The sequence below is a fragment of the Cololabis saira genome, chromosome 8 (assembly GCF_033807715.1).
Source record: "Cololabis saira isolate AMF1-May2022 chromosome 8, fColSai1.1, whole genome shotgun sequence".
In the NCBI taxonomy this organism is placed as follows: Eukaryota; Metazoa; Chordata; class Actinopteri; order Beloniformes; family Belonidae; genus Cololabis; species Cololabis saira.
In genome coordinates this window covers 22,828,132-22,894,235 of record NC_084594.1, presented here as the reverse complement: position 1 = coordinate 22,894,235, position 66,104 = coordinate 22,828,132, and the positions used below count along the sequence as shown (strand labels likewise).

Sequence of the window (66,104 nt, the reverse complement as noted above, 5' to 3'; positions counted from 1 at the left end):
TGAAATTGTATTTCAACATTAATCTCGACATTTCGACTTTTTCCCCGAAATTGTATTTCAATATTAATCTCCACATTTCGACTTTTTTCCTCGACATTTCTGTCAGGCTGGTGAGGTGAGGACCCAGATGCAGGAGAGAGAGGGAGGCCGGAGGCAGGAGTTCTCAAAAAAAAAAGCAGGATTTATTTCATAAAGACAAAACCAAAAACGCTGCTGAGCAGGATCAAAAAACTAAAGCTTTAACAAGGATCAAAACTGGGCTCAGGAACACAGAGGGAAGAAACAGTACGGTCCGACCGGGAACAAGGGAATGACAAGACCAGATATACACAGGGGATAACGAGACACAACGAGACACAGGTGCAGACAATCAGGGCAGATAGGACACAGGCGGGGCAAAACAGAAACTCAAAAACTGGGGGGGAAGTGTCATACCCTGACAATTTCGACTTTTTTCTCGAAATTGTACTTCAACATTAATCTCGACATTTCAACTTTTTTCTCGAAATTGTACTTCAACATTAATCTCGACATTTCGACTTTTTTTTCGACATTTCGACTTTTTTCTCGACATTTCAACTTTTATCTTGAAGTACGCAATAAAAAAAAATCTTCCACTCTCAAATATTTCTTCTCCTGCCTGGCCCTAATTGTTCAGTGTGAACTGAAATAAAAACCTATCTGCAGTCCGCACCTGAAGGTTTGCATGAGTACTTTGACAGCAGTCTGAACCCGTTTTGATTGTGTTTTAACATCACCAAGGAGGGAGAATGGGAGCTGAAGCTGACTGCAAGAATAGTTGAGTACTGGTTATATTCGGATACACACGTAGACAACCATTAAAAATAAACAATGGCCACTGAAAAAAATGGAAACTGTCAAAAGTAATCATAATTGAGAACTTACTGAACATTGACTGATAAAAATCACACATTGTTTTTGAACTATGGCTCAATAGAGCCATTAAAAAAAAGACATGTTCAACTAAACTATGTCGCGTAATAAGCAACGTAGATGTCTGGAAATCTTGTCTGCCTGTTAAGAGGGTGAAAGGTCATCAATGTTGGTATCATGGTGTTCACCACACTGAACATGGACCAGAGAAAGTGAAAAAGAGAAACGTGTCAGGAGATTAGATAGAACACCATGGACAAACATGTTAAAGTTAAAGGCTAGAATACCATCTCCAACCAGCATGATGTTCCTGTGGCTACAGTTACACATTTCATTCAGAGGATCCACTATCATTGAATTAATCTCCACTGTTGAAAGCAAATCATAAAAAAAAAGCCAGACTGGAATTTATCATGCTGACAAGCCACAAAGCTTCTGGGAGAACGTCATTAGCACAGATGAGACAAAAATTGAGCTTTTTGGCAAATCACATCAGCACTATGTCCAGATTGAAAAATGAAGTATTTAAAGAAAGGAAGACTGTAGCAGCTGTGACACATGGGGGGAGTGTGCTTGTGTTCTGGGGGCTGCTGCTGTGTCTGGTATAGGATGTTTTGAATCTGTGCTGGGCACAATGAAGTCTCAGGACTGCTGAGGTGTTTGACAAATATGCCGCCCAGTGTCAGACAGCTTGGTCTCAGTAGCAGCTCATGGGTCTTCCAACAGGATCAGGAACCAAAACACACAGCTGTTACAAAACACAACACTGGACTCTTCTGAAGTGACTCTTCTGAAATCCTTCAAACCAGAGACAGCTGAAGCAGTTTGCTCAAAAAGGAGGGGACCAAAATGCCTGCTTACAGGTGCAGAAGTCTCAGTGTGAGTTACAGAAATCACTTGATTTCAGTGATTGCCCTTAAAGGTTGTGACAGTATTTAGTTGAGGGTCTCATCATTTTTATCCAAGCCTCTTTCAGTTGTTTTTTTTTTTTTTTTAATTAATCCATTGAACCACACCTCAAAAGAAATATCTGATTTTCATTACTTAGGGCCTAATTTACTAAAGGTTTGCGTGTGTAAAAACGTGTGCAAACTTGACAGCACCCGCAAACCAAAGGGCCAGCTGATCTACTAACAGCGTGCAAAGAGTACTGCGCCTCTCAAATGAGCAAAATAGCACACGCAATTCATTTAGTACTTTTGCCCTGATGAATAATCAATATGGGGCGTACAGACTGCAGCTTCGCCTGAATTATGGTTCTGCGTTAAATCGACGGCGTAGGGTCGCGGTGTGGTGTGCGTCGCCGCGTACCCTACGCCGTCGTTTCTGCGTTGCGGAACCATAAATCAGCCAATCAGGGAGCAAGGGGTTGGGGGAGCTGGGCTGATGTTGATCCGCGGACAAAACTTGTTAAGGATCAAACTCACTCTTATCTACGCGGAAATAACGCAAAAATATAAAGAAGGCTTCCCAAAGTGTGATCTATGGTGAAATAGGAAAATTAAGATGTGCAACTCTTCTAAAGGTGAGACATGCATTTAATTGACTTCATGGCGCCAGCCTTGGCGTTTATTATTACGCAAATGTGGAATGTTTGGGTCTGTCTAATTTCGTCAAATTAAATTTGGAGATTCACCGTTCACATTTTTATGTGTATGCGTTATGAGAGAGAGATGGAGAGGGCGAGGGAGGGAGGGAGAGACGTGGCCTGTACGTCGTTGTTTTTTGTTTTTTTGCAGTTTGGGTGCACAATACACTTGTGTGTGTGTGTATTAAAAATAGATTTTGCAGTATGTTGTGTAATTGAAACTGGTTTGCTGTGATCGTTGATGGCAAACTCATATTAAGCATTTACATCGCTGGTTATTATGTGCCCCCCATTTAGATCTGTTCTGCCGCCGACTCTGTTTTAACCTCATCTGCCGTTCTTTTTGTCTAATAACTGCATTTATTCTATCGCAGATTTTCTCCGATATTGCGTTTCTTTTGGTAATGTTTAAATTTCTTTGCTGTACCACTAATATTTCTAACTCCACCGCGTCAAATTTTATTTTGCGCTTGCGACTATCCTGCTTTCCATCCAGACTCTCCATGGCGCAAAGTTTGCGCCGCAATCCGTAAGACACGCAACACCTCATTTAAATACTGCTGTTTGCACCTCTTATCAATTGCGCACGCAATCTTAGTTGATCACCCGCAAAACACACAACAGCACGCGCAAACTTTTTCAGTTCACACGCAATTTAGTACTCTTTATTTAGGATCTTAGTAAATCGGGCCCTTAGTGTTCAGTAAATTATATATTACTTTGTCTGTTTCAAATTATTTCAATGATCATTGTGGAGTTTCATTTCTTTCATTAAAGAGAAGCAACATATTTCTCTGTTTGTCATGACATATGCAAGACAGGATTAAAGTAGGCCTACCTTTATCCTAAAAGCGACTGCCCTGTGTGAAAAGTGCTGCATGCCTTTTTTCTCTAAAATCTACAATCTGTGACCTTTTATCTCAATGACGCTCTTTTGCACAGGGAAAACTATGCATATCCGACTTATACCGTCTCCTGATATCCACACTGAAGAGTCATTTGCCGCATTTATTACTAAACAGTTCATGGATTCACATAAAAAAGACTTACAGGTATGATGAAGGAAAAACATTGTCAAAGATTTATTTGACTGTGACTGAAAAATACTGTCATAATATAACATTTTCCATAACAGGCTCACAGGCCACGTCCTGCCAAGGGAATATTTTGAGTTTTAGCTCCTTCCTACAGCTGATGGTGAAGGCCCTCTGTAAAACCCTGACACCTGTAACCTCAAAGGGTAATCCATAAACTCATTTTACAGGCTGGTTGGCACTCGTCATAAGTAAGATCTCTGTACATAAAACCACCAGCGTTTATCTTTAAAGCATACCTGCTGGAGGCAAATTTTTATTTTAAATTGTGATAACAGATTATTGTCTGTGCTATTTTGGGAGTTTAACAAAATGTATGCGCAGCTACCGTAGGAGTAATTAGTAATTATGCTTTTGTTATATTTAGTTAGGAAAAGCTTTTCATCTTTTTGAAGAATTGTCCACAGATAAAAGTAAAACACTCACACAGGTCATACAAAATCTGGCATTGTTTTTGCTGATTTCATGCTATCAAAGTGTTTAATGCCCTTTAATGCCTGACACATGAAATGATACACAAATAACTATTTTTTTTATAATTTGAAGTGTATATTATCTATTGAAATCTAAATATTTCCAATTTTGTCTTTATCAATTTCTAAATATTACATTTTCTTACCATTGTCCATTTATTGGGTAATTTTATGTATTTTTATTTGTGTGTTTTGTTTCATTTTTGTCTGTAGAGTTCTGGTCCATCAGTAGGCTATAGCCAAAATTGAAAATAGATCCACAAATTATTTAACAGACGATCTAATGTTTAGATGTGACTCCAAATGCATTCAAGAATAATTCTGGCAGGAAACTCTCACAAGAACTTAACTCTTCTGTATAGGGTAACATCATCCTCTTAGGCCTGCTTACTTTCAAAGAAAAATAATCATCTATTTGATATTTCTGTATCAAATAGATGATTTCTGGAAAAAAAAGAGAAAGAAAATATACTCTGAGGTTATTATGGGCTACATCCACTTAATCATTAGTCACTTTTCACACTGAATGAAAGTTGATGATGAATGAGTTTCATTAAAAATTAGAAATGTAAAATTCTGAAGAATTTGATTACTTTGTACACTTGAAGTACATTCATTTTGACCAATTTTATGCATATTTTTGGAAACATAAAGCAAGCATAAGGGATTTATACTACTTGGGATGTATAGAAAAAAAAACTGAACTCATATATTTTTTTTCTATTGCAATGAATTTACTAACAGTTGCCACAATTATAAACCATTTCACTTACGGTAATAAAAAAATAGGGCAAGTTACACTAAGTGACTTTCACCGCCCTGATTTTTCTCTGGATGTGTACTTTAGTCCAGCATAGTTTAAAAAAAATCAAAACAAAAAAACACAGAAAATAACTTCCTGTATTTTCTCAGGAGTAACATGTTGTCTTTGATCTGGCAGGAAGTACTGTGAAGATTGTGTTCTTTGATTTCTCCAGCGCATTTAACACCAGCCAGCCTGCATCACTATGACAAATTCCAGAAGACACAGGTGGATGCTTCCACGATCACCATACTGACTACCTGACAAACAGGCCACAGTTTGTCAGGGTTTGGGTATGTTGGACTCAGATACAGGAGACGGAGGCTGCAGGAGTTCCAAGAAACATGATTCATTCAAATAAAAAGCACTACTAAGCAGGATAAACCAAGAAGCAAAACAAGAGCCCATAAACAGAAGTAACTGATATGGAACTTGAGGGAGGAAACAGTACGGATTGGCAGGAAGCAAGGGAAAGACAAGATATACATAGAGGGCTTGACGAGACATACCGTAGGTGCAAATGATCAGGGCAGATGGGAACAAGAGAAGTCAAGACAAAACTTAACCACTAGGACATGGGTTTTCAAAATAAAACGGGAACCTACGTAAATACAAAGACTGTGACACAGTTTGAGAGACTGAATGTGTGGCAGGGTGGAGGTGCAGCCACTCTGGTTGATTGGGTCACAGGTGTGTCCCATCAACCTCTCCACCCTGCCTGCCTTCATAAGGCATGGCTCTGCTGGGAGAAGAGGGTCTGCCGTGAAGGAGCTGAAGCACACGTGTTGGTGTTGGGTAATAAAAAGGGTCTGCACTAAACTCCGTGTCCTCTCCATCCTGTCAAATAGTATTTACATCATTGGAGAAGAACTGGAGGAATATAAATACCTCAATGTTCATTTGGACAGCAGACTGGACTGAAGATACAACACTAATGCTGTTGAGAAAAAAAGGACAGAGCAGGCTTTATTTTTTAAGGAAGCACTTGTACTTCAGCTTTGTCAAGATGTTGAACATAAAATCTAAAAATCTGTTGTGGAGCATGCAATCACATCAGCAGTCATCTGTTGGGGGAGCATGATCAGAGCCAATGACTTAAAGAAACTGACCAAACTGATAAAAGGCTGGCTCTGTTCTGGAGCATCTGGAGCTGATTGGACAAAGGAGGATACTTTATAAAATGAAGAAGATCATTGACAAGCCTGATGAACCTCTTCACAACACAGTGATTCAGCAACGGAGTGTCTTCAGTAAGAGGTTTCTTCAGATCTGTTGCAACACAGATGCTACAGTAGAGCCTTCCTATCCTCTGAAATAAACCTCTACAATGACTCTTTGAAGAGACTTAAATCACGACTCTGCAACAATTATATAAGGAGAATAGAAAGGAAGGCCAAGACAAATTAAAGCTGCAAGCAGCGATGAACGGGCCCTCGCACCCTTGTGCACGTTCAGGCTGCAGTGGAAGCGCTTGTATGACTTGCATGTAGATGTCTTCAGGCCTGGACATTTAGCAGATGACGCCACCCACGACTCTCTATATCAAACCATTCAAAAGTTATAGCAGAAAGTAGGAGCTATCAGATATCGACCAATCAGATGAAGGGGCGGGGCTAATTTGCAGTTCAAGGACTCAAAACCGAATTTGATGACACCACCCACGACTCTATGTCAAACCATTCAAAAGTTATGCCAGAAAATCGGCACTATCAAATATTGACCAATCAGAAGAAAGGGCGGGGCTAATTGGCACCAATTATGTTCAAGGACTCAAAACCGAGTCCGATGACACCACTCACGAGTCTCTATATCAAACCACTCAAAAGTTATGGCAGAAAGTAGGAACTATCAGTTGAAGGGGGGGGGCGCGCTTTTTGACGTCTATCGACGCCACGGTAACGCTTTTGACTGAGAAAAGTAATGCGCGTCATCGCAGGACGGAGACGCACATTTTGATGTATAACACACCTGGGTGCACGTTACGGTTCAGGCAGCATTAACTGCCGAAGGAATGGCATAAAGTTCACCAAAATTACACGATGAATTCAAAATGGCCGACTTCCTGTTCTGTTTCGGCCATGGCGCCAAGAGACTTTTCATTAAGTTGCGATATGATACAGGTGTGTACCGATTTTCGTGCATGTACGTCAAACCGTATTGTGGGGCTTGAGGCACAAAGTTTTCTAGGGGGTGTTGTTGAGCCATTAGGCCACGCCCATTAATGCAAACCATTAAATATCAAATTTATCGCCAGGCCTGGCTTGCGTGCAAAATTTGGTGACTTTTGGAGAACTATCAAATATGGACCAATCAGATGAAGGGGGGCGCGCTTTTTGGCGTCTAGCGTTGCCACGGTAACACTTTTGACTGAGAAAAGTAATGCGCGTCGTCGCAGGACGGAGACGCAAATTTTGATGTATAACACACCTGGGTGCACGTTACGGTTCAGGCCGTATTAACTGCTGAAGGAATGGCATAAATTGCGCCAAAATTACACGATTAATTCAAAATGGCCGACTTCCTGTTCGGTTTCGGCCATGGCGCCAAGAGACTTTTCTTTAAGTTGCGACATGATACAGATGTGTACCGATTTTCGTGCATGTACGTCAAACCGTATTGTGGGGCTTGAGGCACAAAGTTTTCTAGGGGGCGCTGTTGAGCCATTTTGCCACGCCCATTAGTGCTAATCATTAAATATCAAATTTTTCACCAGGCCTGGCTTGCGTGCAAAATATGGTGACTTTTGTAGCACGTTTAGGGGGGCAAAAAGGCCCTCATTTCGTCGGAAAAATAAAGAAAGAAAGAAAAAGAAGAAAGGAAAATTCCTACAAATACAATAGGGCCTTCGCACAGTAAGTGCTCGGGCCCTAAATATACTCACAGGGGCTGATGCCACAAGTCAAACTAGAATCAAAACTAGACTTCCAAAATAAAACAGGAAATAACTCAACCACAAGACCAAACCAGAGGAACCAAGAAAATACATGAATCTCTCTTGTGATCATTGTGGTTCATTCTCACAAAGTGGAGGGGTCACCACAGCACATCCGCACATCCGCACTTCCCTTTACAGTAGTTCTGGTTGTACATCAGATGCCCGGCCTGGTGCAACCCCACACACATACACCAACTGTTTACACTGTACAATTTAGAATGATCATTTAACCTACATACATGTTTTTGGACTGTAGGAGGAAGCTGTAGTACCTGGAGAGAACCCATGCAGGCATGAGGAGAACATGCAAACTCCACTCAGAATGACTCCTGCACAGAGTTGAACCAGGAACTTTCTTGCGGTGAGGCAACAGCACAAACCAGTAATCTATACAACCAAAACACAAGAATAGAAAACCAAACCTAACAAAATTAGACCATGACAGAATGTGCGTATGTGTAGATGGATGGATGGATGAAAATACAGCTTATTTGTAAATTATTTGCTTTTAATCCCTTAAAGCATTGCATTTTTCTAAGATATTAGTACATTTTCCTAGTTTAAATACTTTCTTAACGTGATAGTCTATCAAAGTTTTCTTTGACACTGCTATACTTTCAGATTAGACAAATATGATTGATAGAGAGTTATACTTTGTTGACATTAATACTTTTCAAGGTGACTTTAAAGAAAAAAAAATGCAGACACCTGTAATGGTTGACAATTATTGTAATATGGCAGTTTAGATATCTTAATACCTACATACATGGTCTGTGATGTTGATGTATTAATGTACTGTACATGTATTTTATTTCTCCTATTAACCTTCATGTTTTAAAATGAAATAAAAACAAATATGTATTTTATTTATGTATTTTATTATACAAGAAATGTATTTGTTATTTGTTTATATTTCATAAATTTAACAAGACTAGTCCTTTAAATGAACGAAGTAACAAATTACAAGTTTTGATCCAACTTAGGATACTGAATGTATCTTGAATCATGAAACTCAATGATAAGCAGGATTAAATTAGATACATTTTTTTAGGGATGTTACATCTTACATCTATCATTCTATCATCAGTCATTTTTTTTGGTCAATAATTTTAATTTTCAGTTCATTTTTGTGAACCTGTAACCTACCTCTAAAAAAAGAAAAAAAAGAAACAAGGAAATCAGATAGTTCTCATTTGCATCCCAGCATTTATTTTGTTTGAACGGCATACTTTATTTAAATTTTGGAGTATAATGGTTTCTCTGTGGATGGAAAACGGAACCAAAACTGTTTCCCTAGTTCTTAGCTTAGTTCTTAGTTTGTTTAAAAGCAATCATCCAAGTTAATGTTAACTTACTAGTATGGTATTAATGATACAACCCTATTTCTAAAAAAACCTGTGATGCTGTGTAAAATGTAAATAAAAACAGAATGCAACAATTCGTAATTCTCAGAAACCCACATTATACCCTCAATAGAACAGAAACAACATATCAGATGCTAAACTCAGACATTTTGCCATTTTATTGAAAATGTCATCTCATGTTGAATTTGATGGCAGCACATGTCTCAAAAATGTTGGAACAGTGGCAACAAAAGATTGGAAAAGTAATTGACACAAATCAAAAAAATAACTGAAGGAGCACTTGAAAAACTTGGTTCCTCACTTCCCAGATGTTTAAAGACAGTTGTTAAAGGAAGAGGAGACGCTACTCAGTGATGCTCTTATGAGATTTGCAAATCATTGCATTCGGTTTTACTTACATCTTACACAGCATCCCAACTTTTAAACCTTTGATCTTCAGCTAAAAAGTGTTTGCAGCCTTTTCTTTCTTTCTTTCTTTCTTTCTTTCTTTCTTTCTTTCTTTCTTTCTTTCTTTCTTTCTTTCTTTCTTTCTTTCTTTCTTTCTTTCTTTCTTTCTTTCTTTCTTTCTTTCTTTCTTTCTATTTAATCTTGGGTAATAAGTAGCCTACTTCAGGGTCCCACATAAATTGAAAGTCTAACTTCTGTCTTGCTGATGAAATTGTGAAGTTGTCAGAGCTTGGCTGTCCTCTGCTGGAAGCTTTTATAAACCAAGGAACCAGCCAGAGTTTAGTAGTTTTATTTTTAAGGAAAACATTGTGACTTTTACATGTATTGAAACTTCTTTTTTTTGTTTGCTTTTAATGTAATTCCATGTAACCATGATTCAGTGTAATTTGTTTAGTTACAGGAATATGTGTAGGTCATTGTGTCATATCAGGAAACAACTTAAACTGTGACAGTTCCTGTTTTCTGTAAAAATTAAATGTTGATTTCAGAGTGGTAGACTGTGGCATCACACTTTACTTGTTCCTTTTCACTGTCATCTTCATTGACATATCATTGAGACATACCATGAGGCCAAAGGCTGTCGTCATAGAGACACGTCACCTGAGAGCTTGGATGACTTCTTCTTTGAAATATGTGTCCCCTGTCTGCACTTCTTACTAAATGGAAGATACGTTTCTTGACTTTCATGATGTCACAAATATGACTTATGATTTATGGAATGTGGCTTTTTCAAGCGGAAAGTAAAGACGTTTTGACAACATTCGGAAAGCCAAAGCTTGATGTGAATTTTGTTTACTCAGTGTAAATGGTTCATTCTCATTCCTTTTGGTTTGTGTGACTTTATGGGGATGTGGTGGTTTCTGTATCTCTCACAGTTTACTGTAGAATGTTGTGTAATGTTTTGTGACACTGGCCACACCTTTCCATGGCCCGCCCACTTAATAAGTGGGACTTACAACTAAACCTGGTTCAAAGCGACAGTATAAGTCAAATTCTCGGCAGCTACAGAGTGAAGTATCCTGAGGGCAGCTCAGGTGTCAGACCCTAAAGAGACATGCTGTTGGAAACACTTTTACTTCTAAATGGACTGCTTATACTGGTTCTCCTTTACTCCACTCGCAGAAGGTAAAGCTTGGCTTTGTATTGCAGTAAGCTTTAAATAATGTTGTGTTTAAATGTTTAATGAATCTTAAGGTTTGAGATAAATAAAACCAATGTAGAATTTATAAATGCTCTAATTTTATCAACAAAAAAACATTGGGGGTTATTTTAATCCATAAGTACATTTAACAAACAAAGTTAATTGTAAAGCAATTTGTGTTGCAATTTTTAAATAAAAGATATTTGCAACATGTCTCTCTCTACACATATTTATATATTTGTGTGTGTGTATATGTATATTAACCTCAGACAAGAAGATCCTTTGTGTGGCATGCTGTTTACTCCAAACCTGTTGGGTGAGAATTATGAATGTGATAAATGTAGATATGCAAACTATCCCACGGCTGATTTGTTTTTGTTTCTGTGTACCTAACAGACAGAAAAAGGAACCTCCTCTAGACAAAGGACGTATTCCATGGTTGGGTCATGCTCTTGAATTTGTAAAAGATGCTGCAAAGTTCCTGACCTGCATGAAAGAAAAGCATGGGGATATTTTCACTGTAAGTCTTGTAACCGCTTCAAATGCTTGAGTCTCAGTGCTCCAGGGATTTTTGCATATAGATTAATAGTTAATATCAAACTTGGCAAAACCTGAAAGCTATATATATATATATATATATATATATATATATATATATATATATATATATATATATATATATATATATATATATATATATATATATATATGCATTTTGATCTTGTAACAGACAGTTGCAAAAAAAAATCCTTATATAATTAATAGAACAGGATAGGGGTTTTATTTTATTCTTCTTTTTAAGCCCTTGAGAATCTCTAGCAAGGTGGAGATCTAAAATGCTCCACTAATGAATTAGTCCCCTGTAATTGTTTTGTATGTAATTCTAAATACATTTGAGTTAGTGCTGCAGAGGCCACTGCAGTGTATTTTTTAAGTAAACAGAGTAATATTTCCCTGATAAAGTCTTATTCTCCATATCATCTAAATCAAAATATTTAACATTGGGTACTAAAGTACAGAGTAACTCAAATGACAGTTGGTGGATTGGTAATGGCTATAACAAATGACTGTTTGAACCTATGCAATAATATTCTTGCAGGTCCGTGTTGCTGGTCAATATATGACTGTGTTATTAGACCCAAACTCCTTTGATAGTGTGCTGAATGACACTACATGCCTGGACTTCACCCGCATCCGAGGCATTCTCATAGAAAGAGTCTTCGGTCTGCAGCTGCTGGGGCTCAAACCTATGTCAGAGAGAAAATGGATGGAACAGTAATTAATGATTTTTTTTTTTAACATTCTATGTAGCTCCTGAAATTGAGTTTTAGATGAGTGATTAAAAATTCAGTAACATCTTTAATTCTCACTTCTAAGGCACTTTCAAGGGCTCAATCTGTGGAAGCTCAGCAGTTCCATGAGCGCTCACCTTCAAAGTCTGATGAGTGACCACCAAGTCTGTAGCCCTTCAGAGTGGAGAGAAGATGGCCTGTTTAGCTTCTGTTACAGTCTTCTTTTTAGGTAACATGGTGTATTTTAATACTAGAGAAGAAAAATACCATGAATCACATTTAAAAAATGACAGACATGATGTCATTGTTTGCACTGTGCAGAGTAACAGACAGGAAGTATTTTTTTTCTTGTTAATTTCACTGTTCACAGGGCTGGATATTTGACATTGTTTGAGAGGCGAGACAATACCGCTGCTGTCTACAAGGAGTTCCGCAAATTTGATGATCTTCTCACCAAATTGGCTCGACGTACCCTGAAGCGAGGTAAGCTAAACTATAATGAAAGATTTAGGTGGTTTTTATAATAGTGTTTAGTCTAACTTTATATGTTAGTCACAGTAAGTTCTAATACATTTCTGTTGGTTTGGTGACAGATGAAAAGAAAACGGTGAACACATCCCGGGAGTGTCTGTGGGAGCTGCTGTCCCCACACTGGCTGAAGGGAAGGTCAGAGTCTGATTCCTGGCAGCAGAGTTACCATCACTTCCTGCAGAAAGAGGGAATAGATGCAGACATGCAGAAAAAAGCTCTGCTGTTGCAACTGTGGACCACGCAGGTGGGAGCTCTTTCAGTGATTGTCATTCTACCACACTTACACAAATCATAAGCACACCTAGTGAAACAACCAACTCTCCACACCCCTGATAAATGATTGAATTCCTTTCCATATTGTTCAGGGAGCTAACAGTGCAGAACTGTGAAGCAGTAGGTTCCTCAATTGCAGTTTACTCAGAGAGACTTGCCTCAACCTGCAACCTGTAACACAGGGATATTATCCCGTTTTGATCACGTCACATCAGGCAGTTTCCACATTACCTAAACTCCACGCCGGTGCACTAATGCATGTGTAACCAGCATATAGAGGAACTGCATTCGCCAGTTGAAGCTGCCTACTCCTTACCATACCCTTCAGTTCGTGCACTCATTACTCGGGAATATTGCAACATTTTTCTCTGCAAGCTAAAAGGCTGCCTGCAAGCTTAAACCTTAAAACATGCCTCTGTGTATGATGATAATGTTCAAACACAATAAAAGTGCAAACCTTCATCTCAGAATGTTCTTTAACACTATGTATTATCCGTGAAACCTTTTTCAGATATAGTTTATTTAGTTCCAAAAGGTCCACATAGAGTCAATAGCAAACTGCATTAGCATTATTGGCACAAGTGTGAAGACAGATTTATTTTCCCACCAGTCCAGACAAGTACTGAGCCGTGCAACGTTGTTGCTCTGAGCTACCACATGGGGGAGAAAGTGAGCTATTTATGATCCATTTATGGTTCATGGGTGTAACAATTTTACCTGTAATAGTTTCATCCCTGGGTTAACTTGCCAGTCTCCCAGCAACAACAACGTTGCACTCCGCCAGCGTGGGGAGACACCTCCAGCCCCAAAGCATGTTGGCGCTCTGTCATGTCTGCCAGGGAATTGGAGCACAAATTCTCTGTTTTTTGGATGGAAACTGGAACACCACTTCAGAGAACAGAGGGATTAGATTTGAGACAAGTGAGAGGTGGTTGAGGGAATCTGGCTAAAACATGTGTTACAGCCACATCCGTGTATTTTTGGGTAAAGTGTAATGGTAGGATAAATTCAGATCAATTCATTTAGTCTGAAGAAGAGCAAAATGTGCTCGAAATGTCACTTTTGATGAGCTAAATAAATCTTCACTGGGTTGCTAAAGTGTGCAGTCTCCTCTCCTGTCTTTCCAGGATAAATTCAGCCACATCATTTGCACCATGCAGAAGTTGCGGCACTTTCCATTTTTTAAACAATCAATCGTATCGAGTGCAACACACTATACATAGGCTGAGATTAATGTAATATGTATTCATATTGTAAGAGAGAACACAGTTTAATGTGTTATGGTGTCAGGTCACTCTCACATTTGACAAAATGGCCCACCTTTTTCCTCTAATTATGCTTTCCCTGCAGCTGCTTGGTAGCCAGACTTGTATCATTATTTGAGGCATTAAATCACATGATCTGAAGAGCTTAAGAGGGCAGAAAGACAATGTGATGTTCCAGCAGTCGCTCCTATTTGCCCTGACTGTCAGCAGAGAGCTGACCTGTGCTGTGCAGATGTAAGAACAGCTCCCTTAACCCACAGCAATTACTCTCTGACAGGTTTAGGTGTGCCCCACCACCACCAGCACCTCCACCACCACACCCACAATGACTGCATTGTGGACTAACTGCTCATCCCATCAGACATATTCACATAGTAATAATATAGAGACGTTAAGAATAATTCACATTTGGAATGCTATCAAAGTGAATGATGGTCAGTAATATTTCATGTAGGCTCTGTGTTCTGAACCTGTGCTTTTTTTTCTTCAGTGTAACGCTGGACCTGCTGCCTTTTGGGTCCTTGGCTTCCTGCTCACTCACCCTGAGGCCATGGAGGCAGTAAAGTCAGAGATCAGAGGCCTTTCCTCTCTCAAGGATGTTTCACTCCAGTACATCCCTGTTAACCCAATGGATGCACACAGCACACCTGTATTTGGTATGTACCGGTAATTGCAACTTCCAACCTTTTTTGTTATTCACGTAAGCTAATCTGCCTTGAGTTTTAATCGCTTCAATGAGCTGGAAAACAAATCCTTATCCTTGAAATGATGCAGTATACCAAAAAAATGACGGTGACTATTGAAGCTTGACCTTTGAATCAATTGAATGAGGATTGTCTTTTTCATATCTTCATATCAGAACAAATTTCTGTGCCTCTCCAAATTATACCTGAGGGTAGCACTGATTGAACGGGTAATGACAACTTTCTGACATCATCCACTTTGCTGTCCATTCCATTATGCAGACAGCGTTTTGAGCGAGACCCTCCGGCTTACCGCTGCGGTAATGATGACCAGGGAAGTAGTGAAAGAGAAGATCCTGCACATGGCCAATGGACAGGAGTACCATCTCAGACAGGGGGACAAAGTGTGTCTGTTTCCCTTGCTTAGCCCTCAAATGGACCCACAGATACACCAGGATCCACAGGTACTTCATGTGTTGAACTAGAATACACTTATATAGAGCATCAAAGTTTGTGTAAAACTTTTCAAGATGTGGAGAGCCCTAAATTACATATTTTTAAGCCCTACTGTATATTGTAAAAGATCGGCACAGTCCAGCCTATCCAGTCTGATGGACTGCATATAATAGAAGCGAATAAATGCCAGCAAATTTAATGCACAATTAAAATTTTCAGTTTAATCAATGTTTATTCTCTGTCTTCAGTGGTCTTCAGTAATAATAAATATGTATAATTTTTCCATAAAAGGTGTAGTATAGGAAAATCTAAATCTCAAGAACCTCAAGATCAAACAGATTTTTCTTAATGCACAGAGACTAATCTAATATTTTGTTCCTGTTTATTCTTAACAGATGTTCAAGTATGATCGTTTTCTAAATGAAGATAAGACAGTGAAGAATAAATTCTACAAGAATGGAAAAGGACTAAAGTACTACACCATGCCTTGGGGTGCAGGGCCAAACAGCTGCGTTGGGAAGGAGTTTGCTATTACAGCCATTAGACAGTAAGTGTACAAATCCATGTCTACATATCATGCATCGTAACCTCTGTCAGACGAGCGACCTCAGCATATGACAGAGATTGGTCAAGCCATTTTAATCAGAAAACATAAAGCAAAAACACCACACACCAAACAAAACAGGAAAATGCTTTAAGTCTGAAAATACTGTATTTTCACCAAAAACAAAACACAATTCATTGATTTGATTGATTGATTTTGAGTTTTAGTTCGGTCCATTTGGATACAACATAATACAACATAAAAATAGTCCAATATTTTAAACGGCACCGAAAAGGTATAGGCTGAAGCCAAGGCTTATTATGCCTACCCTTTTATGAACCATGTGGTGCTGCTTCACCACACTCCTCGGCTGGACAATTAAAGCTGCAAGCAGGGATGAACGGGCCCTCGCACCCTTGTGCACATTCAGGCGTGCTGCAGTGGAAGCTTGTATGACGTGCATGTAGATTCTTCAGGCCTGGACATTTAGCGGATGGCACCACCCACGACTCTCTATATCAAACCATTCAAAAGTTATGGCAGAAAGTAGGAACTATGAAATATTGACAAATCAGATGAAGGGGCGGGGCTAATTTGCACCAATTATGTTCAAGGACTCAAAACCGAGTCCGATGACACCACCCACGACTCTTTATATCAAACCATTCAAAAGTTATGGCAGAAAGTAGGAACTATCAAATATGGACCAATCTGATGAAGGGGTGGCGCGCTTTTTGGCATCTATCGTCGCCACGGTAATGCTTTTGACTGAGAAAAGTAATGCGTGTCGTCGCAGGATGGAGACCCACATTTTGATGTATAACACACCTGGGTGCACGTTACGGTTCGGGCCGTATTAACTGCTGAAGGAATGGCATAAATTGCGTCAAGTTTACACGATTCATTCAAAATGGCCGACTTCCTGTTCGGTTTCGACCATGGCGCCGAGAGACTTTTCTTTAATTTGCGACATGATACAGGTGTGTAGCGATTTCCGTGCATGTACGTCAAACCATATTGTGGGACTTGAGGCACAAAGTTTTCTAGGGGGCGCTGTTGAGCCATTTTGCCACGCCCAATAATGCAAACCATTAAATATCAAATTTTTCACCAGGCCTGGCTTGCGTACAAAATTTGGTGACTTTTGGGGCACGTTTAGGGGGGCAAAAAAGCCCTCCTTTCGTCGGAAGAAAGAAAGAAAGAAAAATTCCTACAGATACAATAGGGCCTTCGCACTGTAAGTGCTCGGGCCTAATAAGTGAACAGAATGTGGTATGCCACAGAAAAATGGCAAGTAGTGACCAGTTTCTACCTTCCACTGCTGCCAGCTGAGAGCTAAGACTTGGCAGATTTTAGTGCTAGAAAAATGGACCACTGATCACTGAGCTCGCAGCCAAGGAACAACAAAAAAATAACTAATCTTCATGTAGCTCATGTCTGATTTTGGTTTTATCTTTGATGTTTCATCACAACAAATAATTTTCTGTTGAAAATCTCTCAATTTGTGTAATCTCAAGTCTGTGACAAATCCATTTCTTGACTATTTTTGTTACCAGTGGCAATGTACTAAAGCTGGACTACTGAGAACAATCCCAACAAAATGCACAATTTTGCTTTGGTTTGGTGGAATAATGTCTCAGGTGAAAGATTTATGAGCTAACCCTTGATTTAATTAAGTGTGAAAGTTCCACTTAACTGTCAATCATTTAAATCCACCAATTGTTCTAAACTATTTTGTCCCTGTAGATTTGTGTTCTTGCTCTTGACCCATCTTGATCTGGAGCTGTGCGACACTGAGGCTAAACTTCCAGCTGTTAATCCTAGTCGCTACGGTTTTGGGATGCTCCAGCCAGACGGAGATCTGCAGGTCAGACTCAGACGGAAGAGGACGAAGAATGAAATGTGAAAAGTTAACTTTGTATGAAATCTATTGATTAGTAAACATTTTTGATAAATGTAGTGTAGCACTTTTTATTTTATTGTATTTTAATATATCTAATATTTAATCAACCTATTAACTGTATTTGTATTTAAGTTGTGTGTTGTGATGTATTTAATAAAAATTTAAAACCAAGACAATGTTGCATTTCTCATTGGACTTTTGCTTCACTGCATAGATTTTTTTATTGATGAGACTAGCAAGTGTAGTTTTAAGAACTTTAAAGTATATTCTGTTTTCCTATATGAAAAAAACTATGTGAACAATTGTTCCAACTAAAGAATTTTTGTTTTAAAAATAAGGGGTCAATAATCACTAAATTGAGCTTCTTGTACTATATTTTGGTTAATTTATTGATTAATTTTATAATAATTTAATTACTGGCCGTGATGTAAATTCCCCACATAACTTTATAAGGGAAACTTCTAGGATTACTTCATGTTGTAACTGCACTTAAATGGTAAAATTATGTTATTTTACAAAATAAAGGAAGGAAAGAAAGAAGAAAAGAAAATGATTCAGGCTGACAAAATGTTCATTTTTCCGAGTGAACCTACTGCCCTGCTTATGCCACAATAAACCATATATTGTATAGTTTGGTTAATTTTCTTATTTTGCTATTCCATGCATCTTTCTTTTTTTCATGCAGTTTGACGCTTTATAGTAACCTATTATACACTGAAAAAAATAAATCTAAGCGCATGTAAATATAACACACTTAAATCTGTGATATTAACAATTAAAAGTGAAGTTTGTTGCTTTACATGAATACATCTAGTTTTAAATTTAATCTGCATTTGTTCAAAAAACAAGACATTGTGCATTTTTTCCTTAACAAGCAGTATTTATGTAATCCCAGGCAATCTTTTCAGTTACACACAAAAAAACAAGCAATGATCTTGTTGTATTTACCTTTCCTTTAACAATTTTAATCTATTGGGCAGATTGACCAACGTTTAGATGAAACAAGCTTTATTTGAACACCACAGTAAAATATATCTTGTTTGATCTACTTTAAAAATAATTTAAGGCGACTTTTTCGCATGAGATTTTTATGTAGATCAAGAAAGACTTTGTATAAACTACTTAATTTTTAGTATGTACAAAATTCATTTGCAAGTAAAGTCAACTTAATTTTTGCATTTTTTTCTCTTTTTTTCCTTTTTTTCTCTCTTTTTTTTCTTATTTTTTTCTTTTTTTTTTCTTTTTTTCTTTTTAAAGTCAACTTCATTTTGCAAGTAAACTTAACACAATTAGTTTGACTGTACTTGCAAAATGTATTATTCACATACATAAAATTAAGTAGTTTATACAAAGACTAGTCTTTCTTGATCTACATAATAATCTCATGCAAAAAGTTGACTTATTTTTTTTTAAGTAGATCAAGCACAATATTTGTATCAGTGTACTGGTCCAACAGAATGTGTATAGTCAGGACGCGGTGAAGAAGGAGTTAAACAGATGTGGAAGAAGGAGCCGAGCTTCCATGGATCCACCTTCACAGATACGGCGCCTCCTCGCACAGCTGACTGGAAACACAGGTATCTGTCGACGGGCTGTCGTACTTGTTGATCTTGTGGCGGAGCAGCGGTGCGACATGCTGAGCAGCAAACTGGCGGGTAGGCGGTAGATCGTGCTGAAGAGCCCTCTGTCATGTCGGAGGCAGACGACAGGGAAATGGGTTAAATTCTAACAATAATCGACCAATATCGACGCCTCCTAGTTTTTTTTTTTAATTATTATTTTCTTTTCATTTTTGATGCTTCTGCTTCATCTTCCTTTATGGCAGCGGATTGATTGTTCACAGAGCGGTACGTGCTGGTTTGGTGCGGTGCAGGATGACAACAACACCACCACGGTATTTTTTTTTTTTTTAAAGCTCATTTTCATCCCTGGACTTTGATATGCAACCAGTCATTTGTAAATAGCTCATAGATGTAGGAGCGCACTGCATTCCAGTTTCACCATTATGAAGCTCTTCTCAAATATATGAGAAATGCACTTTCTGATAATTACAACCCTGTTTATTACCACCCTCGTTGTAGCTATGTAGAACAGCAGTGATATTTATTTAATGCTGAATCGATGTGCTTTCAAACCTTGGCATTGGCGAAACAGGGCGGTGGAGGCTCCTTCAAATTAATTAAGGATTTTTTTTTTTTTTAGATTTTATTTTCTTCAGCCAGTTACAGCATGTTCTCAAATTGGCAATTATAGTCTCCACATCCCCATTCTATCGCAAGATTTAGTTTGCACGGATATTATTTTGCATATTTCAGAGCCCCGGTCCTAGTTTGGTGATAAAGTATTAGCAACTTTGTGCGACAGTTATAGAAGATCCCAGCTGCTGGCCAGATGTGTTGATGAGCTCTCACTCATTCTTATACAAACACAACGCCAATAAACAGTACGTGCAGCTGGTGTGACTTTTATTGTCATGGAGGCTGAGAAAATGTTGGACTATGTCATACAAAGATGATGTTCTTGTCAGCCTTTTCTCCCCAAGGTGGGACTCAGAGTGATTGAGGGAGGAAACAGCGCTTCTCTGTGTTTCAGCACCGCTGGAGTGGACAGCGCTCGCTTTGCACAGCTGTGGCTTCCTGCGTCCCATCTCTGCTCTGCATGGGCGTCACAGAAAGGGCAAAATACGCAACATTCAAACCAATTAATTGAGTCAAGAGATCACCACCCTTATTTTCCCTCCATACCATGATCATCCATGTAAGAAATGCTCCAGATTGTTTTTCTTTCCTTTGTTTAAGATTTGTTATCGAAACTTAAATCAGCCCAAATATTGGAGCATCAGCAAAATGTGTTTTCGGGTTTAGTTTATGACAGAACAATATTAAAACTATTTGTTTTATTTTTCAATAGTGTCCCTGTGAACCTGTTATTTGAGATGTTTGACTCTGTTTGATGGTTTTTCTGCTTGAGTCACCTCAAAAGAACAATTACTTTTTTGGAAATGGCTCGGGCAATAAGATATAATGATTATTTCGATCTGTCTTAAATTCCATTGCTCTTATGCCCAACATGAAACCAGCTTAATCTATTATTGCCATTTTGACCTCACACTTGCTGGGTATCAGTTAGAGTAATTCTAAAGTGTCTTTTAATGAGGCTCCTTAATGGCTGGTTTGGTGGCAGTGCAAAATAAGTCAGGCCTGTGTTTCTTGCCTTCAGAATGTGTGAGTCATCCCAGTGACCCTCATCTGTTCACAAAGGTTTGTTGCTGTTGATTCGTGGTAGAAAAATAAAACATATAAAGAGAGGGGAAAAAATATACAAAATGGAACTATAGCAGTAAGGAGTAGTAACATTTCCTGACATGCTTCAAAGATATGGGCCAAATCTTGTAATACTAATGGTTTTGTTTTGTTTTCATCATTCCTTTAGATAACATGATGAAATAGAAGGAAAATCAACTATAGTCCAAAGCCCTGGATGTTTGTATACTCCCTCATCTCAGAATCACTATGGAAAAATCCTTGGAGTTAAATAAAGCTGGTTCCCGATCAACATCATCACTGCCACCTGAACCAGTGGACATCATTCGCAGCAAGTCATGCTACCGCAGAGTCCGGCTGAATGTCGGGGGTCTCCCACATGAGGTTTTGTGGCGAACTTTAGACAGGTTACCGCGAACACGTTTGGGAAAGTTACGAGATTGCAATTCCCATGAATCCTTGATGGAGGTGTGTGATGACTACAATCTCGAGGAGAATGAATACTTCTTTGACCGCCATCCTGGGGCATTCACATCAATTCTGAACTTTTACCGCACCGGTAAGCTGCACATGATGGAGGAAATGTGCGCCCTATCATTTAGTCAAGAACTTGATTACTGGGGCATTGATGAGATTTATCTGGAGTCATGTTGCCAGGCCAGGTACCACCAGAAAAAGGAACAAATGAATGAAGAACTCAAAAGGGAGGCTGACAATTTAAAAGACAGAGAAGGAGAAGAATTTGACAACACCTGCTGTGCGGACAAACGAAAGAAACTTTGGGATCTCCTGGAAAAGCCCAGCTCATCTGTTGCAGCAAAGGTAATTGTCATGGAAACCTGGTGTTGGCTGACTGTGATTGAGAGAAGCAATCTTCTTAGTGTTATAATGATGTGTGCTATTTAGAGGCCAACAGACAAAGCTGCACACTCAGGGAAATGTACACACATGGAGGCATTACCTTTTCCCTCATTGGTTACCAAGACCTTTCAACTGTCCATTTACATAGGTCTGCTAAATAAAATGCATTTTATAGGATGATTATCTTCATTAACTCTTGCTGATAAACAATCAGGTCAACATTTGTGACAAAATTAATAAAATTCCCCTCAGCTTCAAAGCTATCGGAAAGAGGTAAATTAATATAGTGAATTATTGCATTCAAAAGTAAAAGGTAGCAAAGATCACTTATCCCAGTTTTCTATTTGGGAATCTTTATAAATACATATTTGAAAAAGAATATGAAGATGGTTTTCCATAACAAAGGTTTTTCTTGTTCCGGGTAGTAGTCATATTGACCTGTTTTATACTTTATTTATATTCAAGCTGCCAGCATGTTAAACTGAAGAAATATGAATAATTTGCCACCAATCTTAAACTTTGGGGTTGATGATAAATACGATAATTCCAAAATGTTGCTATATCTCTTTAAGGTTCCTCAACCTGATCTCTACAATTGAGCGTAATTTCCCCTCAACAAGGGAGCCTGACAAACAGTCATGCTCAATACATTTTCTGCTATGATTAAGCTTAGTCGTTCAATAGTTCAATGTTGAAATATGAATCTATAAAAAAGTAATAAAGGAAACTTGGAAGCAGCTTTATTTTCCACTTTGTTGAAAGTTAAAAGTGTAAGTAATTTATCTGCTGGCATCAGCATGCTGGCTTAAATCAGATGTAGAAATCCAGGTAAAGGAAATGTACAGTTTTTACTATTCTAATTGAGGTGAAGCTTTGCTAGTTTAACAAATACTAACATGCAATCTTCCAGAGGGACACTGCTTCTGTAAGGCAAGGCAAGGCACGTTTATTTATATAGCACAATTCAACACAAGGTAATTCAAAGTGCTTTACATCAACATTAAAAGCGGCAAGACATAATGTAGCAGTGTTTTGTAAACAGTGTAATGCTTCACACTTAGAATTTCATATGTGCAATTTAACAATCTCAGATGTGAATGTAATACAACATAAATACAGTGTCAAAAACACATCAGTAGTGCCGTACAATACTAGAAAACCTTAGGTCTGAAATCCACCATTAAATCTGAGAATGGAGCCACAAGCTATAGTGTGTTTATATATTCAATGTAAAAATAGTCTTGAATGCACATACAGAACATTTTAAAGCCCATTTATGATCACACAAAATGGATCAATCATTATCCTTTTGGGTGCTCTTTTCATGTTCACAGAAGGATCTCTTTTTTTATTATTCACCAAAACGCTTTTGGATGTGATTTTTATTTTTATTTTTTGTGAACGAAAGCCAAAGGAAACCATTTTCACAATTGTTAAACTATCAATTATTGCTTACTCAGCAGTGACATCAATTCATGTCATTAAGAGCATTATTTGTATCTCCTCTAATGTCCCCATCAAACTTATTACCTTATGCCTATCTCTGTTATCAGCCAGAATTTCTAGACAACACACTATTTAGCTTATCTTTATTGCAGAACCATCATACTTCATTGATAATGAATATTGAAAAAAAAAGAACAAGAAAACATTGAGATGTACAGACATGAATGCCTCAAACCAAAAGCTCATTGAAATATGACTCAGCACATATTGCTCTCAAAAGAATACATGTTGCATGCATTTCACTTTTCTTTGGAAGTATCCAACTTCTTTGGATATTTTCTGCAGTATGCCAGTTGTTTGGATGTGACAACCTGAATCACAGTGTACCATTTGAATACAATATTTTTTGGCTGGAATATTGGTTTCCAGTGCATAGAAACAAGAAGTCAGCCAATTTTGAATTGTGAAATGCACTCTTTATTACTAGGAGACCATTTTTAAATAAAATTGCTTATATGCATATATTATGGTGTATGACAAGAAAGCAAGAAAAGACAGAAGTTTTTCATTAATCAAAGATAAGCAGTGAGGTCATACTGCTCAAGCACTTTATTAAAAAAGGAATTGTACATGGCATGCAGGTTTAAACACTTTGGTAGAATAGGCTCAGACCTCAGATTTTTTTCAACAGCCACGTGTTGAGTAATTACATGCTTAGCCCTGAAGCTTTATAAAGCAATGAGTCCTATTTTCTGTGCTCACACATACTATGAGCGAAAGAGACATTTGGCCCCTTCAGCACGCTTTTCAGAGAACCAAACCTGCAACTACAACCTGGGAGACCGCAATAGTGTTAAACATAAAAAAAAACCTTTGATCACACTCTTCAAGGCTGGATAATTATTAGGGATCAAAGAGAGCACCATTTCTATCCACCGCTGTTTTAAGGGGAGCATCGTGCCTTGATTTGGCCTGCAGCTAGCATTGTCTAGGAAATGGAAATTAAAGTATTAGCAATTCGTGCTGGCTGACGCTTTGGAGTGAGGATTTGTGAGAGCTGTCAGCTCTCACCGACAAACAGCCTGAGATGAGAGCTGTGAGTCTGTCAGTAAAACGTCTCCTTCGTAAGAATCAAAGACATGCAGAATCAATGCTTATTGTGTTGGAGCTAAGGAAGTGCTGTAGCATACATAAATGAGATGACCACTTTAAGTCAACCATACATTGTTGTTTCCTCTCTCACTCTGATTCATCAGTTCATCAAAATATCAGTGGAAAATCATTTTGAAGGGCATGATGGGTTTTCATATTCACTATGAACAATGAAACAGCACATTGTGTTTGGATATTATTCGTCTGCAAATCTACAGCTCTCATTATCTGTCCAATGATGAGTAAGCCCAGTGCTCACATTACAAAGGTTTAGCCATGATGTTAATTGATAAAATATTGTGGTTTTGCATCCTTATAAAATGGTATACAAGAGTAAAGCCTGCCATAGACCTGGAGCAATAGCCGCGCAGTAAGAAACAGAGTTTATCAGTTCCTAATTAGCTTACAGGAGCAACATGAAACCACAGACCAAACTCCTAAAAGCACTGATAGGACTAATGTATTGTCTTAGGTATATTTTAATAGGTAACTGTGGGCTTGTTGAGTGATCCAGCTTCAAACTCAGACTCACTTTTAGCTCATAAGCTCTCCTGGTTCAGAGATGGAAATGTAAAAGCCCATAAACAAATGGTAAATGTGAGAAATAAGCACAAAACAAATGGTAACCAAGCAACAAAAGTACAGTTTTATCATCCCTGAAAAAGTGAGTATTGAGCATTAGTCTATTTCTGTTTCTGTTTGTGTGTAATAGCTCTTCTGTGTAGTTTCTTTGCTTTAATATCTGTACAAAGCTAGGACAAGGAGGTGAGTGGTTGCTGCAATATTTGTCAAGATATTCTGGGACAAAACAAGACTTGCTGCACAAATTTTCTCTGCTTTGTCTTTCTTCTCCCTCACTGGCTCATATCTCTACTTACTTCCTCTCTTCTCCAGGCTCTGCTTGCTATACCTCTGACTAAATGTCAGGGAAATGTCACATTAATTATTCTCTGGGAGACTTTGGGCCCAATTTGAAGCTTCCCCTCTCTCTGTTTACATTCTTTGTAAGCTGCTTTGTCTGTCTCTTGCTCAAATCAGATTTGAGTCACCATAAAATGAGATTGCGTCTGACCGCTGGCAAAGAAGTGCCTAACAGTAGCACTGGCACCAGATGAAGCCTTTTCACCAGCAGAAGCATTCATGTGACATCTCAGAATAAGATGTTTTCTGTGATTATTCATCCCCAAACTATTATTTTTCATTGCACTAGTATGTTAGAAATCATATGAATAAGAAAGTAATGTCTTTTATTACAGCTACTCACAGATCACACACTAAGTAAGTCAGTATAAAAGTAAGTTTCCCAAATAGTTAAATCACAATATTTAAAATTATGAGTCAAATGTAATCAGGGATATCATCACAGGAAAATTATTCAAAATATTTCCATCTACCCACATATTCTTTACTAAGACACAGATTAGAAACAATAACACTTGATTTAAACATCAAGCAGTTTTAAACAACTACATCTATCCGCTATTCAGTGGACACTTAGGACGTTTAGGTTTAGTTTCAAGCTCTTTGCTGAAGAAGCCAAAGCTGCCTATGATTATTACTGTCATTTTTATCTTCTTTTTATTGAAAAAAAAGAAAAACTACCATATCGTTTCCTTTTAGTGGGTATTGTACTTTAGATGGCAAGCAACACATTTCAATTATTCCCCTCTCATGTCACACTTAAGATGACATATAAATGTGGCTCCGCTATATACCTACTCATAAATCAGTCTGCGGCAGAATATATGACACAAAGTAATGACACTGAGAGCCGTCCCTTTTCCTAACAGCTCGGAAGCCACAGCGTTCGGAGGGTGAATAGGAAATCACTAAACAGAAAAAGAAACCAAGGTGCTAATTCAGAGAGTTTTCATCCTGCTTATTTTATAAAAGACCAAAACCCCTGCAGCATTCAGGAGACCTTTAACAAATTTGTTAAAAAAAGAAGAAGGAAAACTGTTAAGCACAGAGTTTTTGTTAGAAAGTGGACAGGCCCCTTTGTGAAGGGTGCACAGCTTCAGTTTTGCATATAAAAAAATAAATAAATATAAAAGGTACTATGCCACAAGGATTAAGGCAGCTCTTAGTATTACCTTTTAACAGCCGGTGCAGAGACTACCTCATTCTTATTATATGCCTCAGATTACATTATTCAAATCAAAAAGCAGCACTTTATAGTGTTCAATCTTTGCACTGCAGATGACATTCATTACAGATTCCAGTGCAATCCAACGCACAAAGCCCTCCGACTTAACCAAGGTTAGCTTGGCCAGTACCCATCTACTTTGCAAGAAATGCTCTTTCATGAGAATTCTGTGTTGTATCAACGAGAAAAACATTCAGGATGTGAGATTCCCTGATAAAACATGTTTAACAATATAATTATTGCTGGAAGCATAGACTGTGTATATATTGGAGAAACCCTCTGCGAGGTCACCCACTGGTTTTCTGAAGAGTGTTTTTGAAGCATCTATTTCCTCATACTGTGTCAACGGGAAGGAAAACAATCCCACCTTATCTCAATCACAGTTATGCAATTTAGGTTAGATGACTTAGTTTATGCTAACCGATGATGGGGGGGGGCGTGAAGTCAGCTATGGAGACCAAAACTATTTTTGAACCAGGCTGTAAATATGTTCATTTCTGCTGCTGTAAATGGGGCATTTTTAATGGAGATTGACTCACTTTTGGAGAAAGCTCCCAGTGGTCAGTCTATGAACTCTACAACTTTTCATACTACTGGCTTGGCTTCTTAAGAGGTTAATTACAGAGATCAATAAATAATAGTATTACATTTCTTCTTGCACAAAGTGGAAAAAAGGTATTCCTTTTATGCACAGCATTTAAGCATGACTCGAGTGATTTTGCATCGGTGAAAGTTGAAGTTCTGTTCAAGAGCAAAAGAAGAAAGGAGTCTTCATGGATTACTGCTTACAGTGTGGAGTTTTGATATTTTAAATCACAAAATGCACCAATAAGGTTTTATTTCATGTAGAAGCAGCAAAAAAGCTTTTTCAACCTCTGCGCAATGTGGAAAAATCATGCAAAGTTTTTTGCTTTTTTTAAAAACACAGAAAAGCTAAAAATAAAGAAGTATAAAGTATCAAAGTATAATTCACCAAATGTTCTATATGATGAAAAATATAGAGGTTTTTGTTGGCTGTTAAAGCCTTTTTGTGGAATGAGTTAGAAGCCCAAGATACCCAGTGGGTTTTCTGCTGTTCTGTGGTGTTTTCTTTGATGTACTTTGTGGGAGTTGAGCATTTCTAAGTTCCCAGTTGGCTCTGAACACAGCTTACGACATATTGTGTTGCCTTGATAGTTGAAACAGTTTCAAATGCTTTGTCAACTTGCTTTTCTCTACCTTATGGGAGATTTGCTTTGTATTCTGTGTTTCAATAAAGCAACACAAAACACTTTTTTATACCTATGTAAGCCTTGCATGTTTCAAAACCCACGGAGAATGAGGAATGTTAAGTGAGTCTCAAACATCTCATGTAACTCTCCCGTAGGAAGCTGTTCAATGACCAGGCAGGACTGAAGACACCAGCTGTGTTGATAAGGGATTAAGAGGAAATGGCATATCAGGGTTTCCCAGGTTATTTGTCAGTGTTCTCTGCGTTTGTGTGGTGCAGAGATATGAGCCCGGATCATGTCATCTTGCGGATAGAGTGCTCCAGCGTTTGCTTTCATGCTGGTTGCTCTCTGCCTGTCACACTGTTTCCCCGTCAACAGCTTTTGCCCCGAGTGCATCTCCTGACTTGCCCCGAAGCCAAATTCAAATGCAGTTATAAAACTCCACTGTAGCCTCTGAAGGTTACAGCTGATATGAAAATGAGTATCTGCAGTACCATTTGGTCCATATTTTGGCCTAACATGGATTTATTGACCTAATAGAGCATTGTGGATGTGAAAAAATGTATTTTATCACTGTCGAGCAAACAATAGTAAATATTCAAAATTGGGCTTTCACTTATATTTCCATGACCTCCTGGAGTTTAAAAGAGATTTCATGATTAATTTAGATGTTGAAATAGGTCAGTGTTTCTTCTTCTTTATATTCAAAGCAGCCTGTTTAACACACAATATCAGACGGGAAACATTGGGAGATTTAAGACTAAAGTATTATTTAGAAGTGTGTTTGAAGTGTAGGAAGACATGAAGAAGAAGAACCATAAGTTTTTCCTTTGTTTCATTTTCAAATGTGTTGAATAAAGCCAAAAAAGCACCTGACTTTAAGCCGGATGGAGAATTTATGGAGCTCACCAGTTATGGTGAAGATCTTTTAAAGGAGCTTGAGGCAGGATTGAGGCGGGATTTATGAAAAAAATGCGTATACGTTTTAAGTTTTCTAGTAATAATGTCAGATGAAGCGTTCCAAATCAAAACGAATGAGCCCTCTAGTGCCGTGATTCCCAACCCCCGGTCCCCGGACCGGTACCGGTCCGTAGAGCCGTTACTACCGGGCCGTGGAATGGCTTGTGTTCCGATCATAATTAGGGCTGCAACGACGTTGTCGACAAAAAGCGATAATCAAAATTGTCGCAATTGTCACCAGACGGTTTTTTCCCAATGGAGTGAGGCATCTCACTTCACTTCACCTCATACAATCTCTGCCCAGAGCCGCGTGTCAGCGCAGCTTTTTTTTTTTTTTTTTTTCTTTTTTGCGTCTTCCCGCACCAGACGACTGCGCTCACTGATCAATACTGCAGATGCTGATCAATGATGAGCAGGGGTCCGTTTCACAAAGCAGGTTTAGTGAAAACTCTGAGTCTGAGTCTGTTAACCCTGAAATGAGGGAAACTGAGTTTTCCGTTTCACAAAGGGAGGTAACTCAAACCAGAGAAAGAGAGGTAACTCTAGCCCGTTTCACAAAGAGAGGTAACTTAAGCTCTCGGTCAGTTACTGCAGTAACAGACTCTTTGAACCTAACCTGGACCAGGTTTATATCAATGAACCTGGAGTTTCTCTGCGTCTCCGCCTCTTTCAGAGCCGCACGCACATTTGATTTCCTCATTCATTCAGTCAGCAGGCGAGTTTTGGCGAAGTTCTGCCGTCTGTCATTAAAAACAGAGTCAGTATTTTAGAAGTCCATTGTCACGAACATGGCATGTCCTTTTGATGAAGACACAATTGATGAAGGTGCAGAATGAATGCGCAGAGAATTAAATATTCGTCGGGATATGGTTATCAGACCACGTAATACATGTACATTACAGTACATAGTCTCATTACAGGCAAAGCAATATGTGTTAATCCTTTATTTGTTATAATTTTGATGATTGAATTGTTTAATGATTTCATAATATATTCAAATTTTTTGAGATTTTTTATTTGGGGTCTCATAAACTGTGAGCCATAATCACCAAAATTATAACAAAGGCTTGAAATATCTCACTTTGCATGTAGTGGGAAATAATATTTGTTTCACCTTAAGTTGAATTTACTACGAATGAAGTTTTGCAATATATTCAAATTTTCCGACCTCCACCTGTATATTATTACATGAATAAATAAGAGCATAATACAGGGGTCTCCAACTCCGGTCCTGGAGAGACCTATCCAGCATGTTTTAGGTGTCTCCCTGCATGAATGACAGCAGCAAAGTTGAATAAAATATCTATTTTTCATTGAAGTACCCATCTTTCTCGTGTTTATTATCATTTGCCACATAATTAAAGCAACCTCATACTAAATTTAAGAAAACAATTTTTGCATTTTTTTGTCATATAATTTCATCCAAAACTTGTCGAAATGTGTTTCTTTGAGTGGCAGCCCTGTCATGGCTTGGCGGACAATAAGTTCTGGTACCTGACCGGACTGAACAGCACCATGCACAGGTGCTGTATGCAGGTTAGGTACAGTCAGCTGCAGAGATGAGCGGACCTCAGCAAACCTCCATGAGCCGTTTCTTTACTAGTTGTTCGAGTAAAAGAAATAGTGATGAACAAGTGGAAAATCCTACCAAAAAGAAAAGCAAAAGCTTTAATCGCAAGTACGACATTATGTATATAAAATACGGATTTGTTGCAACGGGCGATTTGGAGGCGCCAAACACACTTTGTATTTTACGTGGAGAAACGCTCGCCAACGAAGCAAAAGAAGCCATCCAAGCTCCAAAGACACTTAAATACAAAACATCCTTCTCTCAAAGACAAACCAGTGGAAGGAAAAAACGTGACTTAGATTTGCAGAAGCAAGTTTTAAAGGCCACAACATCAGCTAACGTCGCTGATGATAGCCTGCATTTTAAAATGCATTGTTTTTTTCTAAAATGTTTATTAAAATTGACATAAATTGTCAACCGGTCCCTGAGCTTTTTGTTTATACTTCTGCTGGTCCTTGGCACAAAAAAGGTTGGGAACCCCTGCTCTAGTGTATCTCTCCGTTGCCTTGAACAGGCTGTGTGCTGCAAAATTGCTGCAATTCGGGGGCCCGAATTTCCCGCGCTGTCCTGCGGATGTGACGTCACATGACGCTGCATGCGAGTTCTCCCCGTTCTCTCGTGCTGGCGTCGCTGGCTGCAGTACCCCTGACGGCCGTCATGGCGAAGGGTGGCGCTAGAGAGTCTCATTTCTTAAAAGGAGCCTCATGCTCCTTTAATGGAGAAATGACTCCGTTAGTCTTCAAGCTCAATGCCAAAGTCAGTTACTCACATCACAGCCAACAGTTTGGAGTACAAAATTGTCCAGCTTCAGGATTCAATATTTAGCCATGATAACATATGGGCAAGATTCAACCAGCTTCATCACAGAAGACATAAAGATATTCATAATTTTAAAAATATGCCATCTAATTATTATTACTTACCTTTTTATTGAGAACTTGTAATAAACTTAAACCTGAATGTAAATCTTGAAATAAATGCAACAGTGATGCATTATCGTCTAGTCTCTATTATTGAACGAACTGCTGAGAAAAAATAAAAGTCACCACCTGAATTTAAACCGAGATGGACATTGGTAAGCTATGTTCTTCAGTTGTTGTGTTTGGAGATCACGTTTGGGGAAATCTAATTGAAAAAAAACAGCAGTGCAACTGAATGCAAGTTTTAACAGTGAAAGGAAGAGCAAGAGTTTCCCAATGTGATGGGACTAAAAAGCTGCGTAGGCTTAAGCAAACCACTTATCAGAGAGGGTTAGCTGAGGAAAACAAAAGCCTAAATTTCCGTGGAAGCATGAAGATTGAAAAAATGGAGCAATGAAAAGAAAGAGAGTAATTTGTCTGATGAGTTGTGATTTACTCTACAGCAGGGGTGTCCAAAGTCGGTCCTCGAGGGCCGCAGTCCTGCATGTTTTAGATGTGTCCCTTTTTTTTATCAAACCGTGATACAAGGAGCTGTGTCATCAACAGAACTATCCAGACTTTGATGACAAGGTGGTGACGTCCGTTAATTAGAATCAGGTGTGTTGATGCAGGGAAACAACTAAAACATGCAGGACTGCGGCCCTCGAGGACCGACTTTGGACACCCCTGCTCTACAGAAAGAAAGGCTAAGAAGATCAGCAGATGAAGTAAAGCACCCTTTATGCCATGTACCTACTGTGCAAGCCTATAGAGACAGTTACGATCCGTGGTTAGATCTAAAATTAGAAATGTGACATCCTCAAAAAATGAGGTCAGCTGACTACTTTATTATTCTGAATAACCAGGTTTTTCCATCAATTGCTTCTTTTGTTTTCCTTCCCTGATGGCGCGGGTATATCCCAAGAAGAAAATGCCAGGATTGATTGGGTTCAGTTGGAGAACGACTGCTGCAGGGAGCATTTTATTTTTCCACACAAACATACACAACCGTAGAGTCTAAGCCTGAACCCTGTTGAGAATCTTTTGGGAGAATGCAGCACACAGTGGTCCAGCTCTGCCATCACCAATACCAGAACATGGAAAAAATTGAATTCCTGACTTGTGCAAGACTGTCAATATGATACCACAGTGAATGCAAAATGTAGTTGAAGGCAAAGGTGCAACAAATATTAGTGTGACTTTATTTTTATTATTATTCCCTTTTGGACAAACACATTCGTTTGCTTTCACACACCAAGTGTACGTGTAACTTCCAGCAAGACTTTGAGTGTTAAAAATAGATGACAGGCAGTAAATTAAGCGTTTTTAATGACTGTTGGACGTTCTCAGATGGTGTTAATGACCCCATCCTGATCCTCTACACCAGTTTTGCTGTCTAAAACCAATGATATGACGAAAAGAAAAATAATTGAACACATGAATCATAATGAGGTCTAACAAAATTATTAAGAAAAAAATTAAAACCTCCAACCTCTAGATTTGTGACACCACTTTGTATAATTTTGCCATCATCACTTTCACTTTAAATTAATAAACTTCAAAAGCTTTTTACAAAAAAAAAACAAATAATTTGCTTGATGTGAATCTGAGTTAAGTTTAAAAATAAATAAGGAGAAGAGAAAGAGAATGCAGTAGTGCTTAAGAAGCACAAAATATCTTCAAAATATGAAGCTGAGGCTATAAATAAGTGTTCCAGTTGCAAAGATCTTGATTTACAGTAACTATTTCATGTTTTATTGTAGAGTGAGTATGTTCTGCTTTTACGTTTGATGAATATGTGATATGATAATCATAAAAGCGATGTCACTCTGTTTTCTGCTGCTAAAGAAAATAAAAAGGAAGAGGAGAAGTGGTGAATGGTTGGTGACATTTATCTGACAGCGATTTTTCACTTATATAGATTTATATAGATAATTAGCAGCATGTTGCCTGTAATTTAAACTAATAATAGAAAGATTCTCTCCTGTTAAAAAGAATGAAATTGTCTTGTGTTATTCTAAGTGACAAAGATGAAATGAGATGAACAGGATCATCAATGTCAGAAATCAACCCTGTGATAAAATCATTGCTGCACAAGTAAAATCTCTTTACTCTTTATTTGGCAAAGTCAAACCTTGAATAACAAAACACCTCAATTTCTTCTGTCACCATCAGCAACCTACAGTGATTACTCTGCATTATCTGATTCTTTAGGGTGACGAAAGAGTTTTATATGATCCTCTGAAGTTAAAAAGAAGGATGGCCAATCGGCATCGGAAAGTCCACACAACTCCCTGTTATGGTATGTGCTCCTGGCATGTAGTTTTGATTGGATAATGGCTCTCCTTTCATTTTAACCACCTCCTAAAGGTATAATATGGCTTCTTAGCACCAGCATGGTTCAACATGTATGAACCAACTCTGTACTGTGTAGGCTGCAGACAATGCTACAAAAGTTTCAAAACTTCATGTCATCGAACAGAGGTGGAAAAATTGTCAAAATGTGCAAATAACCTGAAAGATGCTAAAATATTCCTCAGAATTACAGGGAATTATTGTCATCCCTTTTATTTCATACATTGTTAACATAAAGCTTTAAAGCAATTAAGAAAGCTGTTTGAAGCTTCCATCAACCAAGATCTGTACAATTTAATTTGTCTACAGTGTCTACCTACCTGATTTATTACAACAAAACAGTCATTTAAATGAAAATGTTCGCTATGGCTGGTAATTTCCAACTTAAGTGCTGTTATCACAGTCAGATGTATACTGAGTTTATTACACAAATGTCATGAAAGTTCAGCGAAATGGCCTCAGAGAGGTGGGATTCTGATCAAAAGGAACATGTGTTTTCTCATGGTGACCATTGACGTGAGGAGAAGGTCAGGGGAAATCATAAATAAAATAAATAAAGATTCATACAACTGGTTACACAGTAGAAGCACTAGGGAAATTTGTCGAAGATGGACAGAAGTTTATGAAAGAGATAAGAAATACTGTATGTAGAAGCTGGTTGAACATCATGCTGCATATATAATGCGCATGCAGTGTTAAAGTGTGTTAAGGTTTGATGCTGTAGTGGTTGAGTTGTGTTTGTGAGTTGCATTTTATTGTTGCTACTTATAAATTATGTCCACTTATATATTATCATGACAAGAACACACTTTACAGTAGGTCAGAAAAATAGTAAATGAAAACACATCAGATGTGTTCAGAAATTGGGGATTGCTATTTCAAACCAAACCTCTTTTTTATATGCAAGCAGTGAGTCAGAGACACAAAGATGGTACTATTTCTAAAAGTAAGCAAGCCAGGGTGATTTTAATGGAAAAAGAGATCCGGCAGGTTGGAAGCGATGAGAGAAAATGACCGTCCAACATACAGACTGTATTTAAAATAAGGACTTGTGACAGCGAGCAAAATGAAACAGTACTTGAAAATGAAAACTCACATATCGCCATAGCCTGTGGGGAAAAACACTGGAAATTCTGGTTTGTCCCTGTATGACGTGATGGTATGCTTCCAGGTTCTGTTTCATACTGATATGGGAGTCGCTGTGCGTCATAGGATTGGACTCGCGCGGCAGCAAGAATAATTTTTTCTTCTCTTCACTTCATAAACAAATCTCCATTTAATTGTTAAGGTCTAACTTGCCTCCCGGCACTTACAACAATAGTGGTGTAGTCATAAAAAAATAAACACCTTATCTTAACACAACTATAACCGATAAAGCTTTAATGCTTTATTCAGATTCGATGCTGATGTTGATTAAATTGGTAGTATAAGGACATTCAAAGTATTACATTGTGTTGTAAAGATTACCTCTAGGACAAAATTGATGGTTTGAACCTTGAAATTGATAGAAAATGTACAGAACAGAGCATGACTCACAGATACCCAGCATAAATGTTATAGACTTAATAGCATGACCTTCCTTTGATTAATCCGCAAAACCCCTAACAAGTCAGAATCAACAGAGACAATGACAGCTTTGTTGTAAAAAATGCCATTAATTTGAACTTTTATTGAGGTCATAATTATCCTTATGAGTTCTTGCCTTTGGACCAAATTAAACTGTAAAGAACTATGTTCGTTTGGTGAAGGATAGCCCACATTCCCAGAGGCAAAAATAACAAAAGATTCTGGTCCCAGTGTTGTTTGTAGCAGAAAACCAGAAGTAGCACCCCAAAAATGCAAATCTTATTAATTAAATCTCATCTCAAGGTTTTTTTAAAGACATGAAGGCCATCCTAGGGCAAATGTGCTCTGGAGAAAACATGTACCGGGCTAGAATAAAATATTTAACACAACAACAAATAAAACAGACAAAAAAGAAGAAAAGAAGCAATACGTTTTTCTGTCCTTTGTATGAAGACATATATACCATATTTCTACATGAAAACAGAAGGCTTTGGTAGTGAAGAGTACGCTATATTTTATTGAAGAGATGTTTCTTTCAGCTATATGGTTGAAAATGCCAGTTTAAGTGAAGTAGAGGTCGTTCTAGCTGCATGGTGAAACACTTCCTCACTCAGAAATGTAGAAATATGCCATGGAAGTCTGGGATCGAGTGGTTAATATTGCAGCTTTGTCACAGTTACGCTGAATCGGTCTAGCCCTCGAGTGGACTGCTGAATCACAAACAATGTGTCCCAATGACGACACTGCTGCAAAGCACTGGCATAGCTTAAGCAAGAACAAAAGCCTTAGACTGAGCTACAAAGTTTTGCTTTTCTGACAATCAGCATGGAAGCTGGGAATAATTTGCAAAGTGAAAAAAACATATTCACAACTCTGTAAAGTTTTAAAAGATGCAATAGATATTGCAATTCCTATTTTGATAGCAAATGTGTGTTAACAAAGTGAATCAAAGCTGTAAAGATCAAACATGAATAATCTTGGGTTTATGCTTTCTGTAATTAAAAAAGAGCACAAGTAAATGTGAGAATCACAGATGCATGTGCATGTATTTGCATATGTGTACATTTTGGTTTTTGCATTTTCCATAATTTTCTAACATCTCTTGGTTTGATGATGAAACCGATGACAGAGATTGGACCATGATGGAATGGGAGTATTTTATGCCAATACGGAATATTGGATCTTTGACCAACTATGTAAGTGCTTATAATTGCCCATTCACATATTTAAGGTGTAAATCTTACATGTCGTGCCTTTGCACATGTCATTAAAAATGGATACTATGCTTATTCAAGATGCAAAAGGAAGGTGACTCGAGGAGGAACAGATGTCACTTAATATCCAACTGAGGATTAGAATGCTTTCTACGCAGTCTCTGACATGATCTCGACATCAACCAAACGGTACCTTATTCTATTGTCTCCATGTCCTCCCCTTACATCTCATAAATTTGGAACTTGGATGCAGTCTGAGTTTGTTATTGTGTCCCCCCCAGCCTGGTGAAGTCCTCTGATAACAGGATTGGTGCTCAGGCAAGAGTGCGAACGATAATGCAGATGGTTGAGCTCATTTCCTATGTGGCCACGAGGTTAAAACACAAGTGTGCTTCTAGCTCAATCCATGACTCCTCACAAGCCTGCATGAAAGCCCCGCTCAGCTCAGTGATGGTTGAGAGGTGGCAATAATACAATTTTTCAGTTACTTACTTACATTCACTCTGCAGAGATAGAGATGGGTCGAGTAGCAACAAGAGAAGCAAGTGTTTACGTCAGTGTTAGAGGAGAGATTGCAGCAGGAGTACAGCAGGGCAGCACACTGAACAAGGCTTTTTCCAGTGAAGGTATCGACTCTTACTGCAGAAGATGCATTGATATGCTATGTGTTTGTCACGCACCTTATGTGCAACTCAAGCTGCTTGTTTGAAGTGGCTCAAAAAAGCTTTGCTGCATTAAAAATAGATATTTCTGCAGTATTCTTTGTTGTGTACTTCCTGCTAACCAGTGTCAATATGAAAGCTGAGGTGCAGCTTTTCATTTTGCACCTGTGTTGTTATAAGAACTTGTTTCATTTTCCTCTTACATCCGCTCCAAGCAATGTGCCCCTAAGGCATCTGCTGGCCATGGCCCTGCAAGAAGGCCACGTCTCCATTACCTTGATATCCAACTCCCTGAACATCCAGTCTTTGACATCTCCACAGAGTAACAATACGAATTTGCAGTTGCAGGGGCTGCCTCGGCTTCTGGACCTAGTTTAGCATTATTTTTTGTCTGACTTCCCTTTGCGGTGCAAGTAGTGTTGAATGGTGAATGAAGGTCTTTGATTAAAGGTCTAAGGCCATAAGCAGATAGAGAAATCCACTATTTGAGGAGAAATATTCATCAAACCACTTTTAGAAAGTTGGAGTGAGGAGAGAGCACTTGACTGCTGGTGTGAGAAGCCTTTCACCTTGGTGAGTGGTGGCTCCCACACTCTGGATTATTTCCAGTTTTTAACACATAAACCCAAAAGAATACACAGATATTGAACATGCTTCAGGGGTGTCGTCAAAAAATTACCTATTCTGACATTTCATATATAAATACCGTATTTTCGCGACCATTCGGGCGCCGTGTGGAAAGGCGTACCCTCAGTTTTGTGTCATTTCTGTATTTAAAACACACACACGGCGCACCGAACCTAAAGGCGCCGTCTACACACACACACGCGCGCGCCGCAGAACACACACACAAGCACACAAGTGTGCGTATTTAAAAATAGAGCGGGAGCAAAACTTAGTTTGATTGTACTTTATTTCAGTTTTTACATTAATCAAACCCATCGAAGTCTCTGTTTCTGCATTAAAGACCTCCGTTAAATCAGCTGTGCCAGTCCCAATTCCTCGCTGTCAGAGTCACTTTCCGTGCCATGCGGCGCCTCGGAAATGCCGGCTTTTGCGAAATCTCGCAAAATAGTCCCAGCAGAGTTATCGTGTTCAAGTTATTGATACAAAATAAATGGGACATATGCATTTACAGTCAGAGCGATGCAGTTTGGTTTTTAATTATATTTTACTCTGGGGTGTCGTGAGATTTTATTCACTTTTGAAAGGTGTCATGACTGAAAAAAGGTTGAAAAAGGCTGCACTAGAGGGCTCATTCGTTTTGGTTTGGAACGCTTCATCTGACATTATTACTAGAAAACTTAAAACGTATACTAATTTTTTTCATAAATCCTGCCTCAATCCTGCCTCAAGCTCCTTTAAACTTTTACCATCAAAGTCCGAAGCTCAGGATGTTTACAATTTCTCGGCGAGACACCTTCAAAATAAAAGCACTAAATATCGGTCTCCTTAATAAATAAAATAAAAGCCTGGCTTTAAATAACATTAAGGAGACATAAAAACATAAAAACTACATTTATAGAAATACTCATATTAAAGGTAATTTACAATTTCCATTATTTTATTTCTATTTTTTCGAAAATTATGTTTTATTATTATTCATTATTATTATTACTATAGAGAAAATATCACAGTTTTTAATACCGATCTTGTCATTTTATTTAGTTTTTATCAACTACACCTTTAGATTGGGCCATGAAAATATTGTCAGACATTAAACCGGTCCGCGGTTCAGAAAAGGTTGGGGACCACTGGTATAGACTACTACTAATAAATCATTGAATATATTATCTTGTTTTGCCATGTGTGGCATTTGATCACATCATTGTCTGATTTTGACGCATCAGAGTGTTTAAGGTCAACAATAACACACTTAAAGCTGTCCAATTAATGAAACTTATAGGATTTGCATATTAATTTGAGTGTAACTTCCACGGGGGAATAAAAGGCACTGACACAAAACGGCCCCTAACCTTTGCTGTCTAAAACTGAAATACAGCTAGACTGTTAGTCAGTTAACTTGGTGCAGTAAGTATGTGTTTGAGCGCAGGATTAAGACTAATCTTGCTTTGTGTGTCCCGCTACACGTTTGAAAATAGATCAGTTGAGGTCCCACAACTCTCTGTTTCTCTGTTTTTGAATGATTTTGTGTTTTTCTTGTCTTTCTTTCCCGTTCACTGCTTTTTCAGAAAATGTTGAAAAAGTTCACTGCCACCATCGCCATGGTAACTGTCATCTCTGTGAGACACGCAGCTGCCTTCTATTCAGGCATCGATGTTGATTGACTGCATGCGTGGAGGAGTGAATGTGTCTTTCTCTGTCTGTGTCTCTTTGCGTGTCAAATCGATGTTTCTCTCATGTTTACTTTTTTTTCCTTTGCTTATTCTGGCAAAGCATACCAGGATGTTCTCCGGTTTCTGTAATAAATAAATGATTGTGGATTGCAAGGATGCGTGAAATGCATCATACATTCATTAATATAGCAATATTGCTGAACAATATGCTAGTCTTTTTTTAAATACTTTTGGCTTATTTCTGTTACCGTACACCACGGCTAAAAACGACTTGTCCCCTATGCATTCAGTGGGTTGCAGAAACAGTTAAAGCTTCATTGCTCTCATTTCTCATTCCAGAAATGCCTCTGTACATCATTGATCAAGCTTTCTTTTATCCCCTTCCAGTCGTAACAAATGCTGTGTACCGAGTTAGAATTCCTGTAGACAGCTGCCTCCTTTTGGTGTACCACCCCAGACCCTCTACTGTTTCTATTTATACAACCACTATGGACCAGTCAGAGTTTAAATATAGATGCCGAGTCTGGATTCTCTTCTTCATCTGAAATACATGAATAATTGAGAGGAAGAGGAGATAAGGTAGGATTCATTCAGGAGATGGATGGGACAAGCATAGATTTCGTACCTACTTTAATGGTTTACAGAGGAGGATTGTGCTGCACTTTATGCATGCAAGGACTGCAGGAGTTAAGAAAAAAAGTTTGATGAATGTCCCGAGTATGACTTGTTTCAGATATTTCTACACAGTACAAAGTGTTATTGAGGGTTCTAAACTGTAACATGTAATGGTGGGTGTTAGTTAATTACATGTACAGCTTTAGACAACAGAGCATTAACAACTATTTAAAATTTAATTTATAGCTAAAGAAAATTCACGTCCCTTACATTTGATATTATTTAGTCAACTGAAAGAGATAAATCCTGTTAATGTGATTTTCACTTTTAAACTTTCTTGTCAATGTCAGAGAATTACAATTTTTTTTATCAATAAGATGCAGATAGAAAGACTAGATGTGCGGAAATAAGGTACTGATCATCAAGATGCTGGAAGAATGTTCAGAGAAGAGCCACAGCATGCAAGGTATTTGCTTGGAGAAATGAGGGAGGTGAAGATAAATGAGGCTCTGTCTTTAAAGTTAAGAGGTGATGTTGGAGGGTGAGACTACAGCTGAGCCGCTCCACTGCAAATCTGCCTTTGTGTGTACGTGCATTACAAGCTATCAGGCCGGGCGAAATGTGGAAGACACAGTCTCCTCCCGTCTCCATGGAAACCCCCTCTCTTTCACAGGCAGCGAGCCAGAGCCGTTCCACATTCGGAATCAGGAGTGTGAATTATTCTACATCATTACTCGCGTGCTATTGACCCCTGACAATAGCATTTTGAAGAAAATGAAGATCAGTGGTGTGGTAATGAGGATGCCAGTTTAACCATTCAAATGATAAACGAGTAATCGTGCAACACATGTTGGAAAACATCTGCAAATGAACATGGTGCTTTGCTGATTTATTTATTTTTTTTAATCATGTGATCTTCCCCCTTTCTAATAATAGTAGTGGCTATCTGTTTAAGTTATGGATCATCTCTGATATAGTACAATATTGACAAATTTGACTTATGTATTGTGTTTAAATACAAAGAACAAGCAGCCTGACAAAAATGAAAGAAATACCTAAGACTGAAGAGGGATTAGAGCGGTACAGGTGGCTCAGGGCTTGATAAGCTTTCAATAAGGACCCAATCAGGGACAGAAGGGAAGGACAGAGAAAGAAGGAGGCTGTCAGACTTGCTTTTCACAAGCAGGTCCACGTAGCCACCTCCTGTCGAGCTTCAAGGGGGTTGTCATGGTGACAGTGGCTGGCAGTCTAGGTTGGGAGGGTGTTGTGTGGTATCCCTGTGGCCTCCAATGTGGCTCAGGGAGTGATGGGGAAAGCAAGTCAGCTCAAGGTGAGCCTAATCTTTAAACAACACCGGGATTTTCTCACCCAAAAACAGATCCATCTTTAATGAAACCCTCTTCGTACATGCCGATATAAAGTGTCAGGTGTGAGTCTAAGGGCCCGATTTACTAAGATCCTAAATAAAGAGTACTAAATTGCGTGTGCACTGAAAAAGTTTGCACGTGCTGTTGTTGTGTGTTTTGCGGGTGATCAACTAAGATTGCGTGCGCAATTGATAACAGGTGCAAACCGCAGTATTTAAAGGAGCTTGAGGCCGGATTGTGGCAAGATTTATGAAAAAAATCCGTATACATTTTAAGTTTTCTAGTAATAATGTCAGATGAAGCGTTCCAAACCCAAAAGAATGAGCCCTTTAGTGTATCTCTCCTTTGCCTTGAACAGGCTGTGTGCTGCAAAATGTGCTGCAATTCGGTCCCGAATTTCCCGCGCTGGGCTGCGGATGTGACGTCACATGACGCTGCATGTGCGTTCTCCCCGTTCTCCCTTGCCGGCTTCACTGTTGGCTACAGTACCCCCAACGGCCGTCGTGGTGAAGGGTGGCGCTAGAGAGTCTCATTTCTTAAAAGGAGCCTCATGCTCCTTTAAATGAGGTGTTGCGTGTCTTACGCTTTGCGAGCGCAAAATGAAATTTGACGAGTTGGAGTTAGAGATATTAGTGGAAGAGGCAAATTGTTGTGCCGTATTCAGCACCCCTGCCGTGAAAAGCACCCCCTCGTATATTCAATGATAAGTAGACCAAGAAAAAAAACAACACACTGACACTTCAATATATTTATATATACACAAACACATACTTAGGAGTTTATATTATATATATTTACAAATATTATGGAAGACAACACAGTAAGCAGGCTATTAATTAATGACATCAATAACCATTTACCCAATTTTTGTTATCTGTGACTGTGAATGTGGGAAAGTATGACTATTGTGGAATCCATGAGCGCATTTAAACATGAATCATTAACACAAAACTGGACGCTAAACAGAACATGGACAACAGAACATGAACAGAACACGGAATGAGAATATCATTTTTGTCAGACGAGGGGGTGCTTTTCACGGCAGGGGTGCTGAATACGGCACAACACCGGGGTATGACAACTGCAGAACAAGTATAGGCGCACAATGAGAAACACTTTTTTCTCCATGAAAACACGTGATTTATTTATTATCACAAATAAAAAAATGAATGTGCCTCCTGTGGCAACCTTTTGCTGAATAATACTCGATTTAACATTCAAATAAAATATTTCTCCTTTTGCATGTGGAGAATGCTCACCACAAGTTGAGCCATCCCCACCCCAGTCCTCAAATCAGGCACCAAGAAGCATCGGTGCATAATGCTGGGCAGATTAGCACCTTCCTTTCGAACGTATTAAATACAGACGCAATCACAATCCCCGCAAAAACTTTCAGGCTTGGTAAATCTCATTGCGTGTGGTAAATGGACCAATTTCCATCTTCCCCTTCCAGTATTTAGCGATTTCTGGCGGGTACGCCCCATATTGATTATTCATCAGGGCAAAAGTACTAAATGGATTGCGTGTGTGCTATTTTGCGCATTTGAGAAGCGCAGTCCTCTTTGCACGCTGTTAGTAGATCAGCTTGCACATTGGTTTGCGGGTGATGTCAAGTTTGCACACGTTTTTACGCACGCAAACCTTTAGTAAATCAGGCCCTAAGAGTACAACCTGCCGTCATTAAGTAGATCTAATGTGTTTCTAATGTGAGTACTGGCAAAGCACTGACAATGGGCTCACAGGAACAAGAGCTTCTGCTGCTGAAGGACAGCAGCGTGTGCGCTGCTCCTGTTGCTGCCACGGAGGAAGGTGCCAGCTGGAACTGGGGGTTCCTAAGCTCCCTCTGGGGATGCCACCAGACTTAATCCAGTGTGAGAACCAGAGCTGCACCTAAACAAGAGTATCTCAACCAGATAAACAAGAATAATATACAAGTTTACTCAAAGGGTGCAGCAGCAGTTTCACCGCTGGTGCAGGAAGCAATAATCTAAAATTTAAATCACCTCTCAACCAACCAGCTTGGTTTCCATTCAGCAGCTTGCTGCCATTCAGTAATAGTTTGCTTTGCTGGATAACATGTTTGCACAAAATAACATTATCTTATGCAAATTATTTTAGTTACCAGTGTTGCACTATAATTCAGTATATGTATGCAATCATCTTGATTTGAAAGCTGTTGTGCCAAATGTTAATATTTTAGACGAATGATAATAGAGCAGAACTAAAGTACTACATGCACTTTCAGAAAGATCTTATTTCATCTTATTGATGCCATTTTCCTTTTTTGTCAAGCATGTGTTTTATCCTGCATGAGCTCTTCTCTCATTGCATCTCTAGCTCTGAATTCATTGATTAAAGCTGAGTCTCATACATTTATCTAAATGTTTTGGCTCGAGATCTGCATACTCAAATCTTACAGGACAAGTGTTCATTTGAACAGTTGATGTAATTTAAGTATGATAGATGAAGATTTTGTATCTCTTTTTTTCCCTTTCTATGTATTTGCATCATATACAGTATATTTGTATGTATATATGTATTCATATAGTGCGGCATGTATCCGTTTACCTATACCTACATGTAATTGGAGGTGGGGTCTGTGCAGATTGCCCTTTCTTCACATAAATGCCATTAGTTCCCTTCAGAGTAGCATCTGAGTTTGAAACAAGATGCACAGTGTTAACCTCTGGAGTGATATTTATGCTAGGGCTGATCAGGGAGCTTGTATGTTTGTGGTTTGCCTTACAAACAATCTGTCTCTATTTTTTTAGTAAATGAGGTTTAGGTTTGTCATTAAAGTGAACATGAGACAAATCCTTCTGAAAAACCTGTAATTGTGCGGCAGGGACTCACACATCATTCAATCTTTTATGTGTGATCTATATATTCACCAGTCATTTCTAAATCGTATGCAGCGCTAATGTAAAATAAATGCTTAAACAAAAAATAGTGTATAAGTAGGGGTGGGTATTGGGAAGGACCTCACGATACGATACGCATCACGATACTTGAGCCACGATACGATACACATTGCGATATCCCGATTATTATATTCTACATAGTTCACCGAAAAATTAAAAAATGCATTACACATCTTAAAATCCAAGTTGTATATATGTACATCAGATGATAGTGATGGATCTTAAAATCCGAGTTGCACGTTCATCAGATTATAGTGACAATTCATGGGACAAACAGAGTCAAAACAATGTTTTATTATAACTATACAAGCTAAAGTTACAACATATTTGTATATGTTTTTCATATTATTTACATCATATGAAATTAACATTAAATTTAGTATGAGGTTGCTTTAATTATGTGGCAAATGATAATAAACACAAGAAAGATGGGTACTAAAACCAAGGACAGGCACAGTGATCAGTCAGTATAGATATAAATCCATAAATAAATAAACCTCTGTCCATTATTTTTCATTTTTTAAGGACAGGCAATTGTGTTATATAAAAAATAAATTATAAAATGAAATAAAACGTGAAATAAAACCTGAGCTCAGTGCAGGGCCCTCCCAGGGTTGGTAGAGAGTGGCAATGCCCAGGACTGACACTTAGGTAGGAGCACTGGGTGATATAATGGGAAAAAAATCGGGGATAAAAAAAAAAAAAATCGATATTCAAATTTTGAATATCGATATTGAATCGGCTGGAAAAGTATCGCGATATATTGCCATATTGATATTTTTGCCCACCCCTATGTATAAGACACAAATACCCTGGGATTGGTTAGTTATGAGAACATAATGTAATGTAATGCCTTATAATGTCATGTAAATGCAAACAACGACATGTTGATATTTTGATTGAGAAATGCTGAGAGCTTGCATATCTGTCAGGTTTTGAAATGTACAGTGGTTGCATTCAAATGCCTGTTCAAGACACACAACCCCGAAGCTCTGTTTCCTCTTAATAGGAGCCAGCATGGAATTCTCAAAAACTGCTGGCATCATATCAATGCATGAACAGAAACTGAATCACTTGTTTTACTGAGGTCTGGATGTATATGTAAAAAGTGCAAAGTTTAAGGCTGTTTCCTTGCTGGATAGTGACAAGTGGATTGCCATGACCCTGACAAAATGAATACATGTATAAGGAAGCACCGTTGTTCCACAGTGAAATTAATCACAGCTGCCATAAAACCAGGCCATTTCATTTGCAGCAGAGCTGAAGTTGAGGAAAATGACAGAACTTCAAGCAGATGTCCACTGTAATTGCCCAAGGTCACCCTTTTCAAGTCCCAAACGTCCATGTAGCTGGTGTATTCCCAGTTCAGAAGGCAGGTCATGTCTACAAAACCTACTCGTTTGTCTTTCAGAAAATATGGTTTGGCTTTGGGAGCATCCTTTGCTCCAGTTCTGTCAGGGACCTCCTCTCAAACAACCTAACGAAGGCTGGTGTCACCTTGTCCTAAATATGATGATGCTCTCTACTGAGTCTCCTGAGCCACAAGACAATGTACCATGAAAGACGAATGTAATCTAGCTTTGTTTAGTGTCACAGTGGGATTTTCTTTCTGCCCCCGTTATCTATGTCTCTCACACACATGTTGTTTTCTCCGCTCCTCCAGATATAAATATCCCTCTCCCTTCATCTTACAGCTCCTTTATTCAACCACAAAGGAATATACATGTATACTGTACATGTTACACTTTATACTTTATGCCACTGCAATGGCATAAAGTATAAAGTGTAACAGTTTTTATGCATCCCTATAATTATGAGTGTTCAAACTGAAAGATAGAAAGGGCATCATCTTGGGTGTGGCCACTTTATCTATTTAGTTATTATATATGTTTCGAGGGCTTCGAGTCCAAACCCATAAATACTCACTAAGCTTATGTCCAGCATTCTGTGGAACATTTTCCATGATACATGTCTGTTTCCGGTCCTCCTTGTACTTATTGAAAAGGTTTATCTCAAGCTCAGAAGCTTTATTAAATTAGTTTTAAATGACATTAAAACAACCCAGGAAAGACAGATAAAGACAAGCTTCACTGAGCGGGTCCACACAGAAAACAGGGGCAGGGGCACCACAGTCCAGAGGGAAATGTGCAGGGTTTCCTTGTGGCAGTTAACCTCATAACTATAATATTAAACAGCAGCATCAGTGCGCCTTCATTAGAGACCTTTTTATAGCCTCTCAATCCTATTACCTCTGCCCTTTTTTGTTCTGTTCTTCCATAGCCACAATCTCCAGTGGCTTCAAGTTTAGGATTTTTTAGCAGCGTTCCCTGTGTGCATCACTTTGCTGTGCCATTACCAGCCTGATGCAGCTCGTGGCCGGGTGGGTGACCTGTAACACCCGGTGTTTACAAAGGTACAGCAGGTAGTACAAGCGCTACACCCTGTTATATAATTTACTCAAATAGTTTTCAATTCAGCATCATTTTCACTGCACCGTCTGTACCCCCATTCCCTTCTACGTTGCCCTTGTCAGCTTTACCCTCACCCTTCAGCACCAGCCACTGTCTGCTCCTCAAGTGTTTGATTCAAATAGGTTCCCTCCAGGGCAGTGGGAGAGGAGCAGAGAGGAAAGGAAATAAACAGATAGGGTCATTATTCATGTCTGCCATGAAGCTATAGCAACAGTATCCCCCTGCTCTGATTGGTCATAGATAAGGTTGCCATTTTAGCCATCACTTTCACTCTAGAGAGTTTGAATTATTGGCTCATCGTCAAGGGTCTCACCGTCAATCACCCTCTAACATTAGTTGCTGTCAGCACTTTCAGCCTGTTTGTCTTAATTTCATCTATGTTAATTTAAAAAAGAAACCTTTCAAGATCTTAATTACAAGTTGGACCATGGTCTTTTTACACTAGGGGTTTTGATTTTAATCTTTATATCCAGTTCTTTAGTGGTGTTTGGATCAAGCTTAAAAAGGGTGCAATTGAGGAAGTTGTTGCTTTGCTTTGTCCTATAATTTCCAATAAATTACAATGAAATTATTTTTTTATTACATTCGATATGCGTGTCTTTTATATCTCTCACTCCTAAAAGCCCCATAATATGAGTTGATCTTCATTTAGAGTAAGTGTCTTAACCAACCTATGATATACTTCATCACATAAAATCCTCCCCTCTTGCATGTGGGCTTTTGCCAAAACAGACTCAGTGTTCTAGCAATAACCTCCTACTCATCTCTCTAGTCTAAGTTGTGTTGTTTTGGAGATTTAGGGTTAATGCATCCAGCGCAGACCGCGGTGCATGAAGTGATCCCTTTCTTGGTTCTTTAAGGAAATGGATGGTCTCTGCAATGGACAATGGAAACTCACACAAACACACGCAATTAAGTGATTACATTTTTAATCACTGGATAGAATATTTTGTTCAAAGATAGCACCCTGAGACATTAAACTAACTATAAACAAGATGAGTTTGTCACAAAACACACCACTGCATTACAGTATTTTGCTAGTCCATTCATGATCAGAGCAATCATACAAGCAGAAGCTCTTCCCTGGTAAGATCACTGGAGAGCTGCTGGATCTGTGCCCATCATCTTCAGTTATAGAAAGTTTTGGCATTTTGTTGGACTGTTATCATGAAATTGCACATAAGGGTAGCCAGTGTCTAACTTGGATACTTTTGAAAGTGCTGTGAAATAAAGCCATTAAAAGGATTTGCATATTTCTATGCATAGCCAGAATGGCAGCTTTCAAATCCCCCAGTATCTACTTCATTTTAATGGGTCATTTATCCAGGGTTCCCAAAATAATGCCAAAGAGAATGTTTTTACTGAAAATGTAAGCAGTTGCGTCATTTGCTTTAGGGATCCCAAGGTATTTGTAGCTATTTTGAAGATATGTTATTTTACCTTCTGATGGTTCAATCCTTTCTTTTTGACCAGGCCACCCAAATATCTCAGGGAACATGTGATATTAAAGGAGAGCATTTGCTTATATATCTTTTTTTCAACAAATATATGCCAAAAGGGTACACTCTGTCCTTGAAGTGTCCAAATGCCTTCTCTGTAGTCCAGATTCATTTTCCTTCACTGGTCTACATCACCACACAGTCCCATAATCCTCTGCTCCGCTTCTAACAAAAATGAACAGATGCCGTGTACTTTTGACCAGCTGAGTAAAAGGAACAGTGTGAGCCGTTTGGGAATAGGGCCCTAAAGAGACAAGTGTGAAAACTGAGCATTTCAGATAAAAGAAGTGTGGGAGCAGTGTGCAGTATAAGAAAAAAAGTGGTTTTCAACATTAAATTATTAAAGAAAAGAAAATTACAGACTTGAATGATCACACTTTGGGCTCTTTCATATGTGATGGAGAATGGGCAACCAGGCCTTTGTATGTGAGGAAAAGGACATTTTAATTATGAATTTTTAAGGGCATTAATGACAAGTAGGCTACATGGGAGAATAATGTATCTTTTTTGCTACTTCCTGCATGTATCCACACTGCAGTATTTTGAATCAAGTGGGGGATTTTCAGGAAAATAATGGTGAATTATATTACGGTTAGAGGTAAAAACACAAAATCGGATGATTAGCCTTTATCTTGACCTTTGCATGGATTAAACATGATATTAAAAAAAAAGCATTTATTGAAAAAACAACCAGACAATCATTCTTCTTCTTCTACTCCTTAATGATGATGATGATGATGATGATGATGATGAGGATGATGATGATGAAATAACTGACACATTACCACAGCTATTACTCTTGTCAAATATGTGGATCCTGTTATGTTTTTGCGTTCATTTTATGGTTGGTAAACATTATTGTCAAGTCAAGCACAGTCACTGATGTGGATAAGCCTGATAAATGAGTCATGAATAAATAAGTAACCCAAGTCAGTTCAATTCATTAGCTCTCAGCAAATCACACACTCGATTGAGCTTTTATTGAAGGTTTATTTAGATAAGATTATTGGCATTCAGCACTTTCATACTGCTGAAATGACCTTTCACAAATACATTGGAGGTACATGGATTCATTTTTAAGCATATGTAATCCAATGCGGAAATGTAAATGTAGCAGCAATTTAAGGTGCAAAGAAGAAAGATGAAGATGCTTTTGATGCAACCTGATCTCACAAAAATCCGTGAAATGCCCACGACCTCTCACCACTATTTTCCGTGGCACCAACACGGAAATGGTATAATTCCGTGTGAGCACCACGGATATTGTACTATGCAAAGTCAATGGGATCCGTTGTCGTGATATACAGTATACACGGATTATTACATTATTATTATTATGTATATATTATTCTTTATTATAGTGGCTAAGTTATGAGTTTTTGATAACAAGTTACTGTTTGTTACTGTCAGTTTGTAAAATCATGTTTTTAACACTGTTTTAAAAGTGTTTTAATGGTGTTTTGATGATTTTTAACAGTATTTTGACGGCAAGTATTTAACCGTGTTTTTTAGTATTTAACGTAAATTCGAGTATTTAGCCATGTTGTTTGCTGTCGCCATGACGACGGAGGTGGTGCAAGTGATGTGAAATTATTATTTTTAGCAAAAACCACAAGCGTTTCCTACTTCTAACCAATCATAAGTGGTGCATTAACCTAACCAGACCTTAACCAGAGCGTCGTCCAGCCACAAAGTATCATTTTTAATTGCTTTTGAACCAGGAAGTGGAGACAGGCGATATTTAAATTCATTGTTTTAACCATTCTCCCATTCCGTCAAACACAGGGAATTCCCTGGGCATCCCCTCTACGTCATAGAGTGACGGGCGGAGATCCTGATCACGTGACGAGTGCCCCGATCGCGGATGGTTTTTTTAATTTATAAACTTTATTTAACATTTCAATTTATGGATCGCGGATGTGTGGTCATTGATTACTGTTGCTATGGTCGTGGAAGTAAACCGTTAAATATATTGTGCTTTTGAACGGTAAATATTAAAATAAACCGTACACAGGTACATTTACAATTTATATTGAATCACTGTGAATACATCAGTCAGTTACATGATGTTAAATAAAGTACCCTAAATAAACAAACATATTTACAATTCCTTAACATACATCATCTCTATAAAATGTAGTTACTATTTCAGATGCAATACATAATAGATATATTCAATTGATATATGTTTTTTAAAATGTTTTTACACGTTAGGGTTAACCAATGTGACTACCAATATGGCGCCGATTAGCATAAAGCTGTATAGCATGACTCTAGGGAAATGTAGTTCTTAGCTAATATTGTTTTTTTTTTACAGAAATGGAGGTTGTTAATACTAAAATAAGAGTGTACATAGTAGTTTAAGGGCATGATACACACATTTGTGTAAATATATTTTAAATATATAATTGTTAAATGTGTGAAAATGAATTGACTTCGCATAGTACAATATCCGTGGTGCTCACACGGAATTATACCATTTCCGTGTTGGTGCCACGGAAAATAGGGGTGAGAGGTCGTGAGCATTTCACAGATTTTTGTGAGATCAGATTGTTTTCATGATTGTTCATCATCGTGCAAAGTGCGGGAGTCTACATGAGAAAAATTAAATCAAAATTAGCGTTTGAAATGTCTTTGTAAAAGGATTTCTATTCCATGATACACATTCAGTCAGTTGTTTTAATTTACTTCATATCTTGGATGAACTTTCTACAATTCCTCTGTGGATGTCTAAATGCCTCTTTCCTTTTCATTTTAGCAAAACATCTATATTTTTGAACAATATTGCATGCTATTCCCTTATCCTTCAACTCTTACTTATATTACTTCTGTAAATCTTTCTTTCAGATCTTGGCCATCATCTCCATCCTCTTCATTGTCCTTTCCACCATCGCCCTGTCTCTTAACACCCTTCCAGAGCTGCAAGGCACAGATGAGTTTGGGCAGTCCACAGACAACCCGCAGCTGGCACATGTGGAAGCTGTGTGTATCGCCTGGTTTACCATGGAATACCTTCTTCGTTTCCTCTCCTCGCCCAATAAATGGAAGTTCTTTAAGGGTCCTCTAAATGTCATTGACCTGTTGGCCATTTTGCCTTACTACGTCACCATCTTTCTGACAGAATCCAACAAGAGCGTGCTGCAATTTCAGAATGTCAGACGTGTGGTTCAGATCTTCAGGATTATGCGTATCCTGCGTATTTTGAAGTTGGCTCGGCACTCCACGGGTCTTCAGTCTCTGGGCTTTACGCTTAGGAGGAGCTACAACGAGCTTGGCTTGTTAATTCTTTTCCTTGCCATGGGTATCATGATTTTCTCCAGCCTGGTATTTTTTGCTGAGAAGGATGAGGAGGATACAAAGTTTAAAAGCATCCCAGCTTCTTTCTGGTGGGCTACTATTACTATGACAACTGTAGGTTATGGAGATATATACCCCAAAACTCTGTTGGGAAAAATTGTGGGAGGCTTGTGCTGCATTGCTGGTGTACTTGTGATTGCTCTACCTATACCCATTATTGTAAATAACTTCTCTGAATTCTACAAGGAGCAGAAGAGGCAAGAAAAAGCACTTAAAAGAAGAGAGGCCCTGGAGAGGGCAAAGCGAAATGGTAGCATTGTTTCTATGAACTTGAAAGAGGCTTTTGCTCGTAGTGCAGAGCTAATGGATGTGGTGGTAGAGAAGAGTGAGAGGCCTCATGACAACCACCTCTCTCCAAGTCGCTGGAAATGGAACAGCAAAAGGGCTGTATCAGAGACAAGCTCAAACCGGTCTTTCAACGCCCCGGAGTTAGGCTCTCCCTGCAAGGCCGGAGATACCAGTCCCCAAAGGTTAAATGTTCAGAAGCTGGAGGAGATGTACAACCAGATGGCAAAGACACAATCACAGCCTAACCTCAATGCTAAAGAAAGGGGCCTCAGAGGGGGCAAACAGAGGGACGAGATTGAGCTTGGGGCCATTCAGGATCATGGAGCGCCAGTCCTGGGAACCAGAGAAGTAGTGGGGGATATGAAAAGTTTGTCCAGCATTGACAGCTACATTAGTTGTGCAACAGACTTTCAGGAGAATCCACGTTTCTCCTACAGTCCAGCTCCAGACCTTGGTCTTCGGGAAAGCAACCGCTTCACATTCAGTCCAACAACAGTCTTATCCCATCACACGAGTACAAAAGGTGGCCAACAAACCAATGGGCAGCGTGAGCCCATCCTGACTCCTGTGTCAAAGTCCTCATGCTCAGAGAGTGCAAAGAAATTCTTGTTTTCTGGAAACTTCTCAAAAAGCCTTAAAGGAGGCTGCCATAGCGATAGGGATTCAGGTCCATCCCCACTTTCAGACAGTTCAATTGTGTCAGATCACTCTCTCTTAAGTCCTGAAACATCTGTCTACACCACTGCCAGCAGCAGGACACCCCAAAAGTCTCCAGACAGCACTGCCATGGCCCCTACTGTCTTCACCTTCCATGACTCGTCCATCAGTAAATACATTGATGCTGATACCGATGATGATGAGCACCTCCGTGACATATCTGAGGCCAGTCCTTCAGAACGTCTTCTGGCAAGTACTAGCCCAAAACGCAGTATTAGCATAAATTACCAGAGGGGAACCAACCATTTAGAAGCAGCCCAGAAAATGCTGGGCCAAAATTGCCTCTTCCCCCCTGATGGAATTCGTGGGATAGCTCACGAGAATCACATAGGACCTGATATGTCACGTAGACCAAAGGTTGAGCGGGGACGTCAAAATACCATGGATAAAAGCCTATGAGGTTCAAGTGAAGCAGAGACAAACAAGAATCTTGGGACAAAGTGGTTGTGATAGAGACATGTGACAGGCTAAATGACTCTTCAAGCCAGAGACCAAGTAAGAAGGAGAGACAGGGGGGTCTCACAAATTACCTGAGCATGCCATCGGGGCACTAGCTCTGAACATGTGAGGTGAATACTCTGGGAGAAAAAAACATGTCTAAATAAGAGATTGTCACTGCCCCTACTTTAACTCATTCCTGTTAGCTGTATTTTACATCAACAAAACAAAAAACTAAAAAAAAAAACCCTCCCAAGTAGCCAACGGGCAAGGTCTGCAGAGAACTTGAGCTGTGGTTACAATAGGACACAATGGCGGTTTTGGCCAAAGGGGTTATTATCTATATTATCCAGGGAAAAAAGTCCATGTTCTCATATCGACTCCCAGTTCAATTTTTAGTCTTGTACTTACACGAGGGAACCTAGAAGCCTATAAGATACTTACTTGTGCCCTCCATTCCCAAATCTGGCCTTAGTCATTTGCATTTGTAGAAGTGTTTGCATATACAGTATGAGAGAATGTGAATATCACTGAGTGATTTACTGGTAAATCCTGTTATGACACTGTTGGGATTGACCTGATTTATTTTTATATAGATAAGAGAAAGTTCCTTATAGAAAAGGATGAGTTAGTCTGCTATGTCATAATCATATGAGATATGTATAAAGTTCAGTGTCTTGCCATGAAGTCTTCAGTTATCATAGATACCCAGATCATCCTCCATCATATACTGGCTGCTCTCCCTCTCATCCTGCTGTTGTTTAAGCTCACAAGTTACTTTAAAAGTTCTACCAATGGATGGTGTCTTAATACCTCTGTATAATTTTAACAACGATTGTGGCATACCAAAAGTTTCCTTTGTGGGATAAGTCACTTATTTTGATACTGCGAAAGGTACACATTAATGATACCTGTATCCATCCATTGAGGAAACACGTGATGAGTTGCTTTTGTATCATATTCAAAGAAGTAATTAAATGTGGGGGGATTCTAAAAATCTACATTTTGTATCTTCCTGATATGAAGTTCAGAGACGGTTTAGTGACAGTTCCTCAGCATGCGTTGATCTCCATCTAATGGAGAAGAAAAAAAGACAGTGAACATGTAATTTTAAAGTTTAAAATACAAAAGTTCATAAGACTAAATTGTATAAGCAGGGGAGTTCCACTTTAATATGTTTCTCTCAATTATTGAGCTAAACTTTAATTGCATGGAACATCAACAAAATTAAATTTACCACTAATTAGCTGCAGTTGCCAGAACTGATAAAACTCATGCATGAACTGTCTCTCTGTGTCACACACGCACACGCACACACGCGCACACGCGCACGCGCACGCACACGCACACGCACACGCACACGCACGCACACGCACGCACACGCACGCACACGCACACGCACGCACGCACGCACACACACACACACACACAGGCATACAAATTAACAAAAGCTGCATACAGATATGTCAGACAAACTTCCGGATACGTATCACTTGAGTTTCCATGGTGACCGTATTTGTCCAGAATGGCTGGAATGTTGAAGATTTGCATGAATCCTATGGCAGCACACACATATAGGAACATACATACGCAAACACAGATGTATATTACGTGGGTCACATCCACAGAAGTCAAATGGTAGAGCCGCTCCTCCTGCGTACATTCATGAGTACCATATTAATGCAACATTTTGATATAAAGACCAGGAATGTAATGTTTAAAATTTCAGCTGCACATTATTCTAATTCTGTTTGTTGACTCGCACCAGTAAATCAGAAAACACAATTATCTGTTTACACTGCCACACACTGTAATGATATGCAGCCACAGCAGATTCCTTTAAACATAATGAGTTTTACAGAGACATAAAGGACAAATATCAACACAACAATGTGAAATTAATCATAAATAACGACTCATTACAGTATACAGGTCACGTTACATGGGCTTACCATATAAAATGTCTTCTTCACCCTTTTCAAAGCTAAAGTACAAAGACGGAACATTTTACAATGTAATCAAAGGTTTAAGTGTTGCTTCATACAGGTGGCGGATTAAAGGAAAAAGAAGTACATAATTGGTCTGAATTTTGCAAGGAAGCATTAACACCCAAAAATGAAATGTTTAAAAGCATTACTGTAATAAAGTTGAAAGAAAGTCCAAATTGGGTCAGAAATTGTAGGGAAAAAAGGAAGAACAGCTTTTTTCTCTGGCGACTGAAAATGCTGCTGCAGGATGTGATGAATCTTAAGCCAACAAAAAACGCAAATTATTGTAGGCCTGCGGTGTGTAAACTCGTCATTAAAAAGACAAATACCCGTCTGCTAATTTAGTGACGCTAAAACCACAGGCATAGTGGAAAAGAGTGATATTTCCATACAAGTTATGAAAGTCTGGATGAATGAATTTGGAAAGGATGAGTAATGGAAGGCGGTAAGGGGGTAAAAGATGGAGAAACCATTCTTTTTACTATCCCTCTGCAAAGGACAAGGCAGTCAGATTAGTTTGAACTGGGGTGCAGATTTAAAGAAGGGAAAGAGAGAAAACAAATAAATGGTAAAAAAATAAATATGAAAATACTATTGTTTACAAGCCCAGACTGTTCAACCAAGAATTGCTAAAATTATAAGTATTGAACGCAGATTGATGATCTATCATTATACAAAGTAGTAAAGATATTATAGTGGCCATATTATGCTAATTTTCTATCATCTAATTGTATATCTGGTGCCTCTACAGTAGCTTTGCATCCAACACAACTCCAAAATTAAGAAATGATCTCTGAACAACAAAGATACTGGACAGACATACCTGTTTTCAGCATATCAACAAGTTATCAATGTTAGGTTTTCAAACATTTCCTTTTAATCACATAAACACTTCAATGTTAAAGCAAGGATCTGATTTAAAATATAAAACTGGACCACCCAACCAACCTCGGCTAAAAAGATTACTGTCCGACATCTCTGCTAAATATTGTGTTTATGCTGCTTTGTGTAACATTGCGGATAATTTCAGTCACTCGCTCATGTAAGTCTCTATGTAAGCTTCTCACATTGTAACAGCATCAACTTTCAGCTTTCGGTATTTCTGCTAATCCAGCTACGTACTGGGTCTTGTTTGGAAAATGCTCCTCTGTGACGTGTCACCAAAAATAAATACACCACCTCCACTGGCCCAGAAAAAGTAACTGCATCCACTGAGCTCCATTCTGCCAACTTTTCCTCCAACTCAAAGACACATCTGTTTGGAGACATCTTGCAAATAAAAGCTAAATGCTCATTTAAAATTACTAGCAGATCCTCTGGGATGGAAAACCCACTCGATACTTGCTACACGGTTGTAAAGATTCACTCTTAAAATGACTATTGAAGCTTTTGCTCTTTGCACCACCTGGACAATAATGACCATAGCATAGAGTAAAAGCATAATATGGCCACTTCATTGTTTACTACTAGTGCTCCAATGTAAAGTCAAACTCCAAAGTGCTTCACAAAAGCAGATTATAGATTTTGTTAACAGTAGGGAACTGATGCCAGTATAACAATGCTCTCCATCACCACCATCAAGATAGCTAATGAGAGAACACCTGGTGCCGCTTGGTCACCCCACATTTTTCTTTGATTTGTCACCTAATGTTGTGTCTTCTGCAATCAAAACTTTGGCAAATGATCGCAAAATGAGGAAAGAAGACCCCCAGTGTTGGCCATATAGAGTAACAAAAAAACTAGTATTTCAGTAATTTTCTAAACTAAATAGACTGGTCAAAGAAACAAGCCAAGGAAGCTACTGCACTCTCGATAAATGTAACAGCTGAGTTAAAAAAAAAATATCGTCAAAAGAAAAGAGAAGGAGAATGACATACATCCCATTTTTTGTGTGTGTTGTGGTTAAGAGTCTCATCACAAATCCTGATTTGTTTTCTTGTTTTAATCACAGTGTAGGACCATTTCATATTGCTCTGCAATAGTGAGAGGAGCTGAGGTGTGAAAGGAATAGCAATGACTGAGGGAAGCAGAGGGAGCCGTGCGTGCGTGCGTGCGTGCGTGCGTGCGTGCGTGCGTGCGTGCGTGCGTGCGTGCGTGCGTGCGTGCGTGCGTGCGTGCGTGCGTGCGTGCGTGCGTCGCTGCTGTATTAAAGCAGTGAGGCTGCTGCTTATTGGCAAAGAATGAACTGTTTCCAATAGGAATGTGGGTTATACTGTACGTGTTAGGAGAGCCCTGCTTTTGTTTTCTACAGTATATATGTAGTTCTGATTGCAAGAAAATACAGATTATAATACAAAGACTACTTTTAGTTTGCCATTTTTTTGTGCAGAGAAAAGATGGACTATGTTTTTTTTATTGAAAATTATTATACCAGATAACTGCACACCACTTAGTTTTCTTAGATTCTAAGTGATACATTATGTTTTGTGCTTGCTGCTAAAATACAATTAGATGTTCTGCTTCCTATATTCATAGACATTCAAAACCAGTCTAAACAAAAGGATTTCAAAATATTATTATAGCAAACAGGGAGACAACTTGATTTTAAAAGTGAGTGACTATCCCTTTGCACCAAAACTGTTGCAGGATAATTTTCAGATCGTCTCTGGTGATATTTCTTTGGACACCATCGTACACAATTGTGTATGTTCTTCAGTAAACTTCTACATATCACACTATGAGGTTTGGAATGGTATAGGCTCATCCAGCCAGTAACAATGAGAGAACTGTTGTACTGTTGTATATGTTTGTCTGTCCTTATAACAAGACCAACAGATGTCAATAACTTCAATATCTTTTGCCATGTCATAACTTAAATGCTCCTTGAGATGCCAAATTGTTTACATTTGAGGAAACACAATTAACAGAAAGACAGTTTTGATAAAGACCACGCTGCTTACACAAGGCCTCATGAGGAATCTTCTGTCCCAACTTTTAGGTTTTCCATAAAGTAGAGTCAGGGCCCATTTTTAACTGAAATATCTCTCAACAGTGATGACAATCAATATTTCATGAATAGGCAGCAAGCACTACTGAAAAAAATTGAGATTTAATACAGGATATGTAACACAAATGCCCACCCATGCACCTGCACACACTTGTAAACATACGAAATGAAATACTGACGCCAGTGTTTTTAAGCTTTTAGAAAAGGTAGTGCAAAGAAACATCATGCATGATGTTTGATTTGATATTTAGACTGTGATACTGTGACACAATCATAATAAATAGTCTTTTCTTTTCGCTAATCATCCTCGATTTCTTTTGTTACAACATGTTAGTCTTCCCCATTTTAAAGGGGAGACATGCAAAATGAAGAGAATTAACAGTATAGTTGACCTTACGACTTATCTCGGTCCCTGTGAAGAACTTCTGACGTGAATCAAAAGACTAAAACAGTAGTCTTAAGTTTATTTCTCTTTCATTGATAAAGGATAATATCAATAGCACAGATGATTGAGTTTTGTCCATAACCTCACTTCCATCCATCCCATAAGACTCCCAACTGTACAGTAATTGCATTTAGTTAAAATCTAAAGTAGAATTTGGTTGTTGCGTTAGCTGCTAATTTTGAAGTAAAGACATTCAAGTCTTTTTTCCTTTCCTTTTTAAAAAAAAAAAACAAACCCACAGAATCTTTATAAAAGCATGTGGTAATTTTCAAAACCTGCTGAATCGCTGCACTGCAAGTAGCCTGACTCCTCACACTCTGAATCTAACACTGTACTACAGGGTTGGGGTCGATTCAGGAGGCCTTGATGGAGTAATACATACATCACATTTGACACAAAAAAGATATATAAGCAGTATTACAGCATGAGAATAATTTAAACCTACAGGAGTATAATTTTAAGACTCAAACTATATTTTTTCTACGGTTTAAGCTCTCAGTGGAATTGACCCCAACCTTGCCTAAGCCATCAGTCTTTGTAAAGTACACACTGTTTCCAGGGAACTGAAAAAAAAGAACACAAAACAGATATTTGAATGACCTTAGCCAGCTCTTATACAATGTTGTTTGTAGGTCTCGAGGCTGTCTGTTTTGTAAAAGAAAAATTGGAAAAAAAAGAAAAAAACATTTTTATCCATAGACTTTCTATGCTGTCGTTTCTGTATAATTGTTCTACTGTTCAGTGCATGTTGTAACTTTGGCGTTGTAACTGGCAATGATTCACACAGAGCCAGTCCTTGTCATGTTTAAAAAAAAAAAAAAAGGAGAAAAAAGTGTCAGTGTCTCAAGATATTTTTATTTCTTATGAAAAAGCAACATTTCCCTTGAATGAGTCAAAATGAAATAAATCAAATCACTTTACATTTTGATTTAGGAATTGTTGACTCTCATTTTACTGTTATTTTTATGTGATTGATTCTCTTATTATTGTGATTCATTATCTAGTTTGGAGTTATACAGGAATAACACTCTCATTATACACGCAAGTCAGCATACACAGGATGGCAACTATCACGGGAAAAGAGGTTAAATGAAGAGGAAGCTGCGGGATGTTGGGCAGGAGCAGGCTTCCAGGGGCCCCACACGTCTCCACGCCCCCCTGCACCGAGGGTTTCCCACTGCCTGCCACTGGAGAGAGCGTTGTCTGGAAGGAAGTGGAAGGAGAGGGGATGGGAAGGAAGTGGGGTAGGGGAAACGGACATGAGCGGCTTCATTTATATCCAAGTGAGAAACAATGTTGCCATCTAGTGGCAGTCTGAACTGTCACCAGTCTCATCCCTATCTGCAACTGCACCTTTCAAAATACAACCTCAGGTGTTGTGTAACACACGAACACGCCATGTCAGAACAAGGAAAAGATAACCGGTCTGTGTAGTGTGACAAGTGATCGTTGGCTGCACTGTGAGAGGATGTATCTGAGTTTACAAGCATCCTTTTCATACTGGCCTTTTTAAGACAATATGAATGATGGTTTTTGGAACCACTGCTCTTTTGAAAAGTCTGGGATATTTAGTCTGGAGGGCAAAAACTAATGTATCTGGACAAAGCCACAGACATTCATCATGATTTATTTCTAACTATGACACACACAAACATTAAACCTGTGTTTAATCCATCATATATAATGATTTGCAGGCATTGGCAATTGTGTTGTCTGCACCAGCACCCACTGTGAAGCTAATCAGTTGATTCTCCATTTTCATCACGTATTTACCGCCCTCACGCAACCGTTTTATTATTTAAGTGGTATGAGACGATTTGTATGTCCAGCAGAAGCATCAAAGATTATGCCACAGTTTTGGTGAATACTCCATTCTCATTGGCAATGTGAGATACATAAATTCCTAATTAAATACCCCAAGCGTATACAAGTTCTCTATTCTGAATCACTGTGTTGTTTCAACAGGTAAGCCTTCACCCGCAGACGTGATATCTCTATCTGAAGAGGGTAACCATGGCAACAGAGGTGCAGTCTCATCCTCGTTTTTTAATTATCACAATAATAAAGAAGCTAACATCAAAATAGTTACACAAATGAGCTGGTTGGATAGAGCTCTAAACTAAAACTGAATATAAAAAAGGAATTCTTTACAAAACTCAGTCTGGAATTCAGTCTTTCAGTGTCTCATCATTTCAACCCCACATGATGGCAACACACAAGCCGCAACGTATAAACGACCTCACTCAGCTGACTGATGCTCTCTATCACATCAGCATTCAGCCTACGTTTAATTCACTTTTAAGTTAGATACTTCAGGCTGCATTTTGTTTGAGAAATATTAGGATGGTGATTGGGGACAGTAATTTGGCTGGATAGTAAGCTCTCCCTGTTAAACATCAGTACTTAAAGCTTTTCAACCAAACTAAATGTCACTGGCTTGGGAAGCTTGTTCTGAGAACGTTAAATGTATGGCTCAGGGTTGAGATTTAAAGGTTTTATTAGCTAAGTGGACTGGAAAATTTTCAACAAGCCATACACATGGCTATACCTACCATTAACAATTTTTGTATTGAACTTGAATATTCTGGTGTCAACAAGTATGTCAGGTATTGTCATATGTAGGCATTACCAGAGAAACCCAATACGATTTGAGCAACATTAACAATAAATAAATAAATAAATAAAGGTTCTGAATGTGGTAAGTACATCTAACCTACTGTAATGGGTTAAAAACACTTTCTTAAAACTCAAGGTTTTCTGGAAAACTTAAAATTGCAAACTAAAACACTGTATTTTTGAGGTCACTGAATAAACCACAGACATTAATTAAAATCCATCCAAGAATATAAAATATCTTCTTTTATCTTGAGTTACTGACTTTGCTCTCATATTCATTAAAATAAATCAATGAATAAAAAATGTCTTGGGAGCGATGATGCAACACCATCGTCAAGCTTGAAAGGGAAAAGCAGACATCCAGTATGTTGCATCAAATCTGAATGAGTTTAAGGATTAGTTCAGCATTTTAAGACTCATGATAATGTCTCCAAGACAAGATGAGAATATTAATATCACTCTTTATGTCACAAACCGTTTACAAGGTAAAAGACTCAAAAACACGTTATATTAAAACAAATACACCAGCTGGAGTTGATCAGACTTCTTGTTGTGGAATTCTGTTTTTAATTAGTTATAAATTCTGAAAAATTTAAGGAACATTTCTGTGCATATTTGAACTATTTCTTTATGTAGCTACCTGTCTTCGTGGGTTTCCTCTCCATCTCCTGCACAGTGTTTATGTCCAGCAGTGAGAGCAGGTGGCTGACACTCAACACACACTCGGTGCCCCTCCCTCAGGTACTGCATCCAGAGGGTGTGTGGGCCACGGCTCTGCTGGCACCCTTTCGTCAGAGAGGTCAACCGAAACTGCAGACAATACCTTTGGGGGTTTTTTTTTACACAAACATTTAAAGATGAATACTGGAGCTTACAATGCACATATGCACGCACAAGTAACTCCAAAATCCTACTGTTGCTCCACTTGCGAAAACATCACAGACAACAACAAGGACTGTAATTTCACATACTTTGTGGATTGAGGAAGATGTGTTACCCTGTAATGTCGCTGCTGTCACGGATGTCTCTTTTTTTCCTAGCGTTGCCGTAGCCACTGGTGGTAATGAGTGCTGGGACTGCGGAGGAGGCATCAATGATCAAAAACATTGCATGTGACCAGACGTTTCAATGCTTTGTCTCATATACATTTCAAAATTTCAAATATAGGTGTTTGAAAATGTTCCAAATCTTTGTTTTTAGTTGCCCCCCCGCTTACAAATCAAGGAGTTGTGAAGGTAACATGGTTCCACACATAATTCACATTTTAGACAAACAAACACAAGGGGGGAGGCAAGTTGAAGGGAGGGAGACACAACTGCAATCATAAAGTTTCATGAAATACATCCTTGAGGGATTGCTTTTAGATGGGTTTGACCTGTGAGGGCAGCATGCACCCGTCATAAAGACTGTCTGCTTCAGCTTCATTATTCAGACAGGCTGATCTCAACACACTTTCAAGAAATAGTGTTATTCCATCCAGGTCAAAAATGATATCAGATGTTTCAGGATTCTTTCAACTGCACAGCTAATCTTCAAAAGAAGGTCTGAGATGGATAGAAGGAGAAAAGGGGCTTTTGATGACACAATATTTCTCACCAAGTGAGTTTTGACAGTGCCCATCCTGAGACCAGTACTCTACGCAGCCAGCATGCTCCTCCAGATGAGGGCAGGCTCTTCCTGCGTTGAGTGGCTGTTGCAGGATCGTCCTGCTCCTCCTCCGGACTGTGGCTCTGCAGGGCTCAGCACATCCGGACCACTGCGTCCACTCATCCACCACACAGGGCACAGCTAAGGTAATGAAGCACATTGAGTGAAAGAAAATCACAAAACAAGAGTCTTAGATCACGAAAAAGTGACCAGATTGAGTGAATGTGTGTCCAGAAATGTTTGGGGAAATTTTTCGGAGCAGTATCTGAGTATTCAGAAACCTGGTCCCTTTTTTATTTTAAATATCTCTACAACCAGATCACACTTCCCATTTGATTGTTTATGTCAAAGTGAAAAGGCTGAAAGAACTGCGGACACTGTGGATGGCGTCTTTGTGTTAAAACACAAGTTTGTGGAAGGATTCAAGAACATTTCTCAAAGTGTTCAAAAAGAACTGTAAGCTATGTAATCCTAAAACAGAAGATGCCTGATAACCACCAGGCTTCTGAAATCATTCTGACCACCCAAGCTGAGGAACTGAGGACCAAGAGTCTTGATAGAGAGAATTAATTAATAAGATTATAGCAAATGAGATCCAAATCTTTTTTCGTTGAGACAGAAAAAAACGTACAAACACAGACAGCCAAGCCACGAGAATAAAGCTGCAAAACCGAAGTCATTCTTTCAGCATACAAGCAGTTTGTAAGAAATATCCAAATCACTCTTAGCCCATGAGAATCAAAACTCTGTAATCTGATCAAGCAGAGATTTGAAACCTTTTGCCTGCAATTTCCAATAGCTTTTTTTGTTTGTTTGTTTGTTTAAAGAAACGTAGGACTGAGTATCACCTAATTTATGCAAGTACTACAGCTAGATGAGGTCACCGTACCATCATGCTGCAGGAATACTTGTCTTGGACAGGAATCAGACGGACAAGATGAAGAAAAACGATGCATACAAGCTTGGAGCAATCAGGACTGAAACCATTCCACAGCATAAGTTGTCTCACTAACCAATTTGGTTGTAGTTGGAAAATATAACCCAATAAAACCCTACAAACGTATAATATTAAGTGTGGTTTATGAAAATAGAAGTGTGTGTTTCATAATCTACCTGGACACGCAGTCTCATAGTCGTGACAACAGTCCAGGGTGGACACGCAGGCCTGGTCACAGTAGCAGGTGCCAAATGAATGGTCAGAACGCCATCCTTTACTGACACACGATTGGTCCCGTCCAGAACAACACAGACCTGCATCCCGACAGCCCGACCAGGTCGGACCGACCAGGAAAAAAAGCACTCCGAGAAACATCAATGTGATGGAGCTGCTGAGCCTGACTGTCATGATGATGGACCACAAAAAATAATGTAATTACTGTGACCCCTCACAGGCGTGACACCTACTGTCTTGCTTGAATCCTTACTCTTTGGTCAGTTGTGAAACAGCTCTGTGACCAACGGAAGAGGAAAAATGGGAGATGGGTTGGAAGTTATTCATCTGTCATCTCTTAAAGTAACACTTCACTGAGAACGCTGGAAGAGAGACGGCAGAGACAGTCAACTTCTTAGCAGAATATACCAGAACTTTTCAGCAGAGGTTAACTCAAGGTGCTTTCTAATCTAGGAAATGAACGCAACAATGCAATGGTAGGTCTGCCTGACCATAAGAAAAGCATAAATTAAGAGTATATAATAGACTTTATAGAATAGAAGAGTGTTAATGTAGCCTTAACTTAGACGTCCACTTACCAAACCTTCAGTAGAAAGTCTTTCCTGGGCTGTATAGAAAGTGGGGAAAAAAAGTCTTCTCATTGGTGCAAAATATCTGAAATATGAGAATAAAGTGTGATGTCCCTCCACTGCCTCTTAGATGTGTTTATGAAGCTCCCAACTTTCCCTGTCCATGTGTGCCTCAATGTGAAAAGGGGTGGATTAATAGAACCCTTTTGGCTGAGGTTATTCATGCAAAAAGATCAACACGGTGGACAGTGTAGGCCTCCACTTTTAACTTCACAGTATCCTGCTTGTATGTGCAGAGTGGGACAGAAACGGGCTGGGGGGGAGGGTAGATACAGTATATCCAAATTTTAAGACTAATAATCTAGTCATACAGTTGAAGATGTTATCCACACCAAATAAAAAAAAAAGTCATTCTTCTTGCGCATGTAAATTATTGTTGTTCGTGCATAAGTATATGAGCAAAACATTTTAAATACACAAAAGCATAATATTAGTTTATGTGTTAGGAAACCCCTTGTGGGAGGGTGCATCACTCAGAGTTAACAGTGACATTAATGTTTTGGAAAGGTTCCCGGTTTTCCTCATTGGGCTTCTAAAAGAAGATGATTATTGTTGGAAAACACACAGAGAGGTTTAATGAAATGCTCCGAAAAGAGATTAGCAATTAATCAAAAAACAAGCTGAGCAACCCACAAGACATCTGGAAAACAGTATTTTAGCAGAAACGCCTACGGTGGCAGAGGGGCGATGATGCTCTGAGTGCTTTTCAGTTACTATATCCACTATGAAGTGGTCTTTTAAATGAAGTAATCTAGAGTCATAATATGAGGGTTTAGCATTTGCAAAGTCTGGCTGAAATTTAAATCATGACAGGACGATGATCTCAATACAAGAAAATGTACAACAGAACTGTGCTGCTAGTGCAAGACGCGAAAAACACATGGAAACGCACAACGAGCACACGAGCCCTGGAAATCTGTAAGAGAAAAAACAAACAGACACGAGAACAGGCAGAGACACAAGCAGCAACCATCCCAGGTACCCGGGACCCAATCACAGCTAGGCTACCGCGACTATCTGACCCCCAAAACTGCGGAGTGAGTAGCCTATGTAGGTGAGTGAGCAGTTGTGTATGTTTGTGTAGCTGTTTGTGTAGCTGTTTGTGTAGCTGTGTGTGTGTGTGTGTGTGTGTGTGTGTGTGTGTGTGTGTGTGTGTGTGTGTGTGTGTGTGTGTGTGTGTGTGTGTGTGTGTGTAACATTCCAAACGATGCTCCACTTGAACTGTAACTGTGGTGGAGGAGGGGGGGGGGGGGGGGGGCACAACCCCGCCACCCGAGAGACCAGAGGCCGACAAGAAAGAACCCGGAACCCAGGCCACCAGCAACCCCACAGAGGGGAGAAGAGGGCGGGAGGAAACCCACCGCCAGCAAGGCCCGCCCCCACCCAGCGGCGACCGGGGCCCCCATGACAATGGGAGGAGGCAGCCAAGGAACCCACGGCGGTGGACCGGGACCCAGGCGAACCCCGACCACCGGCATGGGCCGGACATGCGGCCAGGAGGCCAACACCCCCCAGGCCAACGACCCCCACCCGGCGAGAGGCCAGCCTGCCCGGAGAGACGGGTTCCAACCCGACCGCCGACGTGGGCAGGTGCACGCGGGCCTGGAGAGAGGGGACCCCCCAACAGGGCGACACCCGGGCAGTCTCGACAACGGAGGGCCCCAGACCCAGGCATCCCATTCATCCATCCACCCATCCATT

General features: G+C 39.0%; 3 protein-coding genes across 4 annotated transcripts; 2 read left to right on the top strand and 1 right to left on the bottom strand.

Moving 5' to 3' along the window:
• The first annotated feature begins 10,584 nt into the window (after nt 1–10,584).
• On the top strand, nt 10,585–17,852 carry ptgis (prostaglandin I2 (prostacyclin) synthase). Its single transcript, XM_061728525.1, has 10 exons — nt 10,585–10,722; nt 11,135–11,258; nt 11,838–12,013; nt 12,116–12,259; nt 12,401–12,513; nt 12,624–12,805; nt 14,590–14,755; nt 15,065–15,246; nt 15,634–15,785; nt 17,529–17,852. The coding sequence occupies exons 1-10, from the start codon at nt 10,652–10,654 to the stop codon at nt 17,686–17,688; spliced, it is 1,470 nt and encodes a 489-aa protein (XP_061584509.1). The 5' UTR covers nt 10,585–10,651; the 3' UTR covers nt 17,689–17,852.
• Nucleotides 17,853–19,514: 1,662 nt separating this feature from the next.
• kcnb1 (potassium voltage-gated channel, Shab-related subfamily, member 1) lies at nt 19,515–54,236 on the top strand. Of its 2 annotated transcripts, none has more exons than XM_061727283.1 (3): nt 19,515–19,579; nt 21,118–21,770; nt 51,008–54,236. In XM_061727283.1, exons 2-3 carry the CDS (start codon nt 21,198–21,200, stop codon nt 52,919–52,921), a joined length of 2,487 nt encoding a protein of 828 aa, XP_061583267.1. In that variant the 5' UTR covers nt 19,515–19,579; nt 21,118–21,197; the 3' UTR covers nt 52,922–54,236. The 2 variants fall into 2 exon arrangements, with proteins under 2 accessions (XP_061583267.1, XP_061583268.1); XM_061727284.1 differs by lacking the exon at nt 19,515–19,579 and adding an exon at nt 20,230–20,442.
• A 4,951-nt stretch (nt 54,237–59,187) lies between these two features.
• On the bottom strand, nt 59,188–64,487 carry si:dkey-7k24.5 (somatomedin-B and thrombospondin type-1 domain-containing protein). The gene is made up of 6 exons (XM_061728524.1): nt 64,353–64,487; nt 63,717–64,136; nt 62,553–62,744; nt 61,954–62,032; nt 61,597–61,779; nt 59,188–59,543 (listed from the first exon to the last, which is right to left on the bottom strand). Exons 2-6 carry the CDS (start codon nt 63,946–63,948, stop codon nt 59,426–59,428), a joined length of 804 nt encoding a protein of 267 aa, XP_061584508.1. The 5' UTR covers nt 63,949–64,136; nt 64,353–64,487; the 3' UTR covers nt 59,188–59,425.
• Nucleotides 64,488–66,104: the final 1,617 nt, after the last annotated feature.

What these genes read in the sequence shown, in the direction of transcription:
- ptgis (XM_061728525.1), top strand. Translation starts at nt 10,652, where the DNA reads ATGCTGTTGGAAACACTTTTACTTCTAAATGGACTGCTTATACTGGTT. An exon ending in TGTTACAGTCTTCTTTTTAG is followed by an intron (nt 12,260 to 12,400) that starts GTAACATGGTGT and finishes CACTGTTCACAG; the next exon opens with GGCTGGATATTTGACATTGT. An exon ending in GCTATTACAGCCATTAGACA is followed by an intron (nt 15,786 to 17,528) that starts GTAAGTGTACAA and finishes TTGTCCCTGTAG; the next exon opens with ATTTGTGTTCTTGCTCTTGA.
- kcnb1 (XM_061727283.1), top strand. Translation starts at nt 21,198, where the DNA reads ATGGAAAAATCCTTGGAGTTAAATAAAGCTGGTTCCCGATCAACATCA. An exon ending in GCTCATCTGTTGCAGCAAAG is followed by an intron (nt 21,771 to 51,007) that starts GTAATTGTCATG and finishes TCTTTCTTTCAG; the next exon opens with ATCTTGGCCATCATCTCCAT.
- si:dkey-7k24.5 (XM_061728524.1), bottom strand. Translation starts at nt 63,948, where the DNA reads ATGACAGTCAGGCTCAGCAGCTCCATCACATTGATGTTTCTCGGAGTG. An exon ending in GACAGCAGCGACATTACAGG is followed by an intron (nt 61,780 to 61,953) that starts GTAACACATCTT and finishes AAACCCCCAAAG; the next exon opens with GTATTGTCTGCAGTTTCGGT. An exon ending in GAGGAAACCCACGAAGACAG is followed by an intron (nt 59,544 to 61,596) that starts GTAGCTACATAA and finishes ACTTCCTTCCAG; the next exon opens with ACAACGCTCTCTCCAGTGGC.